The sequence below is a fragment of the Garra rufa genome, chromosome 14, assembly GCF_049309525.1.
Source record: "Garra rufa chromosome 14, GarRuf1.0, whole genome shotgun sequence".
NCBI classification, from domain to species: Eukaryota; Metazoa; Chordata; class Actinopteri; order Cypriniformes; family Cyprinidae; genus Garra; species Garra rufa.
Window position 1 is genome coordinate 28,184,918 of NC_133374.1, and position 63,727 is coordinate 28,248,644.

A 63,727-nucleotide genomic window follows, 5' to 3' on the forward strand; every position below is an offset into this window, starting at 1 on the left:
CACAACTGATACAAGGGCTGATTCCCCTTAGAATTTATTTTTTTCCTTTTCTCAATATTTAACCATCAATGTTGTTAAAAAACTCCAAGTATTGACCATCTATCTGAGATTGCAGCTCATTTGGAATGCAGTGGGAATATTTATACCTTTCCTTTAGCCACATTCCTCCCTCACTGTTTTCAATGGCCACAGCAGCAATGCCTACAAAGAATAGAGACATAATAGCACTAATTTACTTAATTAATTGCTTATAAGTGATAGGAGAACTGGTGCTATTACACCCTCTCACATCAAACAGCTGTCCAAAGTCTGTTCTGTTGTATATTACAGCAACTAGAATGTCAATAAACTCTCAGCAGCCATGCTTCAGTTACTTGATTTTAATAGATCCCTATAGGGAGAGTCAACATTCAAGAAAGATACAAAGGTTTCGGGTGGAGAGGGTCAATGGATAAGTTGATGTCTCAAAATATGTCTTTGCTTTTCTTGTATTAGCTTTTTTATGCTTACCCACAACAGTAGCGCCTAGATCCTCCACCAGTTTGATAGCTGCTTTCATAGTTCCTCCAGTTTCAATCCACTGATCTACTATGAGAACCCGCAGACCTACACCATAACATGCCAGAAATTCGCATTTTATTGTGTTATGTGAATTCATACATTTGAATACATCAACTTTAAATTCATTTAGTCATTTCAGCATAACCTTCAATAACATTATAGTCATAATATAGGCTATGAGTTTACATAGATACATACAGTACCTGGCTTTAACACGTCGAGACGCAGTTCCATGAGTTTATCTCGTCCAGAGTAGTCAGTGTAGTCTTGAGTGTAAGTTTGAACACATAAGTGTCCTGCTTTTCGAATGGCCAAAAATCCTTTCCCTAAAGTTATGGCCACAGCTGACCCTAAAATTGCAGGAGAAAATACAAATAAAAATCATTTTTCAGTTATTCAGTGAATAGACACTATCAGTTAAGTTTATACATTTCATTAAAGGGATAATTCACCCGAAAATGTCCTGGCTCTTTCAAGCTTTATAATGGCAGTGAATGGGTGTTGAGATTTTGAAGTCCAATAAAGTGCATCCATCCATCATAAAAAGTTCTCCACATGGCTCTGAGAAGTTAATGAAAGCCTTCTGAAGAGATTCAATGTGTTTTATAAGAAAATATCCAAATTTAAAACTTTATAGCTTCCACTAACTGTTGTATGCACGTTTACAAACGCACTGAATCACTTCATTTACATTTTCATTTACGCCCGCTTAGCAGTGTGGAGCTCTTTTAATGATGGATAAATGCACGTTATTGGACTTTAAAATCTCAACAACCATTCACTGTCATTATAAATCTTAAAAGAGCCATGACATTTTTAATATAACTCTGATTGTATTTGTCTGAAAGAAGAAACTCATTTACACATAAGGGTGAGTGGTATTTTTTGTTTTTGGATGAACTATGCCTTTAAGTCAAGCTGTAAAGGTCCCTAAGTTTGTATCCTCTATATTTAGCCATTTGCTGAGGTGTTATATTTACTTTCACTGCAACATGTGAACTGAGCTAAAAATATCTTGCTCCTCAGCTACAAATGAGAAAATTTTATACCGAGGATGAAGCCCATGGCATCTATTCCAACCACCAGGTCAATGATCTCATTCTGGAACGGTCTGAGAAGATCTTTAACGCAATCTGACAGTGCCTGGATCATTTAGGATTGACAGAAAACAATGAGCAGAGACTATACAATAGAAAACCCATCGCAGTCAAACACATTCTAACAGACTTTAAGATGTATAGTTTTAAAGCTAGGTTATTCAATAACGTACATGGTAACGTTAGGGTAAAGTCTGTCGTGCAACTAGAGCGATCGGTTACCTGTGAATTGCAATAGAGTCTTGATGGATCAAGCCATGCATACTTTGGTCCCTTTGTGTTTGGTGCCATGAGAGACAAGTACCAGCCCTCTTCTCTCTTTTGGGGAACTGCTAAAACATCCATTCTGGAAGGACCGCAAGACTTGTGTAAACTCACCCCGCTAACGGCGTGTATTTAGGTGTCAAATTCAAGTAGTGTAAAGTGGGCGTTTACAATTCTCCCCCTAATCGCTTACGCATTAGCTCAAAACTGTATTTGGTGTCAAGTTAATGTAGCTAGAGTAAAGTGGGCGTATTCACGTCTTTCAGAGTAATCGTTTACCCATTAGTTCAAAACCAGAGCACCGGACAGTGTTTGTGTTTACGCAGCATAATGCACAGATGACAATTACTCAAGCAGGTGTTTTTAAGCACAAGCATGTTTTGGTCTTTTTTATATCCTAATGCAAACTAAACTGTAAATGTAAAATGTTTGACAACGCACCTACACATTTATATTTGTCTGAGATAGCTAAAAAGTTAAACTTTTATGTTCGATTGTCTGCACCACTGTTTTGAGATTTGAGCCAGTCAAATTAAAGAAGGGGGTTGAGCTGTCTTGTTTGGCAATAACTATGTTCTAGATGTTTCCCTTATACTGTAGGATCATGATATCAATCCGCACTATAGCTTGTGCTGGAGTCCCGAACCTGAGTGCTACATGAAGAAGAAATAATATTCCTCCGCGATATCTGCCGAGGAGCTAAAATGACGCTGACAGCTGTCACTCACGAGCAGAAATATGACAAATCCAGACAGAGTGAGGGTTGGACATAATACGTTATGTGTGCAGGTCTAATGTAGGATAAAGAGCCATTCAGACTTCACTAATGCAAACATTGACCGCTATAATGGTTGCTTAAAATGTTGGTTTTCTCCTTTGGTGATTCTGCTTATTAACATCAGTGTCTTCAATAATGATGTTTCTATAAAAACATTTTCTAGTGCTGTGAACGAGGCTATTGACTGAGCAAACATACATTCATTGGTAGAACGAGGAATTTAAAGTGCTGTTCATCAGCAGAACTAAATAATATTAGTAAGGACAACAACATTATTGTAGTTGGGGTAATCACATGGCTAAAGCGCTGTCCCTTATCAGAACTAAATAATATTAGTAAAGACAACAACCTTATTGTAATTGGGATAATTACATAGCTAATCGTTGGGAAAACATAAAAATCTGAATGCAATGTGTTGCCTTGAATTTTTCAATATTAGCAAGGATTTTTTTTTATTTTTTATTTTTTTATACAGTGTAGGCTACCTATGCTGGATTACTGAATTTAATTTGGAAAAAAATCACTCGATATCGTTTTAAAATGCATTTTGGTAACAACAATACACTCTTAAAAAAAATAAAGGTTCTTTACTGGCATCAGTGGTTAATTAATTAAAAAATACTGTTCATATGCTATCATCCTAAAAGCGTGTAAGCTTTCTGAACCGTATTGACGGTCGTTATTGTTTGCACCAATAATAGGCTTATTTTGTCGCTTCCAAGGGGGTGTTTTCGCAGAGATGCCATAAGAACCATTTTTGGTTCCCTTAAAGAAACTTTCAGTGAACAGTTCCCAAAAGAGCCATTATGGAGAACATTGGACATCCATTGAGCCTTTCTAATGCAGGAAAGGCGAAAAAGGTTCTTTAGATTTTTAAAATGTTCTTCAAAATGCTTCTTTTGGGAACTGTTCAATGAAAGGTTCTTTGTGAAACCAAAAATGGTTATTCTATGGCATCACTGCGAAAACACCCTTTTGGAAGCGACAAATTATTTATAATAAGTCTATTATTGATACAAAAAATAACGACCGTCTATACGGTTCAGAAAGCTTATACACGCTTTTAAGATGATAGTTATGAACAGTATTTTTTTATTAACTGCTGAATGAACGGCAGTAACTATGTTCACCATGGAAAAATAATAGGGAAACCTAATACAAAAAGCCTAAGCAGACGACCATAAGCGTCTTTACGTGCAAAGTGCCTGAAGCCGCCTGTTTCCACTGAATTGCGCCTCATTGTGCAGGACTCGGCTATACAGTACATCCATGCATTCAACATAAGATTACAATTATGATGCTATGGACAATTTTATTGTTGAATCTTTTGGTCCGCTTGACTGAGCAGCTGACTGATTTATTTCATTGTTTAATATAGCGAAATATTTCATATAGGGAAATATTCCTTTTTGACCTATATCTGAAAATAATTAAGATAATTGGCTCCTCGGTAGGCTACATCAGATTTCATGAGCACAGTTTTGCGCTGACAAAAAGTACACTTTTATACAACAGCCTATTTATGCTCTAAGACCTGACAGAAATGTGCTATTGTAGACTATAACATTTGGTAGGTCTGTTTCTAAATGAACAGTGTGTTGTGATGAAGTAAAAGTCGTCAGGTATGTGGAACAAGCAGTGATTAATATCCATAGCAAAACTTTTTAATGAGCATTAAATTAATAGCCTACTACATCGGGCGGATTTTCCAACAATGTCGCATGTTGCCTCTGGTGATTTTACATCATTTGTTTCCTCCCCCACCAATCCGATTTCTTTGCCACAGCCCACTGCGCTGTTGGACTCAATGGGGGCTCTTTGAAAGCCGACCATAAATATTTACTTGCACACACTCAATTCCTGATGTATTTGGTTATTTTGTTGCTTCCTTGTTTGTACCCTTTAAAATGTTGCATCAACTGTTAAAAATCTAATCTGGAATGGTCATTTTAATCATATGATCTTAGAGAGCTACATTTTTAATTGCTTGAGCGCAACAACCATGCACAATTGCAAATATATTTACATATGGACAACCGTGCGTTCTCTTCTCAAACAACTCTTCTTTTCACTTTGCTGGCGCCTGCGTCCGTTAAAGTCCCAAAGTTAAGATCCATGTAACCATAGGAAAAGACACTGACTGATGTTCAGTAACTGCATGGAGATCTCCATTGGTCTGCGTAGAAAAAGCCACTGTTTTAAATTAGGTCACTACCCATTCCTTTTGTCAAATTAGAATGCCCAATCTCGTTGGGTCGGAAGAATCACCCCATCTCTTGTTACTATGGAAAGCGCCGAAGGAACCTCCTCCTTGCTGCGTCACCAAAGTAAATCTCGAGGTGTGGGGAGCGATGGGGTTACTTGCGGTCAGAACACACATATCCATTACACCCGACATTCATTATGTAGGATTACATATTCCGCACACAACAAAAACGGCTTGATTAAAAAGATCCTAAATTGCAATTAAAATTGTGTTTGCATCTCATTTAGAAAAAGATTCTATAGTCACATTGCATTTGTAGAAGTGATGTAAAGTTTGTATTGTTTTAGCGAATTCAGTGACCTCCAGTGGGTAGAAAGTCAAATAATTTTTAGGATTTTAAACAAAATACCAATCTCTGTGATCCTAATGGAAAGCTCTCAGCTGTTGTTGTGATCGCTACTTATTTAAGAAGTAGGCCTACTTGTAATTTGACTTTTGTGATTAATGAAACGTTGTTTGAAAGCAACGTATTTTACTTATTTCTTAAAAAGAGTAGGCTGTAAGATCTCCAATATTTAGTTTGAAGTGTCTTCATTCAATTCATCCCTAAATTTGCTTTAAATACTCCTACTTCTCCTTTGTTTAGCTTTTTACTGTAATACCACGCTATTTACTGTCTTAAAATGTAACCACGATAATACAAAATGTGGTAAAACAAAGAATCGATTTACTTTTAAAAACCAACAAAACAAAACAAAAACATCCTTTGCCTGTTAGCTTTTGCCTTGCAACATTTCCATCTCGCAAATAAGAGAAATACGAATTTGCCTTTTGCAAATACATTGGAAATCATTGCACATTGTTCACTTGCCACCGAGACGGCAGGAGGAGGAAACAGATGCACATTAGGGTATTCAAGTTCATTGGAGGAGGAAAGGGTTAATTAAATGACAGACCACTCCCATTATTGACCGGCAATATATTAATACCCACGGCAGCCGGTGAAAGAAGCCGGTACTCGTTGGAGAAGAGAGGCTGCGGTGCTGTCTGAGACTCCGTGGTGCTGAAAGTGCCGCCCGCCGCGATGTGGTCCGTGTTTTTCGTGTTCCTCTCTTACCTAGACAGGAACTTTGTCAAAGGCGAATTCCTAAGCCAAGCTTTAGATGCCGAAAAAGAGAGCAAAGAGCTCTTTTACATGCTCAACAACACTCTTTGCGCTAAAAGTTCGATTGTGGGAGACTATCACCTCCATCAGGTTACCGATGGGGCTGAGGAGGTCCGCTCTGTGCATGACTCTGAGGGCCGCCTGGTCGACTGCTCTGTGATCCAAAACGAAATGCAAGTCAAATCCTTTATGCACGTTTGCAGACTTGGGCTCAGAAACCAAATGAGCTCTGATCTGAAGATGAGTTTGACCAGGGTGTCTGAAGCGAAGGCGAACTGTAACAAGTTGAAATCAAAAGGCGACAGAAACTCGAAGCCGAATTCTGAGGCAGCGAACAATAAGAAGACGCGAACCAAGCGAGGCTTCACTTATCCCGGGACACTTTGGTGTGGTGCGGGAAACATCGCTGATCATTATGATCAGTTAGGTGAGTTGACTTGAGTATTATTTTACATTTTTGAACTGTAGCAGGTGTTTAGGCACTTTGTAATAGTGCGTGTGATATTTTCCCAGGCGAATTTGAAGAGACCGACAAATGTTGCCGCGTTCACGATCACTGCCCATATGTCATCCACGCGTTCTCTTCCAACTATGGATACACCAATTTTAAATGGCACTCTCTTAGCCATTGCGACTGCGACAATACGTAAGTTTGATGTGGTCCAGAATCAGATATGTAGGTTTGATAGGTGACAGAAGCCTCCAGGAGCATTACATGCAATACTTCATTTAAAACTACTTTAAACACTTCAAAAAGTATTAATATTGTCTATGTTGATTGAAAGATGAATAAATACGATTTCCATTGATGTATGGCTTGTTAGGATATGACCATATTTGGCCCAGATACAACTATTTAAAAATTTCAAATCTGAGGGTGCAAAAAAATTTAAATATTGAGAAAATCGTCTTTAAAGTTGTCCAAATGAAGTTCTTACTAATGCATATTATTTCTTTTATGCCAAAAATCATTAGGATATGAAGTGAAGATCATGTTCCATGTAGATATTTTGTAAATTTCCTACCGTAAATATATCAAAACTTAAATTTTGATTAGTAATATGCAATATATTATGCAATAATATTGCTAAGAGCTTCATTTCACTTCAACTTTAAAGGCGATGTTCTCAATATTTAGATTTTTTTTTTGGCATCCTCAGATTACACATTTTCACATAGTTGTATATTGGCCAAATATTGTCATATCCTAACAAACCACACATCAATGGAAGCTTATTTAGTCAGCTTTATTCAATCAGTTTTGAAAAAAAAAAAAAAAGACCCTTATGGTTGTTTTTGTGGTCTAGGGTCACATATTATGAGAACTGTATTAAATTGATGGACTAAAATGTGACTAAAATGATGAAAAAACAGACAATTATGCAAAATATATACATTTAAACCTTCAAATCATCTTGATATTTGACAACTACCTACAAAATATTAAAATGTGCTTCATGTGGAGACGTTAACAACAATCAAAAAAATTGCACCAGGTTACCAATTTTTGCAGTGTATGTTTTCAAAGCTTTCAGAGCTGCATTCGCATCTAAATCATTATGTAAAAATGCTGAACAAAAGACATTTTGAATATCTATTTAAGCTAATGAACATTTATACATCTGCATGTTACAGCTTAAAGGAATGCCTGAGACGTGTCAATGACACTTCATCCCGGGTGGTTGGACAAGCCTTCTTTAATGTGATCGAAGTGCCTTGCTTTGATTTTTCATTTGAAGAGCAGTGTGTTGAGCGTCACTGGTATGGGGTGTAAGTATCAAATTCTATATAATTCTATCTAAATCCATCTTTAGACTCTGGCGTACAGTCTACATAGCCAAATAAATTTCCAAATTATGCAATTTTTAACTCTTCTCTCCATCACCAAGGTGTAAGAAGTATGACAGAGTTCCCGTCGCAGTGATTAAAGAATCAATCCCATATGACTTTGGAGGCATCGATGTCATTGACGTATTGACTATCGCTCCTCCTAAGAAGCAGCAGTCAGATGAAGAAAACCAGAACAAGACTGAAAGCACAACACAGTCGTCATTCTCCGAATCAAAGACCGCAACCCCCGAGGAGCCCTCGCTCACAAACGTGGTAACAGCTGCGGAGGATTTCATTAAAGTCCTCGCCACAGTCTCCACCTCTCAAAGCTCGTCCACAGACGCAGGTAAAGGAGAAGCTCAGACGTCAGAGAAGAAGAGAAAGAAGAACTCTGGGAAGAAGAAGAAAGACAACAAGAAGAAACGAGGAAAGGGTAAAGGCAGGAGGAAGAATAAAAAACTTGATGAAGGACCGACCGGTGCGCCACCAACCGGTCAAACGGAGGAGGTCATGGGGAGGACCAACTTTGCGGAGGAAGCAGCGAAGATGAATCGGTTGAGCATAAAAGAAAACAACTTCATGAACAGCGAGCTAGACTCTGAGGGAAATTCGAACAAGATGATGCGAGATGATCCTCAGAGGACGGCGAATGATAATCAGGATGTTGTTACCTCAGTAGAGACAGATAAACAACCAGAGATTCTAGAGAACAGACAACCAGAGTTAGTCTCCTCCTCGCCTCCGGCTCAAGTTACCCCAGCCGTCCGCGATAAGACCAAGCCGAGACAAAGAGCCGGAAAGAAAAAGCAAAGAAAAAACAGCCCTTCCACAGAAGCCACCCAACTTCATTTCAAGGAAGAAACTCTCCCGACTAGTCCGTCTGAAGGCGTCAGCCTCACAACGTCAACAACCGAGAGTTCAATTGGGACTTTTCTTACAGAAGAAAAGGGACCTGTAGTTGTTAGTACACAACAAACACCAATTGTTAGAACCAAAAGGCCAAGTTCGAGGCAGAGAGACGGAAGAAAGAGAATGAGGAAAATCAACTCCTCTACAGAAGAACCTCCTCGTGATAGCAGCTCTCAGGATCCGCTATTGTCCACAAGTTCTGTGCCTGCCAGGTCTGCAGAGGTACTAAAGCGATTGGGATTGGACCAAACGGAAGGTTTGAAGGACACCAATGGTGGAAGAAACAAAGGAAGGCGTGTGATCAAAATCTGCTATGAAGCCGTTGTGCCTGACGCTGAAGACACGACACCCTTTCCGACTCTGGACGCTGAGTTTCAATTGAAGGATCCTGAGATAAACACAGCGCCGATGTTTCCTCTCCTACAGACTATCGCTCCGTCCTCAGCAACCCGCAGACCTAGGAACGCGAAAATGAAGAGAAGCAAGGAGCGAGGAACAAGACAAAAGAGTGGAAAAGTTAAAAGAGAGTGAAACTCAAGAAGCTTCACACCGTAGGTTATCTTCTAGGCTGCCATATGATATGCAGCGACGTTGTTTTAATAAGCAGCATGTTTTTACCTATTCTGTTTTTGATAGTAGACTGACAAATCAGATCAATTTTATATGAAGCATGTGTTTCTCGACATGATTGCTGAATAAAGTCAATAAGAGCACTGGTGGTCTTTCCATAGCTTGGTTTGAGAAAACATTCCTCTGCTTCACAGTGTGGGTTTTGTTTTTAATAAACCAAATGTTAAGTGTTCCTTCAGGTAACCTGATTATTTACAGCACTTGCCATGTACCTACAGTACATTGAGTCCATTAATGATCTAGCACAGACTTTGGCCTTTCTAGGCCTTTGCTGGTGGAATTAAGCAGAAAGGGTCACATTCTTCACAAAGGATAATCTGCTTTAGGCACCTCACCCACCGTCCGACATTAAATGAGTATTGTAATACTGGACTCAAATCACCCATCAGCTGATCCTCACATGCTCTTGTTAGAAAGCAAGGCCTTTGCAGAATCGCAAGCCGAAGTGGGCTATGCAATGGAAGTACAGTTGAAGTCAAAAGATTAAGGAATTTGCAAAATGTTAATTATTTTACTAAAATAAGAGGGATCAAACAAAATGCTATACATATAGTCCACAAGAGAAAATAATAGTTGAATTTATAAAAATGTAGTTAGCTATAGGTTAGTTAGTTGTTTATGAGTCCCTTGGTAGTCCTGAACAGTTAAACTTTCCCGCTGTTCTTCAGGTCCCACAAATTTTGTGGTTTTTCAGATTTTTTTGTATTTAAACGCTTTCCAACAAAATTCTATGATTTTGAGACCCATCTTTTCACACTGAGAACAACTAAGGGACTCATACAGACTGTTACAGAAAGTTCAAACGCTCACTAATGCTTCAGAAGGAAACACGATGCATTAAGAGCCGGGGGTGAAAACTTTTGAAACGAGACGATCAGGGTAAAATAAACTTATTTTCTTTTCTGCGAAACATGTAAACATCTTCTGTAGCTGCTGAAGGGCAGTACTAAATGAAAACAAATACAATATTTAGGCAAAATAAAAAAAATGTAAACATCTTCATTCTGTTCAAAAGTTTTCACCCCCAGCTCTTAGTGTATTGTTTTTATTCTGGAGCATCCGTAAGCGTTTGAACTTCTTGTAATAGCTGCATATGAGTCCCTCAGTTGTCCTCAGTGTGAAAAGATGGATCTTAAAATCATACAGTCACACAAAAATGCTAAAAAACTGAATTTGTGGGACCTGAAGGATTTTTCTCAGTTTTCAAATATTTCATCAACACCTTATCCTGAAGAAAAAAAAACAGTACTTAAGGGAGACAGACCAATGTGGGATTTCCATTATTCAAATGAGGGACCACCTAAATTTATTCATATTATGGCCTGAGTCGAACATCACGCCACTTTGCATCACACCATCTACTTCCTCCTCCTCAAGCCCGCTGTACTCAGCAGTTTCAGAAGGAGCGTGTGAAAACAATGTGGAGTCTCATACCAGCTCCCTGGTTCCCAGACAAGGAATAATAATCCAGCATTCAGAGGGTGTAGACATTATGAAATAATATACATTCCAAAAACAGTACAATAGTATCACTTACAAAGCATAAAAGACGATTCATGATTGATTCCGCAGCGTTTCGTGCTGTTACGGTCATGGAAATGGGGTTAAGAGGGCGGGACTGTGTTCCCATGAGAACAAGAGGCTTTTGCTGAGTAACTGCATGTTCTATGCACATGCTGAGACCACAGAGGAACTCGAATGAATGTCAAGTAAAAAGTATGAAAAGTTGCTAAATAACTGGTTTAAAGCAAGTTTTTAAAGGCAAAACAATGCTTATCTCACAGCCACAACACGTTTTATACTCAGGGCTGAACATTTCTGGTTGCTAGGTAATTTTCCTTGAGATGCCAATCATGCATGAGGAGGAAACATTGGACCGTGAGCAGCTACAGAGTCTTACGCTGAAAGCAAGTGTAAAAATCAGATGAATGACCGTCTTTTACACTATAAATACATTGGAAATAATACTTGCTTTTTAATATCTTTTATTACTACACTGTTTTTAGAGGAAAACAAGGTGTCAGACTCGTTCACTAATCTCAAGCATTGACAAGTTGATTTATTAAGGTATTGTTTTCCACTCTTGGCATGATTAACGCTGGCAGTAGTTTCGGTATACTTTTCAATATTCAATAGATGTCTTGATTTCAGAGAAAACCAGAAAAACCAGAAAGAGTAAAGTGGTATTTGGTCGACTCTCTTTTTTACACACACACACACACACACACACACACACACACACACACACACACACACACACACACACACACACACACACGCACGTTGGGTTTACATGTTTTATGGGGACATTCCATAGGCGTAATGGTTTTTATACTGTACAAACCGTACTTTCTATCGCCCTACACCTACCCTACACCTAAACCTAGCCCTCACAGGAGATTGTGCATACTTTTACTTCATCAAAAAAACTCATTGTGCATGATTTATAAGCCTGTTTCCTCATGGGGACCTGAGAAATGTCCCCACAAGGTCAAAATCTACTGGTATTCCTATCCTTGTGGGGACATTTGGTCCCCACAACGTGATGAATACCAGGTACACACACACACACACACACACACACACACACACACACACACACACACACACACACACATGGGGACATTACATAGACTTATATTGGTTTTATGGACCATTCTACAGAATTGGTAACTGCTGTCTCACAACCGAAAAAAAAAAAAAAATGTAAAAAGCATTTAAGGGAAGACACTGCAAGCAAAAACGCTGTTTTTTCATGCACCTATCAAGAGTATTTGGGGTTTTTCAGACTAGTGGAAAGAACATCCAAAAAACAGTTAAGTGTTTCTTTTATAGCACTTTATCTATTTGTGTCAATAGATTTGAATTACAATACATATTTTTAAAGGCTGTTTTCTCAAAATGAGTTTTTTCTCCTACACTGAGCCATAAATCTACACTTTAGTAGCACTTACACACACCAAACTTCACATTTTTATTCCGGTCTATATCCTGAAGGTTTTTACAGAGGGATTTGTTCATATATAATTTATACAACATTTTATTCCCTAAAAAATGGTAAATGCTAAAAATATAGAGTTTTTTCTGAATTATGGCGTGACGAAATGAGATGCCCAAAGTTCCCTCTGTAAACACTTTTGACTCTAATATGTCAAAAAAACGAAACAAGAATTTTGAAACTGACTTCATCCAGTGTTTATATTTTTGTACTAGAAATGTATGCAAATTAGTGCATATTTCATTAAATAACACCTCATTTGCATATTTAAACCTAACATTTGAGAAAACTTGTAATACCAAAAATGTTTGCAATTATCAATGTAATCAATCAACTGGGTAAGTAAGGTGATAACTATTAATTATTTTTTTTACCCTATTCACCTGCAGTGTCTCGCCTTAAGTATTCAAATCGTAGATGTCTACTAAGATCCTTCTAATATCTATTGAAACCCACAATAATATGGTGGCTGTCCTGAACCCTAATGTTTCGGGATAGAGACAAATTAGGGAGAGGACAAATATTCCAAAACTTTAAAATACAATATGAGAATTAACAACACAATTATGAGAAATGTGTACCTTGGATATTTTACAATTTGCATACAAACAAATATTTTGGAAAAAAAAAAAACTCTTTTTTTTCCCCCAAGACGTTTCCAACCAATTCCGTAGAATGGCCCATACATCAATAGTTATACATTTTCTACCCTAAAAATACATCGAGCCCTCACAAAAAATAAAAAATAAAAAATCTGCATTTTTACAATTTAAAAAAAAAAACTTTACTTCGTTTTTTTTTTTTTTACCAGTTTCACAAATGAGGATGTCCCCCAATGGAAGTTCTTTGATATTTTGTCAGGTTTTGTCCCCAAAATATGGTTAAGTTGCCAGCCGGAGGCACACTTTCTTACTTTAGGAACAAAAATACAATTCTTTAAAAGTGAAAATTAGGTCTAGTCATAGATAACATTATAGAACAGGGCCCGTATTCACAAAACATCTTAAGGCTAAAAGTAGCCCGCAACTTGCTGATTTAGGAGCAAATCTTAAAAATAATTGGCGTGTCAGTCCTAAATTTTTGCTCAAAGAGTATTTCACAAAGCATTTTAGCACTAAAACTAGCTCCTAAATCTGTGAAACATAAGGAGTAGTGAAGAGGACTCCTAAGTAACTAAGACCAAATCCCAACTATCCTAAAATGGCTTTTGCTGGCAATCTGCCTCAGAACTCAAACCTTTTAGAAACACTCTGCATTTATTCGCACACATATGTTTTCCCACGCAACTTTTTTAGTTTTGGAGGTTATGCCAACTCCAAACTTTCCTTGGATTATATTCTTGTTTTCATTAACAAGTTGGGCAAGCTGTTTGAATGTGGCAACATTATATTGCTCTCTACAATATTTCTTTGAACAAATCTCTGACAGAAACTCCTCCCCTATCATCCAATCACAGTGTGCATAGTTAATTAGCATGCTGACATCCATAGCAACAAGGTCAACCCCATCCTTACTCTTAGCTTAAGACTTCTCTCTATTCCTTAGTAAAAGTTGGTCTCAGCAGCTTTGTTAATAGGTTTTAAGAGAAAACTCTTAACTGAAAACTTTTACTGCTATTTAGGAGAAGTCTTAGTGGTAAGATCAAATGTTTTGTGACTATGGTCCCTGGACTTGCAATTCAAAATATCATTTTCAACACACAATCTTCTTTTATCCATGAAAGAGAGGTACATGTTTGAAGAATATTCTAGCTGTTCTTATAAAAAAAAGTCAATAAGGATTGAAGCGGTTAAGCTCCAAAATAACAAAAAAGCATCATAAATGTATAAAACACTGCAAATCTTCAGAAGTAAAAAGGGTTATCAGGGTTTATACTTTTATGTTACTGAAATCTATAACTTACTTAATCATGAGCTGCAAATTCAGAGCTAAAGTTTGTACAGAAGCATCACATTTCATCAGCACTGATTTTTTGTCTGCAAAATAAACTGTTGGTGACAATTCCTTTTTAAAGCAATGCATTACAATATTGCGTGCCTCCCTAAAAAAGTAGCTAATTATGTTGCTTATGTTTTAATGGAAACTAAAGTGCTACGTTACTTTTGCATTACTTTTTCAATCTAGGCAGGGCTTTCTTGTTTGTTTTTAGCAAATGTAAAAGCCCTATCACACCAAAAAGTTAAAAGAATAAGCCACAGGCTTACTGGAACACTCCAATTTTTTTTTTAGAAAAAGGCTAATTCTCCAACTCCCCCCGAGTTAATAAATTGAGTTTTACCGTTTTGAAATCCATTCAGCCGTTCTCCTGTTCTGGCGATATCACTTTTAGCATAGCTTAGCATAGATCATTGAATCCTATTAGACCAATAGCATCGCGTTCAAAAATGACCAATGAGTTTCGATATTTGTCCTATTTAAAACTTGACTCTTCTGTAGTTATATCATGTACTAAAACTGGCGGAAAATATAAAGCTGCGATCTTTTAGGCCGATAAGATTAGGAACAACACTTCCATTCTGGCGTAATAGTCAAGGAAGTTTGCTGCCGTAATATGGCCGAAGCAGGCGGAGTATTATCATACAGCACATGTGCAAATGCTAAACTAGCTGGGAACTCATTTCTGATAATACTCCGCCTGCTTCGGCCATATTACGGCAGCAAACTTCCTTGACTATTACGCCGCAATGGGAGTGTAGTTCCTAATCTTATCAGCCTAGAAACTCGCAGCTTTGCATTTCCACCGGTCTTAGTACACGATGTAACTACAGAGGAGTCAAGTTTTAAATACAACAAATATGGAAACTCGTTGGTCATTTTTGAACGCGATGCTATTGATCTAATAGGATTCAATGATCTATGCTAAGCTATGCTAAAAGTGATATCGCCAGAACAGGAGAGCGGCTGAATGGATTTCAAAACGGTAAAACTCAACTTATAAACGCAGGGGAGTTGGAGAATGAGCCTATTTCCAAAAAAAAAGTGGAGTGTTCCTTTAAGGAATAGTAATTTCACGTCTGTACAGAAAAACGCAGGAGAAGAAAGTTCAACATGTTAACTCACCTAAAGTAATTTTGCTTATTAGTATGGTTGAATTGGATCATCGAAGGTTAGCAGCAAAAACATTGGTTAATAAATTGGGAATAAATACATAAAGGATTTGTGTTATTTAACATTTATTTATTGCAGGTTTGCGTCATATTCTGAGTTAGTATTTTACTGTTTTTTTTTATTCATTTTGAGGAATACGTGAATCTGTTTTTTCACAAGTGAGATTAGTAAATGCATGTTTACATTTAGTCTAGAACTACAGTTACATGGTTACACAATGCATATGTACTTTTTTGCAATTTTGCAACTGATTTTTTTTTTTTTCATTTTAATTACAACAGCACCAAAAGTATTTAGAACATTTTCTAATAATTATAATAGTAAATGTGCTAGGGAACTGAACAATAATTACTTTATTTAATCTTTACTCCAAGTTCTGTACTTCATGACTTTCACAATATCTCCTCACGTTATAATCGAATCCTCTACTGGGTTGATCAGAATCTCACCAACCTATACGAGAGTAAGAAAAAAAAACATTATATTAAATTCAGCCATTAAATTGAGATTCTAACTAGAAAATATTACGCAGAAATGTTCCACTGCTCAAATTGATTCTATATCAGTATTAACCAACAAAGAACAGCAATTGTTTTATTTTCTAATAAATACTTATCACCAAAATATATATTTTGCAATAGTTCCTCCAGTGATGCATGATGCTTACTTGAACATGAGGAGGCGCACTTAGTGCATACACCACTGCGTTTGCAATATCATCTGCTTCTAGGCACTGTGAATATGATATTTAAATATTTAAACATTTAAACATTTAAATCATGACCTGCAACATATAGAAAGAAATCAGAATTTGTCTATACCTTTATACGTTTGTAGGTAGCAACAGCTATTTCTGGTTTTTCACTAAAGAACCGGTAGGCAAACTCTGTCTCCACTAAACCAGGAGATATGGACTGTTAAAGAAAGACCACACTTAGTGTCTTTAGACATGCAATAATCATATAATATAAATAAAGGATTCAACACAAGCAGAGTGATCATCCTGCTCTTACTGTGGCACGAATGTGAGTTTTGGCCTCTCGTAACTCCTGCCTCAAAGCTTCTGTGAGAGCCGTCACTGCATATTTGGTAGCGGTGTAGAAATGTCCATCGGCGTTATTGATGACCCGGTGTCCACAAACACTAAAACGCATATTTTAAGACACTGAATGCTTTTGTGTCAGGGCAGACTGGAAAATGAATGCAAAGAACAAATACACATGTACCTGTTGATATTAATGATATGACCATCATCAACTTTTCTTTCTTTCATGGACTGGTAAGCCTCACGGGTGCACACTGACAGGGCAAGGACATTCAACTGCAAAATTTGAACGTTTGGCAATGACTAACATCACACGTTCCGCATGATAGATCAGAATGACCTGGTTTTTTGAGTAACTTACGTTTATCATACTCCTCCAGCCAGTGGTTTTGCCAGTCAATAGAGGCTCAGGGTGAGCCAAACCAGCATTATTAATGCACACGTCAACACCTATGTGTTGATCTTTGATCCAGGTAAACATAGATAATATTTCGTCCTCTACAGTCAGATCACATTCATACGGGATCAGAGTGCCACTGAATCCACTCCTGACACATTCTGCTGCCAAATTCTGTGAAAGTAAAAAGTACTTTGATATTTCCATATCATAAAGGGTAAAGCTCAAAAACCTATGGCAGAGGGATACAAATTTTGTATTATTACTACTACTGCTGTATCATAATTTGTCAGAATGCAGTATACACTGCATTATTCGTATTTACAGGGATTGAAATTAAATGTAACAAGCTTTTATTTAGTACTTTCTGGGTAGTGACCAACCCAGGCTGTCGACTACCTCTGTTCCGTGTGCTACATAATTACCCGCGATTTCCTCATACAATTTCGTTTTTTCTGCAGCATATAAATAGCTGTATAATTACCTCAATTTGCTTCACATTTCTGGCACAGCCGACCACCTTCATGCCATGCTGGACAAGAGACTTTGCGACTGCAGCTCCGATTCCCACCGAAGCACCAGTGACAAGAGCAACCCTGCCTTTCCAGCAATTCATGTTTGAAGTTCACAAAACTCTCACAGAAAATCTGCTGTCAGTTTGCCGTGGTCTTCACTGCAATCCCTTGTGTAACAATAATGACTGACTGATTGCAGAACAGCAGAACCATGGCAGCAGGCTCAGCCGGTAGTGGGCGGAGTCTCTTGCTGCGGCCCAATCAGGTCCCAATTCGCAAATTATCCGTCCTAAATAGTATTCGAAAATAGAATTAGTATATCCTAAAAAGTATTCCAAAGATTTCCGGATGGTCTACTTCTTAACTTCAAAATTCAAAGTACAGATCAATACGCACTCTAACAGCTATTATATCGCCCACAACACATTGTGCGGTGAACAAGGATTTGATTAGAACTACAAACACGCATAAAAAGTGTAAGAAACTACAAACATGGCGGATATGCGCGACCAACGGACTTTTATAATGGCAGAAACAAATGATGAGAGTCTGCTGGCCAAAGAGCCCTTCATGTTTCACTTGGATGATATGGACATTTCCTTAATGAGTGTGTGAACAAATCATGCCTCTGGATTAATTGTGTGTTTAAAGAGTTTTGATTTATTTTAGGTTTAAACTAATTTAGTTAGGTGATTAATGTGTGGTTATTATTGTTGTTAAATGTGTACGTTCTGTGCTATATCTTTTGTTTGATTTTAATATCTCTTTGGAAAATCTAATTTCTGATGCATATAGTGTATAGTACATGGTATTATGTACAATGAAAAAATTGGTTAATACTGAAATGATTAGGTAAAAAATATAGTTTAACTAAATAAATAAAAACATTCTATTGCTCAAGTTTTTGAGCAATATATATATATATATATATATATATATATATATATATATATATATATATGTATATACATATAAATTAAAAACTTTAACTTTAACTTAACTAATTTTCACCCACTTTCGATCTGAGACAGAGACTCCGCCCACTACTGGCTGAACCTGCTGCCGTAGCGCTGCTGCCGTCTGACTGCTGTGACGTATGGTTCTGCTGTTCTGCAATCGGCCCTATCTCTTGTGTAAACGAAACCTCCCTGACAAATTAGCCAATAGCAATGCACTTCCGATTCGACCACTCCACTCGACCGAACTTGCGCTCTTACACTCAGAGTCTAACGACCAGGAAGCAGTACGTAAATTCTGTATTCTTCGACTTTATTGTTTAAATACAAGAGTATATAATAGACATACCGTAAGGGTTGGTGTACAACTTTTCAACCAATAAAATATGCAATATCTATGTGCGTCATAGAAGACAAAAACATGTTTTATATCAAATGAAAGTTCTGGGAAAAACTTCCCAGATGCATCACCTCATGTGACCCTGGACCCTGGAGTAGCATGGGTATATTTGTAGCAATAGCCAAAAATACATTGTATGGTTCAAAATTAGCGATTTAAAAATAAAAAATGATATTAAGTAAAGTGTTCCGTTAAGTAATTGACTGGTTTTGTCAGGGTCACATGTAAAACTTAAGAAATGGCCACAAATACAGAAAAAAATATTTAGTTACAAATGACAGGTAGGCTACAAGCTCATTTCATTAAAATACAAAAATACTGGTGTGAGCCTACTTAAAATAATTAATAATAATTAACTACTTTGGAAATACAAACAATAATTACAAGTAATCTTTTGAAGTGCAAGAGACTGTGACGAAATCAAAGACTCCGATCTAATGGCGAGTGAGCAAAACAGTTTAGGCTAAAACGAATTCTCAGAATGTGGAAACAACAGCAGTTCCAGAAACAATCCAAGACTGACGTCCGAGGTCTAGGAAGCAAAGCCTGGGAGACATAAATCCTGCCAACGAGGAACTAAAGTCTGGAACTAAAGTCCGGAACGCGATCACAGAAGAAGAAAAAAAAACACTAGGAGTCAAGGAGAGATCAGCTGATGCGAGCGAGACAACGAACTTAAATGATCGTGAAATTAAGAGTGACTAAGAAGGGCAGCGTGATGATAGGCTATGGCAAGCCGATTTAGCCTAAAATATAAGCGTTACTCGTCGTAATTGCATTTTTACTAGTAACAATTCAATTAGAGAGCTCTATAATTCAGTTTCTACTATAGTAACAATGCCAACCAGAGAGCTCTCAAAATCAATTTTTACTAGTTATAATTACAATTACAGAGCTCTCTAATTCAATTCATACTAGTAACAATTCCGATTAGAGAGCTCTACAAATTCTTTTTCACGTCTCCATTGACTTCCATTCATTTTTAATTGCAGAGCTCTACAACAGAATTTTTTTCTAGTAAGAACTGAATTAGAGAGCTCTTTAATTCAGTTACAGAGCTCTGCAAGTAAACATATATTTAATGTGTTTTTTACTAGTAAAAATTTAATTAGAGAGCTATGTAATTGCATTTTTACTAGTAATAATTAAATTCGAGAGCTCTCTAATCAGAATTGTTACTAGTAAAAACTGAATTAGAGAGTGTTTAATTGTAATTCTTACTAGTAATAATTCAATTAGCTCTGTTATTGGAATTGTTACTAGTAAAAATTTAATTGTAGAGCTCTCTAATTATAGAATGAATTATAGAGCTCTGTAATTGAATTGTTACTAGTAAAAATGCAATTACGACTGGCCAAATGGCTTGCCATAATAGGCTGCAGATGGAACACCTGATTAGAAAGCGGTTTCCAGACAACCAAACAAAACACAACACACACAGGAATGAGCACATGACACGGACTCATGAACTGTGGCAGAGACTGTGAAATTACATTTAGTAATACTCACATGAGAGAAAAAAAGTGCTTTCCCCTCCTTGAGCAATTTATAAACAACATAACCTTTAACCCAAATAGATGATATTGATCCTTTTTTCTTATTATTTCTTATGTTCACTTCAAAAATCGACTGTGTGTACTTGAAGGCTATCAAGCAGGTCTATGCTTTTTCATGTTTCTTTATCTTGCTTGCCACCTAGTTCTGCTCAAGAGGATGGCTCAAGTTATTTCATTGTCAACAGTAAAAGATTAACTGGGTCATTCTAGTGAAACGTCCAAATACCAAAAACAGGATTTTCAACAAGTCTATTCATAACTATCAAATATATCATGCAAATGGCATAAAAAAAACTAAATACCAAATAAATATTAAAAAATATTACCTGAAGATCTCTGAAGGCAGGCCCATATTAAGTCCACTGTCTCTTTTCAATTATCAGAAATTTTCTCATTTATCTCCTGATTTCATATGAAGCTATTAGCTGACGTCACTGGTGTGACCTACTTTATTGTTAGGGAATTGTAAAAAACTAGAGTACAAATGAATAAAACTACTTAATTTAGTAAGTATACCATGATTGACAACTTGTGGTTTGATAACTAGCAGCAGCCATTTGGTAAAATGCAGTTTTTCATGAAAATTGTCCCTGATGTTACCTTCCTTATGGATAAATAAATGTAAAAAAAAAAAAAAAAAAAAAATTAAAGTCATTAAGCTCTCATTTATGCGTATTCATGAAGTCAAAAGGTAATCTAATAATGTGGACGTTTCTGTAGAATGACCCAACTCCTAAAAATGCTAATATTTAGCTGTTGAAGGGCTCTATATAGAATTCAGAAACCCTTCCCTGTTGAAAAAAACAGCATGTGCTGGTTAAGTAGGTTTTGATGCTGGTATGCTGGTTTAAGATGGTCCTTAGCTGGTCATGTTGCTGGTCAAGGACCAGCATAAACCAGCATCCCAGCATCAAAACCTACCTAACCAGCACATGCTGTTTTTTTAACAGGGTTGTTATTAGCAACACCGGTGGCTAACCGTTAAGTGAGCTGTAGCTAGCAACTTGCACACATTCCATGTAAGCGAGTGATGGCCAATGTGATTCACCGACATCATGTAGACAGGTGAGGTTCATTTAAATTACACTGTTATGATAGTTTCCCTAGGATTTTCCCAGCAACCCTGCTGAAAAAAAACAGCTAAAACCAGCCTAGGCTGGTTGGCTGGTCTTAGCTGGTTTAAGCTGGAAGTAGCTGGTTTTAGCTGGTCTCCCAGTTTGGCCAGGCTGGTTTTAGCTGGTGGTTTCCCAGCCTGACCAGCTTGGCCAGGCTGGAAAAGTGGCCAAAACCCCTCTAAAACCAGCCTGCTGACCAGCTAAAACCAGCCAAACAGCCTAGGCTGGTTTTAGCTGTGTTTTTTTTTTCCACAAAGGAAAACTAAGTCCTTTACATAATTAGTCTACAGGCTTAATCTCATTTTACTACGTTTCACATGCTGTTTACACATTGGCAATAAAAGCAATTAATACTTGAAAACCCTTACATAAAGCCTCTTTAATAAATCCATTTTGTCCATAGAAAGTAGCTAACTTTGAGCTCATCGATGGTAGTACACAGAACGACCAGAAGAGGCCGATGAACTTATGAACCGACTAAGGCCAATCCCTATTTTCTACCCCTTCACCTTCCCCTCGCCCCTTCCCCTTGTCCCTTGAAACAAAGTGGAAAGCGGGAAGGGTTAAAATATTTCCCCTAAGAAATGGGACACCACTACAACACTGTTATACGTCATCATACGTTGTCGCTAGTTCCTAATGTTACATCAGAAGACATGCGCCGATGTATATCACAATATATTTCAAGATGTCGGAAAAATGTTGTCGTGTTGCAAAAAGTACAAATGTACGGTGTACGCACCATTCATTTACATGTACACATTTGGCCATAAGCAAAACAAACAATGCGTTATCACACGCGCGGCAAATTGCAAATCAGTGGTGTAGTGGTGCTTGGAGAAGTGGGTATATGCTTCATTTCCCTGCTAAAAAAAACAGCATATGCTGGTTAGGTATGTTTTGGAGCTGAGATGCTGGTTTTAGCTGGTATATGCTGGTCCTTTGCTGGTTTATGCTGGTTTTTGCTGGTTTATGCTGGTCATATTGCTGGTTAATGCTGGTCCTTTGCTGGTTTATGCTGGTCCTTGACCAGCAACATGACCAGCATAAACCAGCAAAGGACCAGCATAGACCAGCATAAACCAGCAAAGGACCAGCATATACCAGCTAAAACCAGCATCCCAGCTCCAAAACATACCTAACCAGCATATGCTGTTTTTTTCAGCAGGGTTGTGAATTTTGAACTTTCTATTTGAACGCATTCGTTTACTGGATCCTTGGACTTAAATGTTTACAGGGGTTCACTGGTTTAAGAAATTTCTGATCGTAAAAATATGCTTCTTTTTATTTGTAAGGTATTGTTTTTATTATTATGTACTGATTCAAATGACGCATGGGCGCAGTCGCATTAAGCGCAATTATCAAATACATTTCAAAGCAAAAGCCGGCGCCACGGTCTGTCTTTATTGGGTGATTTTAGCGATTATTTCCATTTATTCACATATGACTGGATGTGGTGGACTGGCATGATTTTGGCTAATGCAGGACACTACTGAATAATGCGCATCAGAGGGGATTTAAAAAGTGGGTGTACGCAAAGTAGCCTGATATACGCCGTAAACCTGCGTATACCGTCCACTACACCAATTGCCGTGCCTCTGGTCTTTCATGTTTCTCACATGCAGTCAAGTGTATATGACATAAAAATATATTTTGTAATATCGTGCAATCAGTGCTATCTGCTAGAAAACTTTTGCGATTTTTTTGCCAACATCTATTCACAGAACAACACCATAAACACAAACACAAGATTGAAGGTTATATACATATAATGAAAAATTGTCATAAAAATCCTTATTAATGGCAAAAATTACTTATAATTATGGGTCTGCTTGCTCGAGTGAGCAGCCATGTTGGAAATTTAGCCCTTAGCCCTTTGTTTGAAGTGAGGTCCCGAAAAATCTTCGTTTGGAGGGCTATCTGGCCCTTCCCCTTCCCCCTACCCCTCCAACCAAAAGACAAATGAGACACCCTTACCCCTTCATGTGAACGCGCCAAACGGAAGGGTAGGGCAAAGTGTAGGGGTAAGGGGTAGAATTGGGATTGAGCCTAAGTATGTATCAGATAGTGCTCACTGAATGTTTTTACAGGACAGAAGAATAAACTGATCTACCCTGCTGAAAAACCCCCCAGCTAAAACCAGCCTATTCTGGTTGCCTGGTTTTAGCTGGTCAACAGGCTGGTTTTAGAGGGGTTTTGGCCACTTTTCCAGCCTGGCCAGGCTGGTCTTATCTGGTAAGGCTGGGAAACCACCAGCTAAGACCAGACTTCTGGTTGTTCTGTGTACTACCGTTGATGAGCTCTCTAGCTTTGTCTGATTGTTGTCTCATGTCTGCCTGCGCTTGCGCTGTTCCCGGTTCGCTCTCTTGAGGATAACTGCCTTTCTGTTTCGGATTTCTGGACTATTTAGCAGTTGTCTCTCGTTTAGACATTTATGGACTACTATCCATTGCAGCCTAGTGCTACCGAGGAAGCCGGGAACCACTGCATCCACGAACGTCTGCTTTCAGTGACTTTGCTTGCTTTGATTATTGTCAATAAACTATCGTTTGAATTCACACTTGAATCCATCTTGTTCTTCCTGACACCAAAACAGCATCTTTAATTTTTTTTTTTACCCAGGTGTAACCATGGATGATAGTTCACGCAAAACTGGAAATTATAATGGAAATTAATTACTCGCCCTCAAGTTGTTTCACACCCGTAAGACCTTCATTCTTCTTCTGAACACAAATGAGGATCTTTTTAATGAAATCCGAGAGCTCTCTCTTCTTTCATAGAAAGCAAAGCAACTTACACATTAAAAGCCCAGAACGATAGGATAGGATCGACATCATTAAAGAACTCCATGTGACTCTAAAGGTTTAAAGGAGTAGTTCACTTCCAGAACCAAAATTTACAGATAATGTATTCACCCCTTTGTCATCCAAGATGTTCATGTCTTTCTTTCTTCAGTTGTAAAGAAATTGTTTTTTGAGAAAAACATTTCAAGATTTCTCTCTATATAATGGACGTCTATGGTGCCCCCGAGTTTGAACTCCCAAAATGCAGTTTTCAAAATCATCCTACATCACTGCAGAAGTACCGACCTAGTGTTTACAAAGTGAACATGCAAAGAAACGCCCTTTACAAAAAAAAAAAAAAAGGTAAAACAGCGATGAAAATGAGATGGAAGTTTTTCAACATACCCTAACTTTCATGACAAGATGAGTGTTTGAGCTTGGAAAGTATATAAATTCTAATCATTTTTAAGAAAATGCATGATAGTTTTGCTAGATAAGACCCTTTTTCCTTGGCTGAAGGACTTTTAAGGCTGCATTTAAACTGCATTTTGTAAGTTGAAACTCGGGGGCACTATATCCAAGTCCATTATATGGAGAGGAATCTTGAAGTGATTTCCTCAAAAAAAAACAAAAAAACAATTACCTTATGACTGAAGAAAGAAACATATGAACATCTTGGATGACAAAGGGATGAGTACATTATCTGTAAATTTTTGTTCTGGAAGTAAACTACTCCTTTAACAAAAATCACAGGTGTGTGCCAACAATGAAGGTGAGTAATTAACAACAGATTTTTCATTTTTGGGTGAACTATCTGCCTATGGATCCAACAGGATGTCATGATTCACTTGCATTTAGCCAAAAACTGTTAGGCTATAGTTGGTACAATTACCACAAAAAGATATTGCATTATCTGAGAATAAAATGACCTACTTGATTAAGTATTTCCAATACAAAATACTGTCTCAAAGTATTAAGTTACAAATTGCAAATGAAAAATAAAAAAATAAAAATGACTAAATACTTAAAAGTAATGAATTCACACATCTCTGTGTAAAACTTTAAACAAATGAAGAGCGAGGGGTGTAGAGTAGATAGAAGTGAGAGAGAACACAAACTCACAGAGATATTTTGGCAGAGAGCATGATACTGTTTTGGCCTTGCCCACCGATCTGATAACTCCTGTTACTTTCCATAGTTGGATGGCAGTGAAGACCACAGCAAATAGGCAGCTGATTTTCTGAAAGAGTTTTGTGAACTTGTAACATGGATCGTTGGAAAGGCAGGGTTGCTCTTGTCACTGGAGCTTCAATGGGAATCGGAGCGGCAATTGCAAAGTCTCTTGTCCAGCATGGCTTGAAGGTGGTTGGCTGTGCCAGAAATGTGGAGCAAATTGAGGTAATTACACACCTATATGAGCAATAAATTTGCATATGCTTCAGGAAAAAAAGAAATTGAAAAAATTTGAAGATATCACAGACGACTTATGTAGCACCTTATCAGTGGTGGAAATGGCCAAAATTCACTTGGGGACTCTTTTTTTAACCTTTATAATGCTATTTTTTTTCCTTTATTAAATGTATATCTTAATTATGCCAGAAAAAAAATTATTTATAAACTTTTATCAAATATGTTATTTAAACAATATATTTAATTTCAATGTTAAGATACAATCAGGAAGAATAAGTTACTAGTCAATTGATATCAGCATCAACAATTCATCTTTGCGCGGCACAGAAGAGCACAAATGTGGCATTTACAGACTTTTTGACAAGATGGCATTAATGCATTTTATAATAACAATGTTAATTGTACCTCGCGTCTTTAGTGACGTCATTCACTACCATCTCCCTCCTTCATTTTTTTTTTTTTTTAAGTTTGACATCAACTATTTCTCAATGTATTCATTATGAACAATATAACAAGAAAAAAAAAATAACAAAATATAAAAGAATATCTGTTTTCTGTTTTTTTTTTTTTTTTTTTTTTGTACAAAGTGTCGCTAGTGATCCAATGGGTGTGTAATAGTTTAAGTATATTTGTAAATATGTGACCCTGGACCACAAAACCAGTCTTAAGTCGCTGGGGTATATTTGTAGCAATAGCCAAAAATACGGGTCAAAATTATTGATTTTTCTTTTATGCCAAAAATCATTAGGAAATTGAGTAAAGATCATGTTTCTTGAAGATTTTTTGTAAAATTCCTACTATAAATATATCAAAATGTAATTTTTGATTAGTCATATGCATTGTTAAGAACTTAATTTGGAGAACATTAAAGGTGATTTTCTCAATATTTAGATTTTTTTGCACCCTCAGAATCCAGATTTCAAATAGATGTATCTCGGCCAAATATTGTCCTATCCTAACAAACCATATATCAATAGAAAGCTTATTTATTTAGCTTTCATATGATGTACACATCTCAGTTTTGTAAAAATTTACCTTATGACTGGTTTTGTGGTCCGGGGTCACATATGTGCAATTCATCTTTATTTCCCTAGGTGGAACTGTTTAATACAAAAGTTGACGATGGTCATATCAATAATAAAGTGATATTTCACTCATAACTATTGCAGACATAAAACAACAGAATATCATCAGCAAGAATTGAACTGGTTTGAATGGCTTTACTGCAGAGCAATTACTGTACGCAATAAAATATAAATGTCACTGCTATTTTTGATGGTGGATGTGGTGAATAAGCTGCCAGCGATCAAAATATTGACTTCAAAGTCATTGAAAACGATAGCTTTGAGAATATGGCTGAGACGGCGAATATTAGCCAGGTGCTGAATTTACTGTGAAAATGCGCTTTGAGGATGACGGCAATTCTAAAATCATCTGCTCAAACTGAATCCTTCTAAGTTTCTAAAGCACTCATGCATTTAAGGCTTAAATAGAAAATAATGTTTTAAATCTAACGTTTGAATATAAGAATATTTAAATGACTCAACTGAAACAGCCAGTAGTTTTTGTCACTGAATCATTCATTCAATCGATTCGTTTAAACGGCTGATTAATTTAGGAATCAAGTGACTCTCTTTATGAATAAGTCATTGAATCATTGACTCACTAGATTTGTTCAAAAACGCAGATTCATTCAAAAAAAAAAAAAAAGCTGTGTCAAACTGCAGGCAGTTACCCGGATGACCCTGTGTTATTAGTTTTTACCGGTTGTTATCTAAGAATATCATAATATCATAACTTGGAATGTGGTGACTGACCAATCAGAATCGAGTATTCCATGGAGCCGTGTAATAAAATGCATTATACAGCTGAAAACAGACAAATCCCCTTCTAATTCCTAATCCCCAATTCATTACTTAGGTGGTAAATATCCGTACGATCTGCCTCCGACCCCACAATTCTTCCTTCTATTTCGTATCCTGACGGAGTGAATAACTCTCGTTTCTTCATTTTTTTTTTCTTTTGGCAAGCTCATGCACAAGTTTTATTCGGTTCAGTGGCACTGTTTACATTTAGTGCAGCCACAATGGCCGACTTCCAAACTGATGACGTAACATGAAAACACTCTATTGTTGAACTAATGTGGTTCAAACAACGGAGATGCAATCATGTTTCGAAAACAGTCGTGACTAGCTAGTTCGTTTCAACAACAACGCATCGTGCTATGGTGGTTAATCAGCAACTTACACTATATTGCCATAAGTATTCGCTCACTCATCCAAATAATTGGAATCAGGTGTTCCAATCACTTCCATGGCCACAGGTGTATAAAATCAAGCACCTAGTGTTTTCACAAACATTTGTGAAAGAATGGGTCGCTCTCAGGAGCTCAGTGAGTTCCAGCATGGAACTGTGATAGGATGCCACCTGTGCAAGTCCAGTCATGAAATTTCCTCGCTCCAAAATATTACACAGTCAACTGTCAGCGTTTGGGAACGACGGCAACTCAGCCACAAAGTGGTAGGCCACGTAAACAGACGGAGCGGGGTCAGCGGATGCTGAGGCGCATAGTGCAAAGAGGTCGCCAACTTTCTGCAGAGTCAATCGCTACAGACCTCCAAACTTCATGTGGCCTTCAGATTAGCTCAAGAACAGTGCGCATAGAGCTTCATGGAATGGGTTTCCATGGCCGAGCAGCTGCATCCAAGCCATACATCACCAAGTGCAATGCAAAGCGTCGGATGCAGTGGTGTAAAGCACGCCGCCACTGGACTCTAGAGCAGTGGAGACGCGTTCTCTGGAGTGACGAATTTCGCTTACCTTACCGTCTGACAAAATATGCCATAGGTTTTTAAGCTTTGTACCCTTTGTGAAATGTTAATCTAAAAGTACTCTTTCCTTTCACAGACATTGGCAGCAGAATGTGCCAGGAGTGCATTCAGTGGCACTCTGATCCCATATAAATGTGATCTGTCTGTGGAGATTGAAATATTATCTATGTTTACCTGGATCAAAGATCAACACAAAGGTGTTGACGTGTGCATTAATAACGCTGGTTTGGCTCACCCTGAGCCTCTATTGAGCGGCAAAACCAGTGGCTGGAGGGATATGATGGACGTAAGTATTTCAGATAACCAGGTCTTCCTAATTTAACATTCAGTGTTAGTCATGGCCAGACCTTCAAATTTTGCAGGTGAATGTCCTTGCCCTGTCAGTGTGCACCCGTGAGACTTACCAATCCATGAAAGAAAGAAAAGTTGATGATGGTCATATCATTAATATTAACAGGTACATGTGTATTTGTTCTGTGCACTCATTTGTCCTGACACAAAAGTATTCAATGTCTTAAAATATGTGTTTTAGTATTTGTGGACACCGAGTCCCCAACAATGCGAAAGGACACTTTTACTCTGCCAGCAAATATGCAGTGACGGCTCTCACAGAAAGTTTGAGGCAGGAGTTACGAGAGGCCAAATCCCACATGCGTGCCACAGTAAGAGCAGGAAAATCAAGATCTGCTTGTTTTAACACTGTATTTATGTGATATGATTATTGCATGTCTAAAGACAAGTGTGATCTTTCTTTAACAGTCCATATCTCCTGGTTTAGTGGAGACAGAGATACACTATCGGTCCTTTAGAAAAAACCCAGAAAAGGCTGCTGCCATGTGTAAAAGCATAAAGGTATAGACAAATCCTGATTCTTGTCCACGAAGCATGTTACAGGTCGTTGTTTACATGTTTAAATATTTAATTATCATATTAACAGTTCCTGCAAACAGATGACATAGCAAACGCAGTGGTGTATGCACTCAGTGCTCCTCCTCATGTTCAAGTAAGCGCCATCCATCACTGGAGACAACAATATTGTGGAGTTAAATTTTTGCTGTCTTTTTGAAGACTTAATATTTGAATTGTAATTTATACTTTTTTCTTTACTCTCTGTAGATTGGTGACATTCAGATGAGGCCTGTGGAGCAGTTGACATAACCTGAACAGATAAACAGGATCAAGCATCTCTAAGAAAGCGTCTTTAATAAACATCGTTATAGTTTGAAGACAATCGAAGATCACGGACATGTCCGATATAATTGTATATTAAGTTTTAAATAATAATTGTCAATTCTCTAAATCCTTTGGGAACACATTTTGTAAGAACCCAGAACACTCTTCTGTCTCATTATGATGTTACATCTTTTTATTGTAGCGACTGAAATGATTTGAGATACTTCAAGTGATTTTCTAATAGCTCTATCTGTTTTCCTTGTAAAGAAAAAGTGCCAACTATCCACCTTTTTCTTCCCGTAAGAGTGGGCACAGCCATTTGTAAATTTTATGGGTTTGGCATCTGGTCTCATCCACATCCAGCTATTTTTAGCTGGACAATCTGCTCGTTTTCTGCTTGATATTGCAAATTGGTGTGTCTTACCATATTATTTTAAAGTGTTATCTTAATTATGAACACACTGGTTTGTAGTGCAAACAGTTTTACCATTTACTGCATGTTGTTATTCTTCTTGTTATTTCCCTAATGAAAAAGAGAACCAATAAAATAGAAACAAAAAAGTCTAATATTTTTATTAGGCTACCAAAAAAATGTTGTATGAATTTCTTTCAACTGTTAAATACAGAACAAGATCATTTGAAGAATATTGGTAAACAGTAGCCACTGACTTCTATAGTATGGAAAAATAGTATGGAAAAAAATACTACTGACAAAGCAATATTAATTAAGATATTAGCCTAATATTTCACCTTCCTGACCAGAAATGATACAAACACAAATGTTGTCAAGGTTATTTTGGCCAACCACAAACGCCTTTTGTTCCTCAGACAGTTTTCGCACTCTTCATGATTTGTTATAACTTTTTGTAGTCTATAGCAGTGTTTCTCAACTCCAGTCCTCGGGACCCACTGCTCTGCACATTTTGTATGTCTTCCTCATTTAAGGCACCTGATTTTGATCATCAGCTCATTAGTAGAAAGATTCATGAACTGAACTGAGTGTGTCAGACTCAGAAACATACAAAATGTGCAGAGCAGTGGGTCCCGAGGACTGGAGTTGAGAAACACTGGTCTATAGTACTCCAAACGTTTTTTCCTGATCCAACTGAACATGATAATTGACCATTTTTAGCAGCAATAATGAGCAAAATATGCAAGTTTCGTTCGGTTTAATGGCATCATTTATGTTCAAACACTATCTTCTGCATACTTTTCTATTCCAAGATTTCACAGTCGCATAACGTAATAGAAACTCAAACGACCTCACTTTATTTGCGAGAGCCTTAATTTTGTCTTATTTCACACAAAAAAACAAAAACAAAAAAAGTAAATAGCAACTCAAGATAAAATGGCTAATTAAATTGACCACCACACAAAATATTCTGCATCTCTCTTGCAGTGAATTCTATTGTGAACAACACTCGACAGTTTGAAATGACCCTAAAAACGTCCTGTCTCTACTTTCACGTTGGGTCAATGCTTAAAGAATACAGATAATTTGCTCTGTGTATTCAGGTTCATGACAGTTAGCGTAGGTCGAAAAACTCCCATCTCATTTTCTTTTTCAACTACAAAGTCATTCTACATTGCTGTTTTACCATATTTTTGTACAGGGCGTTTGATTTTCTTTGCACGTTCACTTTGTAAACACTGGCTCGGTACTTCTGCAGCTATGTAGGACGATTTTGAAGTTGGGGGAGAAAATAAGATGCAAGTGTTTTTAGACCTACCCTAGTCTCGCGTAGCCAGACCTTCAGACTGACGGCTGAAGGTCTGGTATTCATGGCAGCTTTCATTGGCCAAGGCCCGCCCATAAGGCCGTTTGACCGACATGTAAAACAACCAATCACAGTTCGTTTCGTTCAGCGTCACTTTTCGGGGCGTAGAAATGTCCCCACAACAACAGACGGGCATGCAACAAGTCAGTCACTGAAATAACCAGCATTGAAAGTTAACGAAGAAGAGGGAGAACAAGCAGTAAGTCAGTAATTTGTACGCGAACGTCGCAAATGTGTATAACAACAACGGCGTCTGCATAAGCACATTTTAGCAAAACGCGAGTAAATCAGTCTGCTCTTTGTTTCCCGGCGGACTGAAAATAAACGCGACACTCGCGTGTTCCGGATATCCGATCAAATTCAACAAATCAGATCACGACTTCGACATTCCTGAAGTGTTTCCAGTTTAGTGTACCATATGCATCAGACGTTTAGCCAACGTTCCGTGGGCGTGACATCTGAGGCTGAGACTAGACCTACCCTAACTGTCTTGAACCGGAATACACAGAATTGACGCAGAGCTAGACAAGATGAGCATTTGAGGTTAAAAAAGAATACACAAATTGTCTTTTTTTTTAAGAAAATAACTGATTGTTTCACTAGATAAGACTCTTCTTCCTCAGTTGGGATCATTTAGGGCCCTTTGAAGCTCCATTTAAACTGCATTTACGAAGTTCTAACTTGGGGGCACCATAGAAGTCCACTATTTGGTGAGAAATCCTGAAATGTTTTCTTCAATAAACATTTCGTTACGTCTGAAGAAAGAAAGACATGAACATCTTGGATGACAAGGGGGTGAGTAAATGTTCTCTTTGGGTGAACTATTCCTTTGAAACAAAAACATTGTAGGTTTCAAAGTGTAAATCAATGTTTGTTGGTACCCTATAAAAAAATGTGACTTTTATCTGTCAATTATATCTGCTCTCTTTTGTATAGTTGGCACAAAGAAAACCAGAAAAAGCTATTACGAAAGCACCTAAAGTATTTCTCAAATCAATTAAGTCACTGTAGTGTTTTCACAACGCGTCATCAATTGGCGGCACTGAATGTAACAATGCCACTAATCCAAATGAAATTTTCATATTTTGCCGATTATCGCAGCTGAAAATGGTCAATTATTGCCATGTTTTGGACGTTGTCCTCTACAGACAGGTCACATTTATTGGATCAGTGAGCCACTGAATGAGCTGCCATTCAGCTGCCAATATCTGTAAATGAATAGAAAAAAAAAACACTATGAGACTGACAAAGGGTAGCCTGTAAAGCTCCAAAAACATTTGCAGCAGGACAAGAAGTACTGGCACACATTCCAAGCCAAAACTGTGAAGCTCACGCTGGTAGCCTATAATTGGGTTAATTATTATAGCAATATTTAGGACTTCGTCCTTGAACACGTTCCCTGTGACATGAAATGCTGTATAAGCATGATGAAATTTTAAAACATTTCTAACTTTAGGGTTATATTATAAAAATGTGATTAAGGTGTGTAAAGATGACAGTAATTTCATTGTTGGGTTCTGACGCCATTTAGGCTATTCACTTTTATGTTCTTCCAAACCTGACTTTTTATTGTTTGAAACATGAAGTGAGAATTAATGTTTAATGTTCACGCTGGCTTTTTCTGCATATTTGAAGCAATAAACAGGCACTGTCAAACATTAAAAAAGTAAACATAAATTATGGTGTACAATAAGCTGCCGAATGTTTTTTTTTTTTTCCCAGACAGCATCGACAGACAAAGTTACCTCAATTTGCTTCACATTTCAGGCACAGCCGACCACCATCATGCCATGGACAAGTGACTTGAGATTGAAACTCTGATTCCCACTGAAGCTCCAGTGAGCAACCCTGCTTTCCCAAAGATCATGTTACAAGTTTACTTCATATAGAAGAGCTGTTGCTGGTTTGCAGAGGTTTTCACTGCATCTCCTTTTGTCAATGCATACTGGTCTAAGCCAATAGCAACGAACGCCGATTCTGCAACTGTGCTACATCAGCGCACCTGAATCCCGTCAGTTCCTCTGAGATTTCAAGTTCTACTTTTCTACTTCTGCATTTTCCAGTGTAACAGTAAAATTCAGTTCAGTAAAACATGGATTGTTTCTGCAAATCACACACTTCCTCGTCCTTCTCTTCCATTTGAAAGCGTCGCGCTCCTGCAGTGCCATTCGTAATGCCATTAGAAATTTGGTCTTCTATATCGAACGTTAAAGTTCCATGGATCCACCTTTCAAATGCAGAAATGGTTCTTTATAGTGGAAAAGGGTTCTTTAAACTTTTAAAAATATTTTTTTAAAAATGATTCTTTTATAAACTAGTCAATGAAAAGTTATTTGGGCGAACCAAAAATGGTTCTTCTATGGCATCACTGCAAAAACACCCCTTTGAAGCTTTTATTTTTAAGAGCCTTGACTTGAAAAATATCTATTTGATAGTTTATTTAAATACACTTTACGAAGCAAAGACATACAGTGCCTTGAAAAAGTATTCATACCCCTTCATTTATTTCACATTTTGTTTTGTTGCAGCATTATGTTAAACTGCTTTAAATTAGTTTTTCCCCACATCAATTTACACTCCATTCACCATAATAATGACAAAGCAAAAAACAGATTTGCAAATTTTACAAATTTATTAAAAATAAAACACTGAAATAAGTACTTTGCATAAGTATTCATACCCTTAACTCAGTACATAGTTGAAGCACCTTTACAGCCTCAAGTGTTTTTGGGTATGATGTGACAAGCTTTGCACATCTGCATTTGGCAATTATCTGCCATTCTTTGCCTCACCTTTTCACCTCTCAAGCTCTGTCAGCTTGGATGGGGGCTGGCAGACATTTTCTAGAGTCCTAGTTGTTCCAATCGTCTTCCATTATGGATAATGCTTCTGTGAACATTCAATGCAGCAGATTTTTTTCTGAACTCTTCCCTAGATCATTGCCTTAATGCAAGTCTGTCACTGAGCTCTACAGGCAGTTATCTTGACCTCAGGACTTGGCTTTTGCTCAGATATGCATTTTCAGCTGTTAGACCTTTTCTGAGAGGTGTGTGCCTTTCTAAATCATACTCATTCAATAACTCCACTCGAAGTGTAGTAACATCTATAAGCAATATGAATGCTCCTGAGCTAAATTTCAAGTATCCAAGAAATGAATACTTATGCAACCGGATCTTTTCAGTTTTTTATTTTTAATAAATTTGCACTAATGTTAAAAACCTATTTTTGCTTTGCCATTATGGAGCAGGGAGTGTAGTTTGATGTGGGGGAAAAAAGTAATTTAAAGTAGTTTAACATAAGGCAGCAACATAACAAAATGTGAAAAAAATGGGGTATGAATAATTTCGCAAGGCACTGTAAACCTCATTTTTTCATTTATTAGTTAATACCTCACTTAAAAATATTAAAGGTCAGAACTGCAGGCGCAGAACTGAAGAGAAATTTATAAAGCATCATTATATTTCCTTAATATTCCTCAAAGCATTTGTTTATCTGAAGATGCTCATTTTATAAAGCTAACCATTATAATTTACACTGATTTTGCATCAGCACTTGAATAATTTACATATGCAAAAATAGTCGTTCAAATTATTATGAAAAACTTTAAAGTTCTTGATCAGACAGAGCAGTATTCTGTGTTCTGGAGTGCAAAAAGTTTATAGGACATTCTTGAAGCTTTTGTCAGTTTTACATTTTACATTCATACCATTCATGAGCTATTAAGATGATAAACATCTAAAAGAGATGCTTCATCCTGTTTCTCCATTCAGTTTATGCCAGCTGCTCCACAGGCCTCATCTGAATGTCACCAATCTAGATAGGAAAGGAAAGCCAATATATAAAAATTTAGCCATGAAATATTAATGTACATACAATGCTTTTCCCACTGTATACATGAACAATGCTAGCAAAAACTAACAGCACAATATTGTTGTCTCCAGTGAGGGATGATGCTTACTTGAGCATGAGGAGGCGCACTTAGTGCATACACCACTGCGTTTGCTATATCATCTGCTTGTAGGCACTGTAAATATGAAATATTTAAACATGTAAATAATGACCTACAACATGTATAAGGAAACAGAACTGTACCTTTACCTTTATGCCTTGATAAGTAGCAGCAGCCTTTTCTTGGTTTTCACTAAAGAGTCGGTAGGCAAATTCTGTCTCCACTAAACCAGGAGATATACACTGTTAAAGAAAGAGCACACTTACAGCCAAGTCTTTGGACATGCAATAATCATATAACATAAATAAAGTGTTCAACAGAAGCAGATCTTGATTCTTTTGCTCTTACTGTGGCACGTATGTGGGTTTTGGCCTCTCGTAACTCTTGCCGCAGACCTTCTGTGAGAGCCGTCACTGCATATTTGCTGGCAGTGTAGAAGTGTGTAACAGCATTGTTAACGACGCGGTGTCCACTCATGCTGAAACAAACAAATATATTAGATGTTTGTTGACCCGGAACATAGGCTAGAATTTGAATACAGGCAAAAAAGCCCAATAAAACATTCTTGTACCTGTTAATATTAATAATATGGCCATCATCAATATTTCTTTCTTTCATAGATTGGTAAGCCTCACGGGTGCAAACCGACAGGCCAATGACATTCACCTGAACAAAAAGTAAAACTTTTTATTTTATTAATTAGTTTAATCTGAGCAGTTTCAATAGTTCACTGACTCACTGAACTCAAGATCCATTCCGTTTTAAAATCAATGAGTGAACTGTTAAGGAGAAAAACTATGGAGTATTCAAGTAAACCAAGTTCTTGACTGATAAAGTGAAAAGTTTATTTAATATCCAAAATTTCAACAGTTGTATAAACACACATAAAAAAAAAAGTTGAGTTTGTCTTTAAGCCCATAGGCGGCACTAAATGCAAACCCTCTGTACTCAAACGTACAGGAAATTATTGTAAAAGTACTTCCTATTTTTTATAAACGGAATCATACAACAAAATGAATGTGGAGACATGCAATCACAATAACTAAACTTATTTAAAAACATGTAACAAAAAACAGCATTGTAAATGCACGCTGAGAAACCAGAGAATGCCGACTTAAATGAATCACTGACTCGGTTGATGGGAGAAATGAACCTTGACGAAGCTTCAATCAATTGAACCAATGCTTCACAAAATGATTCACAGTTTCAAAGCGCTGAAAACACAACACGCTGGTGACGCCTGCTGGTCAAAACAGGCATAAAAACAGCTTTTACAAGCCCATTGAAGATGCTTTATTGAAAATATAACAAATGCAATTAACAAATCATCAAAAACCATTAAACAAAGTATCTGTAGCCTATAATCTGTTGCCAGATCATGCTATAATACACGCTTTTGGACTTGTCTTTTTCACTTAATTTAACATTTTAGACAGTTAATTAAGTGGGTTAGGTTTATTTTTCAGTTTTTGTTTTCATACCAAGATCGGCAACACTGCCTACAGGTATGTGCCAAAAAAAAATTTGAATATCGGGGGAAAGTCCATTTATTTCAATAATTGGTTTCAAAAAGTGAAACTTGTATGTTATATTAGTTCACTACACACAAAGTGAAATATTTCAAACCTTTATTTGTTTCAATTTTAATGATTATGGATTAAAGATAAAAAAATAAAATAAATCCAGTATTTTACATAATTAGGATTATGGCTTAGTAGGCTTCAGAATCATGGACTGCTGACTTGACAGTTGTGCAGAAGACCATCATTGACACCCTCCATAAGGAGGAGAAGTCTCAAAAGGCAATTGCAACAGAAGCTGGATGCTCACAGAGCGCAGTATTGAAGTATATTAACAGACTCTGTTAAACAGAGTGTTAAGAGGAAGGGAATAATGTGGCACAAGTGACAGGGATGACTGTAGCCTTGAGAGGATTCCCAAGCATAAGGAGTGGACTGAGGCTGGTGTCAGTGCATCAAGAACCACCACGTACACTTGTATGCCGCCTTGATGCTGTAATTAGTGCAAAAGGAGGCCCAACAAAGTACTGAGGACATAATACAGTACATTAACACACAGGTTTGAGATCCTTTATTTATAAGTCACATGAAATATTCAAATTTTGTGAAATACTGGATTTTTTTTGGTCTTTAATCCATAATCATCAAAATTGAAACAAATAAATACTTGAAATATTTCACTTTGTGTGTAGTGAACTAATATAACACACAAGTTTCACTATTTGAAACAAATTGTTGAAGTGACTTTCCCTCGATATTCTAATTTTTTTTGGCACAAAGGCTACCTGTATAATAGACCCTATGTGTTCTGCGGGGCTTGTTTTGTTTATTTTATTAAGGGCTTTTCTAAAAACGCATATTAAAGTATATTGACCACTACTTTCCTTTTAATTACAGAAACATCTAATTTAAAGCATCTATAGGCCTACATTTATAAAGCTGATCCTAGTTTAGATAAAAACCATGGATACTGGCTTAATGGTTCGTCGCTGGGCTTAAATTGCCCCCAAGCGACGAACCATTGAACTTTCGAAACATTTCCAGAGCAAGCCCCGAATCAGATTCAAAAACAATGATTCCACGTTTCGAAGCTTCACAACGCAGTTATTCGAGAAAAAAAAAAACGTCTAATGAAACGGTTCATTGGAAAGGACTGATTTAAATGATTCGGTGGCTTTCGTCGCGTCAAATCGCTACTTACATCCAGCATAGTCTTCCAGCCACTGGTTTTGCCGCTCAGTAGATTCTCTGGGAGAGCCAAACCAGCGTTATTAATGCACACATCAACACCCTGATGTTGAACTTTGATCCAGGAGAACATGGATAACATGTCGTCCTCTACAGACAGATCACATTTATATGGAAACAGAGTGCCACTGAATCCACTACTGACACATTCTGTTGCCAGTTTCTGTAAGACAAAACAAAAACACGCAATTATTAAGCTGGTGCATACTTCTCTCAAGTGTAGCCTATGCTAACGCATAACGTTACCTCAATTTGCTCCACATTTCTGGCACAGCCGACCACCTTCATGCCATGCTGGACAAGAGACTTTGCGATTGCAGCTCCGATTCCCACCGAAGCACCAGTGACAAGAGCAACCCTACCTTTCCAGCGATCCATGTTTCTCTCAGAATATAATGCTGGACTGTGGTCACAGTGATTAGGGTTGCCAGGTCCAGCAAAGTTTTACAGCCGAAAGTTGCTCACTCCGCCCCTCGTACATTCGGCAGGTTCGGCATAGTGACAAAGACACGTGTCATAACCTGAGAACCACGCCCACCGCTCTCCATTGACTTTGAATTGAGGGAACCTTCTTGTCATATCTGATTTATAACCAGTGTTGGGGGTAACGCATTACAAGTAACGCAAGTTACGTATAATGACTTTTTTCAAGTAACTAGTAAAGTAACGCATTACTTTTTAATTGACAAGAAAATATCTGAGTTACTTTTTCCCCCATTTATTGATTAAAAGCTCTCCTGTCCCCATGTTGAGAGAAATTGTGAGTAAAATGTAACTTTAGTTCTACAATAAATGTGAACATGCATTAATTCATCTCACTCACTAAAAAACAGATACAGCATTCCTCAAAATGAACAAAAACAGTAAAATTCAAAAGCAAACCTGTAATAATTAAATATGTTAAATAATACAAATATCTTTATACCAATGTATATCTATTAACCAATGTCTTTGCTGCCGAACTTCGATGATCTAATTCATCCATACTAATACGCAAAAATTACTCAAAATAATCCAACATTTGTTTTCCTTTTTTTTTATTTCTGAAGAGTTGACATTTTTTATCTGCAGTCTACTGTACAGACGTGAATTTACTTTTCTCTAAGAATGAGGCTTTTGATGTGAAAAGGCTTTTACATTTGCAAACAAATTGCTTTTTATATAAAAAAACAAGCAAGCCCTAGCCCTAATCAGATTTAAAAAGTAACGCAAAAGTAATGTAACGCATTACTTTTCATAAAAAGTAACTAAGTAACATAGTTACTTTTTTAGGAAGTAACTCAATATTGTAATGCATTACTTTTAAAAGGAACTTTCCCCACCACTGCTTATAACAAATATCAGAACAATGTCTAAAAGCTGCTATGTGACAAGGTTAACGGTAAACAAGCTAAAAAACACAGAACTACGTTAGCCGTCGATCTAAAAAACAAACGTTTAAGGACACAAAAGTAGAGCGCAAAGTGTCATATTACTCTGAGAACTATGTCCGCTGGAGGGAAATTTAACGCGACAGTAAACATTCATTATTTTTAATAATGTCAAATGATTATTTCACCAGCCTGAAAGGAGAAGACATATTGAAAAACTAAATTTTATTCTATGTCAGTTCTCCTTTTTCTTACCTTCCTTCTGTTGGAGAAATGATCTAACTGAATGGCCCAACGTGACATAACCTGACATCTACAACTATTTGTGTCCTTAAACACTCGTTTTTTGGGTCAACATTTTACAAAAACATAGTTTTGTTTACTGTACACCTTGTCACATTTTAGACATTGTTCTGTTTTTTGTTATAAGTCAGAAATGACAAGAAGTTAGCTTCCCGCAATACAAAGTCAATGGAGAGCGTTGGATTCTGATAACTAATAGTCCATTTCAATGAATGAATGAATGATTGATTGAATTAATGAATGAATAAGTATGCTTTCCCAGTCTTTTTGATTTTGTCTGCCACTCCAAAAAGATTTTCTTTGAATTTAAAATTCGGTTCGCATTTCATACTTTCCTATATTCTCCGTTTGGTTGCCAGGTATTTATTACCAATAATAAATCACCCAACTTGGAACGTCAATAAGTAATCTAGTCTTCTAAGAATCTGGCCAATGAGAACACACTTCCTTTTCATCCATTCAGCTCTAAAAGGTGCAATAAACAGTAGCGAAGTGTTCAGCTTGTATAACGTTCACATGGTTGGTTATTCATTATACACTGAAACAAACAATCATTGTACGACCATGTGTTCGTTTATTTGTCAAGTTTCTTTTTATTGTTTTATTAAGTTAGACTGAACATTTACCGATAAAGAAAACACAAGAATACAGTCATTCTAATCATAAAAATCCCCAAACCCAGTTCTTAAACATTATCTAATAATATCACATGTGCAACCATGTTTCTCTATTTCCTCTGTTAGCTTATGATTTGTTGTATATTCAGGGCTCGAACTGAGGGATGCAGGCATCTCCCATCTTGAAAAGCAAGTTTTCCTTATTTTTCACGCAAAATGGACGACGCTCTTTAAAACGAAGACAACAGAAGGTACATTTCACTAATTCGAGTTTAAAGACATTTCCTGACATTATGACATTATTATTCTGTATATGTGACTGTGAGGGACAGATAGATAAATGACATTATCGAGTATGTCACTGACTGCAAAATACAAACAAAAAACATGTATTGACAGTCAAAAAGCATTCACTGCGTGATGAAGCCCACTGCTCTTATAATTCAAGTAATGAAAGATAAAATACCTCTGTATGAGTTATTTAGTTCATATTAAGTAAGAGTGTTTTCCTGAATGTGAGCTGGATTGCAAATGTGCTATTCATACAAATACATATACATATACAACAGTGCAGATCAACAATTCTGAATGAATCGACTTTTGAATGAATTAAGTGAGCCAATGATTCAACGATTCATTTAATTGCTTCGTTTCTAACTGAATCTGCAGTTTTGAGCGAATCATTTGAATTGAATGATTCAGTTAATCATTTATTCAAGAAAGAATTTGCTACCACCTACTGGCAGTTTTGTCATATTTATATATCAATGACAGTCCTAAAAAAATCGTTCAGGCCTCAAAGAAAATGGCTTTTAAATCGTAGTTAATTTAATGAAGCCTAATGTTTAATTACATAAAATCGTGTTTAAAATGAGATACATTTATAATCATTTTGTAAAGTTATTTACAGGATCCCCAACCCCACTAAAGAAATAGACTACTTGACCACACCATCCCCCCGGAAAATTTGTTACAATTCAACTACACTGTAAAAAGTTTTCACCAGTTTCAACTTAAAAACTTAAGTTCAGCAGCTGCCTTAATTTAAGTTAAATCGGCTTAAAACTACAAGTCATTTGAACTTATTACACTAAAAATTAGTTGATTTAACTTGTGAGTTAAAACAACTTAAGTTGATTTAACTTAAAATTAAGGCAGCTGCTGAACTTAAGTTTTTAAGTTGAAACTGGTGAAAACTTTTTATAGTGTACAGTGTATATTTTATAGAATGTTTTTTTGCTTTTGTTGATTTATACTTTCCAAAATAGCGCTCAAATTAGAACCCCTTTTCTACATTCTTGTAACAGTAACAGTTGTGTGCAAATTTTGGGACACAGTTAAATATTTTTTAATAACATAATTATAGAAGTTCAATAGATGTCAAAACTATGATTTTATGATGTATAATTAATTTCAGTTATACAGACGACCTCAGAAGTGGGATGTGGAGAGGGTGCATATGTTTGACTAGCTGCTTTTCATAGATCATTTTTAGATGATATTAGATACACATTAAAGTCACAGTAAAGTTTGATTTGTCATAACTTATTCATGAATGATAAATAACTTGCTTTAGAGCAAAACCTCAACCTAAATTAGACAGTGAGAGCATAGAGGGATGTGAAAACAGAGCTGATCAATAAGACAGTGCTAACACAGAAAACATAACTCCTTGAATAATTCACTGTGCGGTCATGCCTCAGCTGAACAGGTCGGAATGTGTTTACCATTGGAGTCCCATCAGAAAACATCAGGTTTGAAAATGCAGAAAGCTGCGAGACGAAGATAAGACGGTTATATGGTATTCTTATGATGTGTTAAAGATTCACCTGTTTAATACGCACAGCAGATTACCTGTTCTTTGCTGAGCGGTATCGCTTTCTCAAATACTGTCCAGACCACAGCTTCAGAGCAGCCTGGTGTGGTGAGGGACCCCTCGTAGCGGAAGTACCTCTCCAGTTCATTATGGGGGAGAATGAGCATGTCTAATGACACAGCTGGAAGTGTTACATTGGTTCCTAAAAAAAGATGTTTTATAAGTTGTCATGAAGTTCCTGTTCTTTGTTCTAAATATACTCTGTTTGAATAATAAGACATTATCAAACAGGTTCCACCCATATTAGAGATAGCCTGTCATGACCTTGAGTGACTATGTATAGCACTGCTGTATATCTAACAAGAGGCAATAAAAGAACATTTTTCTTTAGCTTTGAAGGTATATAAAATAGCCTTACCAGGACGTGTAACATTTTTCAGAGAATTTATGATCCCATCATATTTGTTATTGGCATTTGCTGATACCTGTAAGATATACATGTCATAAAACACTGGTGTATTAACTTTGTGTTAGTTAACAAACATTTAGAAACGCATCTGTGGTTTTACCTCATAAAAAAATCCAAGAACGGCAACTCCAGAAGGATCAGTACTGGCCTGTTCCACAGAGTTGTATTTTTCATTTATATGTACAATATGAAGCTGTTAAGGATACAAAATTCTTGCTTAGTTTCGATTCACAAATAAGTGAAGAAATAAAACCTGTCTGTCCTCTTTATTTTGCAATGTGGATATAAATAATTTTCGGCGAAAGTGCGATACTAGCCGCAATTGGTGAATAAGCAGAAGAATCATGCAGTGAACAGTAAATCTATTTGCTCTATAAACCAGAGTGTTTATAAATACATTAATACGTTAAAATACGATAACAAATACATCTTCGCAATATAAAGCATCATAACTGACTTTTCGTTGTTGTTCACTATTGGTAGGCTAAAAATAAGTTGAAGAATCATGCAGTAAATGGTAAAACTATTTGCACTATAACCCAGTGTTTATGACTACGTTAATAAATTGAAATTCTATGATAACAAATACTGCTATGCAACATCAAGCAGCATGTGAATGTGAGTGACTTCCAATTTATTAGCCGCAATTGGTAAATAAGTAGAAGAAACATGCAGTAAACAGTAAAGCTATTTGCTCTAGAATATATGAATAAACTAAAATAATATAATAACAAATACCACTTTGCAATATCACGCAGAGTAAGCAATGGACCCTTTTCACAAGACTGTGAAGACACGTTTCAAGGTCATCATTATCATAAATCTTTGAAAGTTTTTCATATTTTGATTTTTTTAAAAATGTACAGTCAAGCCCAAAATTATTCATACCCCTGGCAAATTCTGACTTAAAGTTACTTTTATTCAACCATTTTTTTTTACCGGAAATGACAGGTTTCTCCTAAAAGATAATAAGACGATGTACAAGAGGCATCATTGTGGGGAAAAAAAATATTTCTCAGCTTGTATTTACATTTGAACAAAAATGTCCAAAATTATTCATACCCTTTGCAAACTGTCACAGTCTTTGGAAAAATCCAAAGTTCTATACCATTCCAAATAGTCCAAGCTGTTCTAAAGCATCCTAATTTCCCTGATTCATTGGGAACAGCTGTTTTAATCAACTCAACAGGTGAAAAACAGAAGCTCTCTGCTGTTGGTTTGTGGACAGTCATGGCTAAGACAAAGGAGCTCACTGAGGACCTGCGGCTGCGCATTGTGGTTGCTGTCAGAAAAGGGCTATAAGACCATATCTAAATGTTTTGAAGTTCCAGTGGCTACAGTGTAAAGTATTTTTTTAAAAATACAAGATGTTTCGGACTGTGAAAAATCTCAGAGGACCCGCTTGGCCTTTGCAAATGCTCACCTGGACAAAGAAGAAGACTTCTGGTCTTTTGTTTTATGGTCAGATGAAACAAAAATTGAATTGTTTGGCCACAATGATGTAGCCTTTATTTGGCATAAAAAAGGAGAAGCCTTCAACCCTAAGAACGCCAATCCCCACTGTCAAACATGGTGGTGGGAACCAAATGTTTTGGGTTTTTTTTTAGCCGGTGGACCTGGTAACCTAATCACAGTAAACGGCATCATGAAAAAGGAGCAATACATCAAATTTCTCAACAACAACATCAGACAGTCTGCAGAGAAACTTGGCCTTGGGCACCAGTGGACATTTCAGCACGACAACGACCCAAAACACACAGCAAAAGTGGTGAAGAAATTGTTATCAGACAAAAACATTAACGTTTTGCAGTGGCCCAGCCAGAGTCCAGACTTAAATCTAATTGAGAATCTGTGGAGGGAGCTAAAGATCATGGTGATTCAAGGAAACCCTCCAACCTGTAAAAGTTAGAGCTCATCGCTAAAGATGAATGGGCAAAAATACCAGTGAAGACATGCAAAAAGCTGGTCAGCAATTACAGGAAGCGTTTGATTGCTGCAATAGCCAATAAACACTATTCTATTGACTATTGAGAAGGGTATGAATAATTTTGGACATGCCACTTTTTGTTCAAATGTAAATAAAAGATGAGTAAATACTTTTTCCACAATGATGCCTTTTGTACATCGTCTTATTATCTTCTGGGAGACGTCTGTGTCTAATCAAAAAAATATTTGCTGGTTGAATAAAAATAACTTTTAGTCAGAATTTGCCAGGGGTATGAATAATTTTGGGCTTGACTGTATGTGCATTTATAACACTATACTCATTTTATATCACCTTCTCATCAAGTTACAAAAAAAAGAAAGAAAAAGGTTCTCGCTTATGCGAGGGTGTTTCTAATACTGCGTCTTGACATCGTTCTCTCTTCTGACTGCCGATATCAGTCTCTCTCAATTTTTTTTCCTTTGATTGAAAGTCGTGAAATCACTATTGTGGAGTTTTCTTTTCCTATTTGAGCAAATGGGAATTTTAAAATAATATTTGTGGTGCTCTTATTCACTGCTCTTGGATTTTACCCAACTATGATGACTTCTGCTATGAGAAACCCAGAAATGTGAGAAAGGTCAAGAACTATGTGAAAACGGCAGAACTATGTGCGCTATAACCCAGAGTGTTTATGAATATGTTTTTGGACAGCTAAAATAATATTAAGTGGATGTACCAGAAGCTACGCACATTTAAGTTACAAATAGCCGGCCCATGCCTATTTGTACATTAAAAATAAGATGGATCCCAATAGCCGGTTACCTCCATAGGGTATTTCTCTCCATCTACAGTATGTTCTGATCCAGGTCCACCATTCTTGCCCCAGTGGAGATGAAGCTGCTGAGCTTTGTAATTGGCTCCTAAATTGGCTCCATTAATTGTTGCTCTGTCTGGCAGATTAACTTGCACTAGAGATAACAAAGTATATATGATAATAAAAAATAAAATAAAAATTATAAAGTGATATACAGTTGCCAATGGATAGAGATATTCACCATGAAAATGTGAATACTTAAGAGTAACTTACATGTGTGTCCATTGTTTGTAATGACAGTATTGATTATCTCTTGGTAGCCTGTAAACTGCACTGGGGTCAGACGACCGTCAACTACAACTTGCTTTGTTACAATGTTAATGGGTGACTGTTTTGACTGTCCACAGGCTGCAGCTACCGACTCCCAGTCGTCCGGTCCTATACAGAAAGTCATGCTATGTTAATATAAATCATACACTATTGTTCAAATGTTTAGATTGTAGTCTCTTTTGCTCATCAGTGATGCATTTCTATGTATTACTGTAGGATTTTATTATAATTTAAAATAACTTTTCTATTTTAGTATGCCATTTTCGTTCCTGTCATGGCAAAATCTGAATTTTTAGCATCATTAGTCACATTAAATTTAAGAAATCATTCTATTATGCCGATTCGCTGCTTAAGAAACATTATCAATGTTGAAAACAGTTGTGCTGGTTAATACTTTTGTGGAAATCCTAATGCATTTTTTAAGGATTCTTGATTAATTAAAAGTTCCCTGTCTCTTTTGAGCAATTTTGAATGCATCCTTTTTGAATAAACGTTTTTTAAATAGGCCTAAAGAAATATTAATGACTCCAAACATAAAAAAACACTGTATTTTCTTTTAATAACTTAATATAAAGCATTGAACAAGGCACAGTGCTCACCTACACATGCATGGGACCCATTGCTGCAAGTTACTTGAGACTGATAGCACCATTCTGAAAAATATAGGCACATTGTAAACTAATTTATATATTGATAATGTAATATGATCACATTTAATTGATTACACATACATGTCTATGCTCAGGTCATAGCATATAATACTTCAATCGTATACAAATCAGAAATCAACAAGTAAAATTAACATTAAAATTATGAATTGAGGGACAATTCAGCAGGATCAGATTTAACAGTAACAGTTTTTATGATAAATAAGATGACATATAGATGCACCACTTACCTGCACTTGAAGCAAACCTGCATAAAATAGCAAGTACGGAAAAGCAAAGCACATTCATTCTTAAAAAACGGGATGAAAATCCACCTGAATGAACAATCCAGTTGAAGAAACAGGTAATACGTTTTATGATGGGATATTTTGGTGGTGCATTTTATAAGAGTGCTTTATCTCAGTCACTCCTCCTTTCACGTTTTACAACAGAAAACCTGACCATAAAACTGTATGTATTAGAATGTGTATTAGAGATTCCTGTCAGTTATGAGGAAAGTTCAGTGTATCTTCTCTACTCTAATCTAGTCATGATGACAAATACGTTCTCCACCCATAACAAACTTTCACATGTTTCTAAATAACTCATGAAAAAACAATATTATCAGTTATCACTAACTGATGAATAATGTGATTGCACAGTCCCATCTTCAGAGCTGTAAGCAAACAAGACTACAGTAAAATGAAGTGAATGACAACGTAATACAAAAGTTACATGTCTTTACTGTTATGTATGTGTTAATAAAGTTTTTGATACATCGATATACCGCATAATGTGACATAAATACACCTGTGGATGTTTGAATAGAACACCAGGTATAGTCTCTGATCTGAAATAGTCACGCCATCTAGTGGTGACTCTAAAATATACTATTTTGACTTTTTATTTGTCAATGTTAGCTTCTGACCTGGGCAGGATTTCTAAATTGCTTAAAATGTACGTGTTTTCGCTTTGTTTTTTTCCATATTTACGTGCTTTAGCCCTTATACAGTATTTGAACGAGTATTTGTATCTACTCTGAGGATTCCACCTTCTCGCACTCCATGATTGGTCGATTATGACAATACCAGAGCCATATAAAAAGAGAGTTGCGACACTCCCATAGGCTTCCATAGGAACTGAGGAATGCGGAAGTAAAGCGTGTCATGGAGCGGCCAATAGTGGTGTTTTATGAAGCGTGTTATAGTTAATGTTTATCGTTAAAAAATAAACAGTTAAACTGTAAATGCAGCTGGATAACGTGAGAAACACCGTAATAGCGACCATAACCAGATACTAGTTGTCATATCTTTCTGCAATCTTTCTCTCACTGTAGGAGGTTGAATGCATTTCAGTAAAGACTGCATTCAAGAAACACGATAAAAATGTATGCTGAATGCAATTCGTTGCCTTGTGTTTTTTAAACATTATTTTCATCTTTTCTATTATGTTAAATGCCATTTTTGCTTGCCTTTTATAATATTCACTTATGTTGTATATTTGAATATCATAAAACAAGAGTAAATTACTTTTTTTTAACATTAAATCATTAAATCGAAACATACTGTATAAAAAAAGAGTGTTTGATCATGTCCAAATACACATGCAGATGTATTTAACCTTAAATATTACACTAACTGTAATCTAAATACTATATTAGAAAATGTTATCTTTTAAATGGTCAGGATCATTATTGCACATATTAAGTACAAAAAAACCTCCTCAAAATATTTACTAAATAGAACTTAACTATATATATTACAGTTATTTAATTGAATAAAAGTTACACTTAAGGTGTTTGGTCACATTTGACTGCCAAAGAGTATGAGAACATATTAATTATGTCTCTTTATCACTCCCCAGAATAAAATGCGATTGTAAAGCGTATTCAGAGAAGTTATCAATACACAATCAATGCACATTATGTGTTAATAATTACTCGAAATTGCTGCAAATATAGTAAAACTGCTGTCTATCCTATTTAAGTCCATTCAAACACATTGACAGCGCGGAGCTGTTTGGAAATATTGAGAGCTCCATGAACCACGTGACCGTGCGGCGGCGAGATCACAGCGTGTCGCAACTCTCTTTTTATATGGCTCTGGAGTCTGGACAATACCTGCACGCTATTGGTCAAACTACTTTTCAATCATTACCATCGCCAAAACTCGAAAACTATAAGAAAACAAAGCCAAAACCAGACATTTTTGCACAATTTAGGCGTTTTAGAAATCCAGCCAGGACATGTACTCGAACAAGATGACATATGGTGAGCCTTACAGTAAAAAAATGATGTAGAGATTAAGCTAGTGATGTAAAACTGTTCAGACATAATTTATGGGAGCTTTAATGACAGTTTATTGATTAATGATTGTATTCGAAAAGTCTAAAGTCATTAATCTTCATAAACTGAACAAAAAGATATTTAAATGTGGGATTTGTTTATTTATTAACTCGTTTATAGTTTGTTTATTTATTAAAAATGTAGCAAGGATGAAGGCATTTAGCTCGTTTTACAAACTAAAGGCAAAGATAATAATTGAATTAACCCTAATCTAATCCTGTCTGGATACCAGCCAGTTAGTTAAAGGAAGCTATCTATACCATGGTATTTATTTCAGGACTTAATCTTTTTGTACAGGTGCTATTGGTGTGTATGTCCTCAACTCCTGCTTAAACAGTGGGAATGCATTTTATAGGACGCAGTTGTTAGCACAGAAACAGTTGTTAGCACAGAAACAGTTGTAAAACACTATAAAGATCATGGTGGCGTTGATAACGGATCCATTGGTTTCAGTGGATTGCTCAATGAGTGATTTGTGTGTCTGATAAAAGAGAGGCAAACAAGGTCCTCTTGATTTGACCTTTAGATGCAACCTTCATCTTTCATAAACTCTGACGCTAGTGTATCGCACACACGCTGGAAATGCAAGCTGCCGTAAATGTTTTGAAATAAAGTGATTTACAAGTAGGATTAAGGTACTTTCATGTCTCAGATTTTTATTACAACTGATAGATCTTCATATTACAACTGTTTTCTTTTTGATATGTAAAGGTCACGTATAACCAGCTTAAATTTGAAATCATGCCAAACTTGAAAAAGGGCCAAAAATCAAACTTGAATAGTGTTGCAGTACATTCAAATACATTAAAATGTATTTAAACTGAAATCAAAAAGTGTTAAAACACAAAGAGAAATTACAAATGAAGATATGCTTCAGTGGAATGATAATTTTTATAGCATGGCGGTCAAAATCAAACGTCATCATGGGCCAACCTTGGCTTGCGGGCCCTGGTTTGGGCTTCTAATCTTGGGTTCTATCATTTATTTTTACTATGTTTGAATAGCTTTTATGTCTGGATGTTATTGTTCTACTCTTGGCCCAGAAACAAACGTACATTCATAAAATATGATGTAATTTAATAGTAAAAACAGTTGTCTTATATTTCATATTATATTATACAACACAGTTCTAAATAGTAAGTTAAATAATGGTAAACCATTTATAGAATCTATTCTATTTTTATCAACAATAAATATATTACAAGTTTTTTTTTTTGCTTATTTGCTTATCAAGGTGACAAACATGTCAGTGAAGAGCTTGAGATTAAATACAGAATATTTCGAATATGTGATGTGAAATGATTATTTTGTTCCAAAATGTTTGAAAATGTTTTCCATAACAGTCGTTTCTTCTAAAAAGCACTATTAAACATGACAGATTACATGAGATGAACTGGAAATGACACAGTTAAAAATAAAACAAAGCAAAGTAATAAAAAAAATAAAAAGAGGTGCAAACTGCTGTCCCACAACCAAAAAACACATTTAAAAATAATTTATTCAAATCTTAGATGTTTACTAATATCCTTCTGTTATCTATTGAATAGCACAATAATAATTAAAATATCAGTAAGCTTAATATATATAAAAATCCTCATTTCTTGGGTACTTGGGAAAATGGTATTGAAATAATTTTTGCATTTTAATCCAATGTTGTTGTTTTTTAAATCTCATTTTGATATGTTTAAAAAGTGAAGTTCAAAAAAAAAATTTCATTTTTATTCTCTTTTTTTGAAACTTTATGTAAAAAAAAATGTCAATTAGCTTAGACTGATTTTAACTACACCCATACATTTATGATTAGGAAATATTCATGTGTCCCTCTCTCATAGCTACAAGGTGTGAGTGGATAGGCCCCATCATTTTGAGGGAAATGAGTTCAAAAGTATGAAAAATCTTTGTGTAGCTTAAGAATGGCACTACAAATTTTTCTATAAATAAACATACTTTTTTTAAGTTATTTCATAACATTTAGTTTTTATATGTGTACAGTTGTTCAGAACTGTGCTAGCTAACCATGTGCTGATTAGCATCTTTGAGCTAGGTTTAAAAGTAACTAAAATTGTCACTGAAACAACCACAACCGAAACATTTGTGACCATGGACCACAAAACCAATCATAAGAGTTCATTTTTTTAAATTGAGATTTACATCTTGCTGAATAAATACGTTTTCAATTGATGTATGGTTTGTAAGGACAATATTTGGCTGAGATACAACTATTTGAAAATCTGATTGTGCAACAAAAAAAATCTAAATATTAAGAAAAAAAACCTTTAAAGTTGTCCAAATGAAGTTCTTAGCAATGCATATTACTAATTACAAATTAAGTGTTTATATATTTACAGTAGGAAATGTATAAAATATGTTCATGGAACATATCTGTACTGAATATCCTAATTGGCATAAAAAAGGAAAATCCCATACTATGGCCCATACCATGTATTTTGGCTATTGCTACAAATATACCCATGCTACTTATGGGTGTTTTTCTATAAAATGTAGTTTTATATGTGTACAACGGTTCAGAACTCTGCTAGCTAACCATGTGCTGAATAGCATCTTTGAGCTAGCTTCAAATGTAACTAAAATTGTCTCAGAAACAACCACAACTGAAACATTTGTGACCCTGGACCACAAAACCAATCATTTTTCAAATCAAAATTGAGATTTACATCTTCTGAAAGCTGAATAAATAAACTTTCAATTGATTGAAAATCTGGAATCTGATGGTGCAAAAAAAATCTAAATATTGAGAAAATCGCCTTCAAAGATGTCCAAATGAAGTTCTTAGCAATTCATATTACTAATTAATTCATGGAACATATCTGTACTGAATATCCTAATGATTTTTGCGAATAAAAAAAGAAAAAAACTATTTTGGCCCGTACAATGTATTTTTGGCTTTTGCTACAAATATACCCGTGCTACTTACGACTGGTTTTGTCGTCCAATTGGTGAAGTTTCGGTTGTGACATAACTGTTTTTTGGGTGTTTTTCCATAAAATGTGGTTTTTATATGTGTACAACTGTTCAGAACTGTGCTAGCTAACCATGTGCTGATTAGCATTTTGAGCTAGGTTCAAAAGCACCTAAAATAGTCACTATCGTAACAGTCATGACCGAAACATGCCATCATTGTTTCGGCAGTGATAATAGGGAACTCATAATCCTTTTTTTAGGGGAAATAAGTTAATTTCAGTACAGTTATGCAATTTTTTTGTATTTTAGTATGTTTTAGTAGTGTTTTAGTATGTGGGTCGCTACCAAAACATTACTGTCATGTGAAAATGTGCAGTCACGACTAAAACATGCAATGTTTGGTCAAAAAAAAAAGGTGTATTGAATTACCAACCAGGATGTTATGATAGTTTTTGGTGCAATGTATATTCAAATGAATGAATCCTGAATTTGAAATCAGAATGATCAACTTTTTGGCTTTTACAAAGAAAAACTGGATTCAAAATACAACAAAACTCATAAATTACACTTGAAATATTGTTCAAATTGTAATTGTTATTAACTTACCTTTGCAACCTTTTTAATAAAATAGCAAAAAAATAAAAATCCTAATAGGTCAATATAACCCCTCTAATTAAATGATATATTAATGTGTTTCAGTAATGACAAATTTGGCAAGAGGACAAATATTCCGAAACTTTCTGAAAATACAATATGAGAATTAACAGCACAATCACTAGAAATGTGTACCTTGGATATTACACAGTTTGCAAACATACACAATTTGTATTTGGAGTATTTTGAGTTTGAATTTCAACTCTCCAACTTATGACTTTGCACCAAATCTGTTGAATAGCCCATATACACACACTGTTTGACTGTATTAGTAGACAAACTAGTAAAAACGTAAAAAGCACGTTTAAGAATGTTTAATTTCTAAACTTCACCAGAGCCAAAAAGACCCATATTTCAATAATCACCCATTAACATATTATGGGATGTCTGTAAATCATGTTCAACCCGTTTTTTTTTTTTTTTTCTCTTTTCTTTTCACAACACTAGGTACATTATCATTGCACATCCCCCACTTCCTTCTGTGCGTGTCAAACGAGAGTTTGAGGTTTGGGTTGTCTAGACAACCAAGTCCATCTCGTGTACATCATGTTCAGGGAAATAAGAGAGCGGCCTCCTGTTTAGCAAACTACCACAGACTACAAAAAGTGTTCAAATTCAAGCATCTAAAAACAGGGACACCCAAGAAAGAGGGTTCATTCGATAATAACCTGTTTAATATTGGACTCAAAGTAGTATATGTAATATGCTGATGAAACTGTGTGGTTTTGCACAACATAGCCACCACCCCTCCCCCTCAGGAAAGAGCTCTACAAGTGGCACAAACAAGTTGCTTCAAATGTTGAAGTTTTGATAAAGCTATTCGTAAAAATACACACCAAAATGTCTAACATCTTCCACCGATGATATTTTCCTCACAGGCGAACACTGTTGGTGTTTAACCTGATGGAATATCATGTTTTTAAAGCCACACAGACTGACTATGTGGAAGCCTGATGCAATCTGATCACATGTTTACTAGACTTCCTCTTTACGTCTTTGTGTGATTTTTATGTATGCTAAAGACCAAGGGCTTTTTCTCTCATTTCTGATCTGACTTTTATCGGGTAAAATGCCCTTAAAAGGAATTGATTCGAGTCCGTCTTCGAACGAAACTCGCTGTAGTCCAATAGGCGTGCATTCGTGCTTCTTTAAGACAGCGACTGCAGGGCCTCTTCCTGTGGTTTGCACCATGTGGCCTAAAAAGTGTTAAAAAGGCGACAACTTCTTTCTCTTTTCGCTGTTGTTTCCGGGATCAAGCAGGCAGACAACTGGTAAGGCACTGCTCTTCCATTTCTTCTAATATACTGTTTAAATACGACTGTATTTCTGTTTTTATGAACATGGATGGTACACTGCTAAATGTGAATGTAATGTAAATATAATAAGATGAATTTGCTAGAACTTAATGGATTTAGTTCACACTGAATTAATTCCACATAGATTTTTAAACAAATCAGCCAAGCTGGATGAGTTATATATTATTTTATTTCAGATTAGTTAATTACACATGTAATATTTCATTTTTAACAACAGCACTGGCAATAAAAAATGACTCTTAACTTCCTGGTGGTTTACAGTGACTCACTATGAACAATTGAAGCTGATGCAGCTGAACATACAACCATATTAAAACATTATCTGAATTATTAAATGATTATTTCGAACTTTTCATTTCAGGTTTAACAAGTAGCTGTAAAATGAACATTCGGAGCACATGGAGATAAGAGGAAGCGTGCACAGAAACGATTGGAGCGCAAAGAGAAGAGGCGGGAACCTTAGAGGTACAGTGCAGTCACTCATAAAGTAGACAGCACTACTAAAGGTCTCTACACAGTGTAGTGTTTCCTACTTTATGGATGAGTGTACTGTTTGCTGCGATGGATGATCTTATGGAGAACCAAATGATGCTCGATCTGAATGTCTTGTTTATTTAACAGTAATATTGTGTTTCATGACTTATTGTAAAAGTGTTCACCTGTATGTGTGCATTATTGTATGGAACAACAATAAAATGAAGTTAAACTGTGTGCAAAATTTGTACAGTTGCTGCAAACACAAAGGATATTACAAAAATAGCTCAAATTAATATAAAAACATCAGTAGCTAGAAGAAGACGCGTGATGATAATTCTATTATAATTACCATTATCAGGCTTTTAAGGCTATAGCTGCTTTCAAAAGCTCTTGCATTAATTTGAAGTTAATTTCCTTTTATGTATTTCATTAACGCTAGACGTAGTGCATGCATTGAGAAAAGGTCAACTCCATTTGGAGACACATGAGACGGTACGTCATGAACATTACAGGAAATGAAACGTTATATGGTTTAAAACAAAAAACAAAAAGCTAGATTGGAGCTGGAGTTGAATTCAGTAAAGTGGGTTATAATCACAACCTGACCCTGACGTCATTCTCCTGTTCCTGATTTATGGTTGCTCATTTCCGTCAGTCCCAAGGCAGTGCTTGCAAAAAGTTTGATGGCACAAGACCTCGATAACCATGTAGATCTCCCTGAATCAATATAAAACAGTCATTCTTTAACTTACGACCTTATAAAAAAACTAAAAACTGCATGCAGGGTAGACAGGGTCATAATACTTACGTAATAAAAGCCATCACTGTCCATTTCCCCAAAAACATATATAATATCTCCTGCACGAAAGGGAAGCTCATCCTAAAGGAGAAAACAACCAAAATGCAATGATTTAAAACTATATTTAAGATTTAGAAATGAATGTTTGTACATGTGTTTAATAGTGGTATTCCAATTCAGTTATGAATAAAACAATAAATAGCTAGAATGTGCAGTTTATGTTAATGATTGAATAAATGAATGAATGAAGAAACAAAAATAAAAATGTAGCTGTAAGCAGTGATTACCGGGGTTCAAGCACTTTAAGGCTTTATCAAGCCTCTAATAACCTAAATTAATTATATAAAAAAAGGTAATTTACCATAGAAGTATAATGTTTTTTTTTTTTTTTTACATTTATAACGTTGCAGCACCAGCTGTGGTCCGATCTCCCTAAAACTTTTCATGCTTGTTTAGAATCACCTGTCGCATATGTTTTTTTTTTTTTTAAGTTTTGAGTTTTCGCTTAGACTTTATAGGCTTTTGGGAATATTTGGACAGGCCCCTTTTCTAAACAACCCCGTTATAGCTTCCTAAAGAGTGATTTTCAACTTTTTTGATAATTATTGACCTAGAGAGTCCAGAAAATTATACTGCAGTGTTTTTTTTTTTTTTTTTCAGATTGAATAAAAAACCTAGGACTAGTTCACAAAAATAGGTTTCTCAATCATTTAACAAACGGTTTGATTGAACAGCAGTGGTTCTAGAGGCAAAGTTGTTCGGAATGAGGAGGTCTATCATATGATATGAAAATTGTGTGTACGTATGAAAAACCACGCAATGTACAATCGTGTACGCCCTTAAAAAATTTGGCCGATTTCTTTCAAATTTCTCACAGACCATTAGGGCCGTGGGTCAAACAGACCAACTGAGTTTCGTTCCAATTTACCTCCGTTAACCTGCTGTAATAGGTGCTCAAAATCCATCAAACTATGGCGGCCATGTTTTTTAAGATACGCAAATGTCCTTATAGCCACCTGCGCACTTTGGACAAAGACCATGTGTACATCCATGTCAATAGGTTGCGTATTTATGGTTAGCCTGTGATGAATGGTTTAGGAGTTAAGAACAATTTCATACTTTTGATCAAAGTTCATCAGCCTATGTTTTTTGAGATGTGCAAATGTCCTTGTAGCCACTTGCGCACTTTGGACCAAGACCGTGCGTAGCGATTTTCATGTCAATAGGTTGCGTTTTTATGGTTGTTTTTATGTTTTTCCCTTTTGTAGCGCCACAAAGTGGATAAGCTCCGCAACTTTTTCATGTGACCTCAGATTGAGCTCTTACATACACGTTGTGAGTTTGGCAAAGATTTCTTGTTCCGTTCAAAAGTTATAGCCATTTCAGTAAAGGCGACCCTGTCCCTTTCGAATGTTTTGGCGTCCCTCTGCAACAGAGATTCAAAAGTTAAACTTTTTTTTGATAATTATTGATATTCTCTCTCCAGAGTAACTTCCTGCACTGGTTTGGTTCCGATCTGGCAAAAAACCTATTACAGGTTTTTAAAAAAAAAATTCACCAGGCGTGCTTTTCGTCTGGCGTGAGCCAAGAATTCCAATGACACTTGAGCCTTTGACAAATGGTTTAGGAGTTAAGAGCAATTTCGTACTTTTGATCAAAGTTCATCAGCCTATGGCGGCCATGTTTTTTGAGATACACAAATGTCCTTATAGCCACTTGCACACTTTGGACCAAGACCGTGTGTACATTCATGTCAATAGGTTGCGTTTTTATGGCCATTTTTATGTTTTTCCCTCTTGTAGCGCCACCAAGTGGCCAAGCTCCGCAACTTTTTCATGTGACCTCAGATTGAGCTCTTACATACACGTTGTGAGTTTGGCAAAGATTTCTTATTCCGTTTAAAAGTTATAGCCATTTTAGTAAAGGCGACCCTGCCCCTTTTGAATGTTTTGGCGTCCCTTTGCAACAGAGATTCAAAAGTTAAACTTTTTTTTTGATAATTATTGATATTCTCTCTCCAGAGTAACTTCCTGCACTGGTTTGGTTCCGATCGGCAAAAAACCTAGGACAGGTTTTTTTTTTTAAATTTACCCAGGCGTGAATTTTGTCTGGCGTGAGCCAAGGATTCCAATGACACTTGAGCCTTCGACAAATGGTTTAAGAGTTAAGAGCAATTTCGTACTTTTGATCAAAGTTCATCAGCCTATGGCGGCCATGTTTTTTGAGATACACAAATGTCCTTATAGCCACTTGCACACTTTGGACCAAGACCGTGCGTACATTCATGTCAATAGGTTGCGTTTTTATGGCCATTTTTATGTTTTTCCCTCTTGTAGCGCTACCAAGTGGCCAAGCTCCGCAACTTTTTCATGTGACCTCAGATTGAGCTCTTACATACACGTTGTGAGTTTGGCAAAGATTTCTTATTCCGTTTAAAAGTTATAGCCATTTTAGTAAAGGCGACCCTGCCCCTTTTGAATGTTTTGGCGTCCCTTTGCAACAGAGATTCAAAAGTTAAACTTTTTTTTTGATAATTATTGATATTCTCTCTCCAGAGTAACTTCCTGCACTGGTTTGGTTCCGATCGGCAAAAAACCTAGGACAGGTTTTTTTTTTTTTTAAATTTACCCAGGCGTGAATTTTGTCTGGCGTGAGCCAAGGATTCCAATGACACTTGAGCCTGCGACAAATGGTTTAAGAGTTAAGAGCAATTTCGTACTTTTGATCAATGTTCATCAGCCTATGGCGGCCATGTTTTTTGAGATGCACAAATGTCCTTATAGCCACTTGAGCACTTTGGACCAAGACCGTGCGTACATTCATGTCAATAGGTTGCGTATTGATGGCTGTTTTTATGTTTTTCCCTCTTGTAGCGCCACCAAGTGGCCAAGCTCCACAGCTTTTTCATGTGACCTCAGATTGAGCTCTTACATACACATTGTGAGTTTGGCAAAGATTTCTTATTACGTTTAAAAGTTACAGCCATTTTAGTAAAGGCGACCCTGGCCCTTTCGAATGTTTTGGCATCCCTTTGCGACAGAGATTCAAAAGTTAAACTTTTTTTTTTGATAATTATTGATATTATCTCTCCAGAGTAACTTCCTGCACTGGTTTGGTTCCGATCTGGCAAAAAACCTAGGACAGGTTTTAAAAAAAATTTAGCCAGACGTGCTTTTTGTCTGCCGTGAGCCAAGGATTCCAACGACACTTGAGCCTGCGACAAATGGTTTAGGAGTTGAGAGCAAATTTGTACTTTTGATCAAAGTTCATCTGCCTATGGCGGCCATATTTTTTGAGACGCGCAAATGTCCTTAGAGCCACTTGCGGCAATTTGGACTAATACTGTGCGTACCCATTTTCATGTCAATAGGACAAACGGTTGTGTAGTTATTTACATGGCGCTACCAAGTGGCCAAGCTCTGCAACTTTTTTCATGTGACCTCAGATTGAGCTCTTACATATGTGTTGTGAGTTTGGCGGAGATATCTCATTCCATTCAAAAATTATAGCCGTTTCAGTAAAGGTGGCCCGAACGTTTTGGCATCCCTTTGCTACGGAGAGTTGAAAGTTAAATTTTTTTTATTAATTATTAATTAATATAATTATTGATATTCACTCTCCAGAGAATCTTCCTGCACTGGTTGGTTCCGATCAGGTGAAAAACCTAGGACAAGTACGCAAAAGTAGGCTTTGGTGACATTGTAGACGGTTTAGTCTGTCCGATCAGTTTTATGTGGAGATTGCTGATCTTTGGTCACTGTAACAATTACAATAGGGTTTTCAATTATTAAATATAGTATTGAAAAGTGTAGAAATCACTCGTTTTTCTAAAAAAACAGTATCCAACACCGACACCAGCAAGTCTCTCTCACGTCCCCTGAGTCCATTGATTTTAACAGACCCCAGTGTGCGGGAGGAAATTCATGTGAGACTCATATCCAATCGTTGCAATATGATTGGATATGACTGGTTAAGCTTGGCTGTGATTGATTCATACAATAATAATCATCACCTCAATGTCCATATTTGGAGAACTTTCCCAAGGATCATAATCAAAGATGGCCACCATCCTGTCGACTTTGACACCATCCGGCACACTAGAAGTTTCGCTGGGTGCTAAAATCAAAAGTACAAAGTTACCTATGAATCAATCATTAAATCCATAAATGTGTACTATTTTTAATTATGTAGTAAATATATGGCTAGTTCAATCAAGTACAAAAAAAAGAGAACAATGAAAATGCTTGCCTATGGAAGGCGTCTCCTCTGCTAAAAACCCCTGCTGGAACAGACGAAGTTTAAGCTCTCCGTCCTCCACAGGAATCTCAGAAACCATGTTGCTCGGTACAAAACCAAAGCGACCACCCGTCTCGCCGCTATAGAAGCCGTCGGCATCTTTATCTCCATATACCTACAAAAGAGCACATCCCGCTGTCTCTGAGGCTCCCTTCACAGCATGAGCTAAGCAGGACAGAAATGATCTAAAGATCATGCATTTCAATAAGCAGTTCTGAATAATTCTAAATTAAAATACGAGAAGATACGAAAAAAGTATTTACTTTAATGATCTGTCCTTGTTCAAAAGGCAGTTCCTCCTCCATTGTTTCAGGGTTTGGAGACATAACCGCAGGGTTGTATGAGAACAGAGCGACAAAGAGGCGCACATTGGGATCAAACATTTCCCTCTCAGATTCCCAGTTCTCTGTATCTTCTGGTGTAGCAACTCTAAGACCATCTGGATATAGATAGACATCCAGCCCATTCATTCCAGTCTTCTTCCTCTACGCCTGCGACTGTCCAACTGATGTCCCCTCAGTAGGCAGACAGGTGGTTAGCAAACACCCATATGCTCACTATAGCTTTAGCATTAAGAACGGTAGCCAGGCTAATCTGCCTCAGACTAATCCTCTTGGAGGAAATTAATCAGTTTTACCTGAGACATGCCCAACAACAAACCTGAAACCTCAAATGGTTATTAAGTTCATTTTTTTAAAGATCTACAAAATTCTACAAAACTCTTAAATAAATGAACAGATTTCACATCATGGACTTGCTGAGGAACTGGAATAACACTCTGCCAGTGGATTTGGCCCAGTCCTGCTGTGCACAGTCCTGCCGATTAGCTGAGCCATCCGTTCTGAACTGTGCCAAGTAGAGCTAGCTGTTAACCGCATTATCGTCAAGGAAGTAACCCTGCAAGTCCCTTTCACCTGTTCAGGACAATCCTTTGCAGTCAACAAAAGGTTTGCATGGGCCAACTTAAGAGAGCAAAAAAAAAAAAAAAAAAACCTTGTGGAGACATTGTATATACCAAATGCCATATTATGGAGACAGAACTGGACGAACTGGTCTACTTTTGACTGATAAAGTAAAAAGGAAATGAAAGAAAAGGAAAGGAGGTGAAGTGAGGCCAAGTATGGTGACCCATACTAGGAATTTGTGCTCTGCATTTAACCCATCCAAGTGCACACACACAGTAGTGAACACACACACACCGTGAACACACACCCGGAGCAGTTATTCACCTTCCCACTGACAATGCCTGCCGGACCTGAGACTCGAACCCGCAACCTTTGGGTTACAAGTCCGACTCTCTAGCCATTAGGCCACGGCTGCCCCCCCAAAACAGCATATATTCTATTCTATTCTATTCTATTCTATTCTATTCTATTCTATTCTATTCTATTCTATTCTATTCTATTCTATTCTATTCTATTCTATTCTATTCCTGACACTTTGATATTCTGACACTTATTGAATATTTCACAATATTGCTGTTTTTCACTGTACTGTATTTTTTAATTAATACGGCCTTGGTGAGCATAAGACCAAATGCTTCCAAACTGAAGTGTATATAGCAGTTCCAAATGTTTGCCAGTTTTATCTATGCTGCTTATTAAATATTTATTGAGGACAATGAAAACGTATCAACATGATAAAAAAAGAAATGTTAAAGATGCATTAAACTTTGTGACAACTAGCCCCAGTCTCTTCTATATAAGGGATACATATTGCACTTGTTTGTAAAATGACTCATAAGAAGATTCAAGTTGCTTGTCTGTTCCATCAGTCTGATATCTAGCACATCTATAACCTTTTTGAGCATAGACAGACCATGAGACACATTATCCTTAATGTTACCATAACTGTGTCATCCCCCAAATCCTCCACTCCATACAGGAGGAGTGCTAGATATGGTAATAGGGGGTGACTCATTCTCCCATATTGCATTTGTTCTTAGAAGACCTCTGATGTGCCATCATCATCACTGCTGATATGTGGCCTCTTGACTCCCTTATAAGGACTATTACATCATGAGTGAGGCACCCATATGGCAAGCCATTTTAACATTTATTCTTTAAACAGTTTCTATTTTACATTACTAGTTAGTACTGTGGTATCTATTGGTAGTTTTACTCGTAGTCAAATACCTATTTATGTGACACTTATAACAGTATATCTCTATTGTTACTATTAGCATTTAGAGAAAGTTAACAACATAAAAGATGACAAGACATTAATAAACATCTACCACACTAACTCAGTTAAGGACTCGACTCGGACTCAATAACGTGGACTTGGACCCAATACTAGTAGAATTTTTATAACGTACATACATTTGTAACATGTCAATGTAACCTTTCATTGTTATATGCAATCACTAGTCAAAATGTTACTTTATAGTTCTTAGTTCAAACCGTTTTCTTCTAGTAAGATTTAAAATGTAACTAGCAACAACTGAAATTCACATTAGTATCTAATAAATAGGTAATAAACAAGGTCTCAGCTTTCAAATTTAGTCATTTTTTAAGAAAATCAAACAATAAATACCATTTTGTGGCTCCTTAATGTATTGTGACAAATCACTGTATTGTCTCAGTTCAAACGGCATGTGAACCAATCGTCTTTTCATATTTACTTAAAGCATGAACATGAACGAACATCAGAACGTATTTTATTGTTTATTTCAATCGCAGAAAGATGAAAATGCACAAGTTAATCTACTCTCCTGTCTGGTTTGTTTGTCGGACAAAATGGCGGGTTCAGCATTGTGATTGGTCAGATCGCCTGTCAATCAAAGTCTCTATAGGAATACATATCTGATTAAAAAGTTACATTTTATTTTGCAGTGTCTTTGTTACAGTGTAATTGTTATTGTACATTTAAGTAATACATATGAGTAATATTAACAACATATTACTGTAGGAAATGTAAGAAAAGAAAAGAATATACTTACTATAGCGTTTGGTTTCTGTGTTACTGTAAATATGCATAGTTTATTGTTAATACTATAGTAAGTAATAAAGTGTTACTTTAAAAAGTGCTAGTAAACCCCAATATACTTTGGTTTTTACATGTACGCAAGGGTCAGTGTATACAGGTCCTTCTCAAAAACTTAGCATATTGTGATAAAGTTCATTATTTTCTGTAATGTACTGATAAACATTAGACTTTCATCTATTTTAGATTCATTACACACATTTGAAAGTAGTTCTAGCCTTTTATTGTTTTAATATTGATGATTTTGGCATACAGCTCATGAAAACCCAAAATTCCTATCTCAAAAAATTAGCATATTTCATCCGACCAATAAAAGAAAAGTGTTTTTAATACAAAAAAGTCAACCTTCAAATATTTATGTCAGTTATGCACTCAATACTTGGTCGGGAATCCTTTTGCAGAAATGACTGCTTCAATGCGGCGTGGCATGGAGGCAATCAGCTTGTGGCACTGCTGAGGTGTTATGGAGGCCCAGGATGCTTCGATAGCGGCCTTAAGCTCATCCAGAGTGTTGGGTCTTGCGTCTCTCAACTTTCTCTTCACAATATCCCACAGATTCTCTATGGGGTTCAGGTCAGGAGAGTTGGCAGGCCAATTGAGCACAGTAATACCATGGTCAATAAACCATTTACCAGTAGTTTTGGCACTGTGAGCAGGTGCCAAAACTACTGGTAAATGGTTTATTGACCATGGTATTACTGTGCTCAATTGGCCTGCCAACTCTCCTGACCTGAACCCCATAGAGAATCTGTGGGATATTGTGAAGAGAAAGTTGAGAGACGCAAGACCCAACACTCTGGATGAGCTTAAGGCCGCTATCAAAGCATCCTGGGCCTCCATAACACCTCAGCAGTGCCACAGGCTGATTGCCTCCATGCCACGCCGCATTGAAGCAGTCATTTCTGCAAAAGGATTCCCGACCAAGTATTGAGTGCATAACTGAACATAATTATTTGCAGGTTGACTTTTTTTGAATTAAAAACACTTTTTCTTTTATTGGTCGGATGAAATATGCTAATTTTTTGAGATAGGAATTTGGGGTTTTCATGAGCTGTATGCCAAAATCATCAATATTAAAACAATAAAAGGCTAGAACTACTTTCAAATGTGTGTAATGAATCTAAAATAGATGAAAGTCTAATGTTTATCAGTACATTACAGAAAATAATGAACTTTGTCACAATATGCTAATTTTTTGAGAAGGACCTGTAGTGTCACATTTCACGTCTGTTTTTGTCTTCCCCCTGTCATTTTGTGAGCATTTGGTTTAGTCCTCGTTTGTGTAATCATCGTCACCTGTGTTTAATTATGAGTTACCCTTTATAAGTCTGTCTTTGAGTTCAGTGTATTGTCGGTCCTTAATGTTGAGTGAAGTGTGTGAAGATCTCTGTTCCTGCCTTGTTCCTCTTGAAGATTGAT

General features: G+C 36.5%; 7 protein-coding genes across 7 annotated transcripts in view; 2 read left to right on the plus strand and 5 right to left on the minus strand.

The window, feature by feature from the left end:
* Window positions 1-2,901, minus strand: part of LOC141285103 (adenine phosphoribosyltransferase) — a 3,394-nt gene extending 493 nt beyond the window's left edge. The window contains exons 1-5 of the mRNA XM_073818154.1: window positions 1,881-2,901; window positions 1,611-1,704; window positions 765-911; window positions 511-606; window positions 1-201 (exon numbers count right to left, since the gene is read on the minus strand). The exon at window positions 1-201 is cut by the window's left edge and continues 493 nt beyond it. Coding sequence (XP_073674255.1) covers window positions 59-201; window positions 511-606; window positions 765-911; window positions 1,611-1,704; window positions 1,881-2,003 — 603 coding nt within the window. The 5' untranslated portion in view covers window positions 2,004-2,901 and the 3' untranslated portion in view covers window positions 1-58. The remainder of the gene's footprint in view (window positions 202-510; window positions 607-764; window positions 912-1,610; window positions 1,705-1,880) is intronic.
* A 2,972-nt stretch (window positions 2,902-5,873) lies between these two features.
* proca1 (protein interacting with cyclin A1) lies at window positions 5,874-9,523 on the plus strand. Its single transcript, XM_073818221.1, has 4 exons — window positions 5,874-6,498; window positions 6,585-6,717; window positions 7,707-7,841; window positions 7,961-9,523. The coding sequence occupies exons 1-4, from the start codon at window positions 5,991-5,993 to the stop codon at window positions 9,339-9,341; spliced, it is 2,157 nt and encodes a 718-aa protein (XP_073674322.1). The 5' UTR covers window positions 5,874-5,990; the 3' UTR covers window positions 9,342-9,523.
* A 6,071-nt stretch (window positions 9,524-15,594) lies between these two features.
* On the minus strand, window positions 15,595-17,689 carry LOC141284924 (dehydrogenase/reductase SDR family member 11-like). The gene is made up of 7 exons (XM_073817953.1): window positions 17,473-17,689; window positions 16,953-17,162; window positions 16,773-16,867; window positions 16,560-16,689; window positions 16,368-16,460; window positions 16,214-16,279; window positions 15,595-15,999 (listed from the first exon to the last, which is right to left on the minus strand). The coding sequence occupies exons 1-7, from the start codon at window positions 17,602-17,604 to the stop codon at window positions 15,952-15,954; spliced, it is 774 nt and encodes a 257-aa protein (XP_073674054.1). The 5' UTR covers window positions 17,605-17,689; the 3' UTR covers window positions 15,595-15,951.
* Window positions 17,690-25,579: 7,890 nt separating this feature from the next.
* On the plus strand, window positions 25,580-30,610 carry LOC141285057 (dehydrogenase/reductase SDR family member 11-like). Its single transcript, XM_073818095.1, has 7 exons — window positions 25,580-25,711; window positions 28,631-28,840; window positions 28,917-29,011; window positions 29,087-29,216; window positions 29,314-29,406; window positions 29,492-29,557; window positions 29,671-30,610. The coding sequence occupies exons 1-7, from the start codon at window positions 25,580-25,582 to the stop codon at window positions 29,710-29,712; spliced, it is 768 nt and encodes a 255-aa protein (XP_073674196.1). The 3' UTR covers window positions 29,713-30,610.
* A 3,318-nt stretch (window positions 30,611-33,928) lies between these two features.
* On the minus strand, window positions 33,929-38,656 carry LOC141284627 (dehydrogenase/reductase SDR family member 11-like). Its single transcript, XM_073817622.1, has 7 exons — window positions 38,469-38,656; window positions 38,176-38,385; window positions 36,026-36,120; window positions 35,803-35,932; window positions 35,604-35,696; window positions 35,464-35,529; window positions 33,929-35,318 (listed from the first exon to the last, which is right to left on the minus strand). Exons 1-7 carry the CDS (start codon window positions 38,598-38,600, stop codon window positions 35,277-35,279), a joined length of 768 nt encoding a protein of 255 aa, XP_073673723.1. The 5' UTR covers window positions 38,601-38,656; the 3' UTR covers window positions 33,929-35,276.
* Window positions 38,657-40,464: 1,808 nt separating this feature from the next.
* LOC141284901 (carbonic anhydrase 4-like) lies at window positions 40,465-46,874 on the minus strand. Its single transcript, XM_073817931.1, has 8 exons — window positions 46,767-46,874; window positions 46,468-46,521; window positions 45,812-45,976; window positions 45,547-45,692; window positions 42,898-42,990; window positions 42,747-42,813; window positions 42,367-42,530; window positions 40,465-42,284 (listed from the first exon to the last, which is right to left on the minus strand). The coding sequence occupies exons 1-8, from the start codon at window positions 46,822-46,824 to the stop codon at window positions 42,108-42,110; spliced, it is 924 nt and encodes a 307-aa protein (XP_073674032.1). The 5' UTR covers window positions 46,825-46,874; the 3' UTR covers window positions 40,465-42,107.
* A 7,028-nt stretch (window positions 46,875-53,902) lies between these two features.
* Window positions 53,903-59,981, minus strand: LOC141285404 (RIMS-binding protein 2-like). Its single transcript, XM_073818416.1, has 5 exons — window positions 59,587-59,981; window positions 59,276-59,438; window positions 59,040-59,143; window positions 55,037-55,108; window positions 53,903-54,945 (listed from the first exon to the last, which is right to left on the minus strand). Exons 1-5 carry the CDS (start codon window positions 59,791-59,793, stop codon window positions 54,880-54,882), a joined length of 612 nt encoding a protein of 203 aa, XP_073674517.1. The 5' UTR covers window positions 59,794-59,981; the 3' UTR covers window positions 53,903-54,879.
* Between the last annotated feature and the right edge of the window lie 3,746 nt (window positions 59,982-63,727).

Coding starts and splice junctions, on each gene's coding strand:
- proca1 (XM_073818221.1), top strand. CDS start 5,991: ATGTGGTCCGTGTTTTTCGTGTTCCTCTCTTACCTAGACAGGAACTTT. Junction 6,499..6,584: donor TGATCATTATGATCAGTTAG/GTGAGTTGACTT, acceptor ATATTTTCCCAG/GCGAATTTGAAGAGACCGAC. Junction 6,718..7,706: donor CATTGCGACTGCGACAATAC/GTAAGTTTGATG, acceptor TGCATGTTACAG/CTTAAAGGAATGCCTGAGAC.
- LOC141284924 (XM_073817953.1), bottom strand. CDS start 17,604: ATGAATTGCTGGAAAGGCAGGGTTGCTCTTGTCACTGGTGCTTCGGTG. Junction 16,868..16,952: donor GCTGGAGGAGTATGATAAAC/GTAAGTTACTCA, acceptor CAAATTTTGCAG/TTGAATGTCCTTGCCCTGTC. Junction 16,461..16,559: donor AAACTCACATTCGTGCCACA/GTAAGAGCAGGA, acceptor TTTCTTTAACAG/TCCATATCTCCTGGTTTAGT.
- LOC141285057 (XM_073818095.1), top strand. CDS start 25,580: ATGGATCGTTGGAAAGGCAGGGTTGCTCTTGTCACTGGAGCTTCAATG. Junction 25,712..28,630: donor GAAATGTGGAGCAAATTGAG/GTAATTACACAC, acceptor TTCCTTTCACAG/ACATTGGCAGCAGAATGTGC. Junction 29,407..29,491: donor CCATGTGTAAAAGCATAAAG/GTATAGACAAAT, acceptor TCATATTAACAG/TTCCTGCAAACAGATGACAT.
- LOC141284627 (XM_073817622.1), bottom strand. CDS start 38,600: ATGGATCGCTGGAAAGGTAGGGTTGCTCTTGTCACTGGTGCTTCGGTG. Junction 35,530..35,603: donor CTACTTATCAAGGCATAAAG/GTAAAGGTACAG, acceptor TCATATTTACAG/TGCCTACAAGCAGATGATAT. Junction 35,319..35,463: donor GTGCGCCTCCTCATGCTCAA/GTAAGCATCATC, acceptor TTTCCTATCTAG/ATTGGTGACATTCAGATGAG.
- LOC141284901 (XM_073817931.1), bottom strand. CDS start 46,824: ATGAATGTGCTTTGCTTTTCCGTACTTGCTATTTTATGCAGGTTTGCT. Junction 42,991..45,546: donor GAGAGAAATACCCTATGGAG/GTAACCGGCTAT, acceptor TATCCTTAACAG/CTTCATATTGTACATATAAA. Junction 42,285..42,366: donor TACCGCTCAGCAAAGAACAG/GTAATCTGCTGT, acceptor TTCGTCTCGCAG/CTTTCTGCATTTTCAAACCT.
- LOC141285404 (XM_073818416.1), bottom strand. CDS start 59,793: ATGAATGGGCTGGATGTCTATCTATATCCAGATGGTCTTAGAGTTGCT. Junction 59,144..59,275: donor AGAGGAGACGCCTTCCATAG/GCAAGCATTTTC, acceptor TTTTGATTTTAG/CACCCAGCGAAACTTCTAGT. Junction 55,109..59,039: donor CTCCAAATATGGACATTGAG/GTGATGATTATT, acceptor TTTCTCCTTTAG/GATGAGCTTCCCTTTCGTGC.